We start from the raw sequence: 72,089 nt of genomic DNA on the forward strand, positions 1-72,089 counted from the left end.
AAAGGAGACCGTGCAACTCACAGAGAGTTGTAGCGCTCTAATTCAACACTCATTTCCCCCAAAACTCAATGATCCCGGAAGTTTTTCTATCCCTTGTAGCATTCAAAAGCTCAAATTTGATCATTCTCTTTGTGATTTGGGGGCGAGTGTGAGCATCTTGCCATATCAGACTTATGAGAAGCTCAAGCTAGGTGATCTCTCTCCTACTGCTATGTCATTGCAACTAGCCGATCGATCGGTTATGTTGCCATTGGGTAGGATTGAGGATGTTCCCCTAGTTGTTGGCGAGCTTACTTTCCTTATGGATTTCGTCGTCTTGGACATTGATGAGGATGCCCATACCCCCATTATCTTGGGGAGGCCATTTTTTGCCACCGCGGGTGCTCTGATCGATGTGCAAGGAGGACTAATCACCTTGAAAGCGGGAGACGCCAAGGCTAGTTTCAAGTTTGCAATTGATGAACATTGTTGCTCTAAAATGAAAAGTTGCATGAAAGTTGACACTCTTGCTTGTGTTGAGCACTATCATTCTTGTGCCATTGCTTCTAACAATCCTTGTGTTCTTGAGTGTGATTTTGAGATTGATAGGAAGGTGAAGAAGGATGTGCACAAGAGATCCTTTGTGCAAGGTGATCCCTATGATGACGTCATTACCATTCCCGACACATTCGGGATGGATCTTGATGATGTAAAGTCCCTCACTCCGGCATCTAATGGTAAGAGGTGTATGAGCAAGAAGTCCAAGCAAGGCAATCCTATGCCTAAAAGGACTTGGTTTGGTCCCCACTCAATAAGTGGTGGTTTAGGTAAGTTGTTTGTGCCCAAGGAGGCCAAGAAAGGTTTTTTGACTAGTGTTGACCCGAGGTTTGTGGTGTTTGACCCCCCTTGACTTTTGGGGGGGTCCGTCAAGCTAATGACGTTAAACGAGCGCTACCGGGAGGCAACCCGTGTATCTATTTCCTCTCTTGTCCCCCCATGAGCTTTGGGGGGATTCGTCAAGCTAATGACGTTAAACGAGCGCTACCCAGGAGGCAACCCGGTTGTCTAACTCCTAGTTTCAATTTTTGTTAGATTTTGTGCTTTAATTTCCATTAATTAGTTTAATTTTCGATTTAAAGGGGAAGCTTGTAAAACATTTGCAAAATTATGTTTTGTGCGACCGAACGTGCTCTGTCGTTCGATCGCACAAACCAAGTTTTTGAGATAGAATGGCCAGTTTTTGGTAAACGATCGCACAGTTTCAGAAATTCGATCGCACAAGGTCTGTGCGACCGAACGACTCTTTCTGTTTGATCGCACAGCCTGGCGGAGCTGTTTCTGAGTTCTTTAATTTGAAAATCGTGAGCCCCTCCCCCATTTTTCCTTCATTTTGCTCGAGTCTCCTCTCCATTGCCCTCTCTTCTCTCACTTACTACCACTACTCCTCATCAAATTAATTCACTTCCCTTCACAAATTTCACTTCCCATTCATCAAATACACTCAATCTCATTCATCCCAATCCCCAAAATCCCCAAATTTTCAGATTTTTGCAAAATCCCCAATTTCTAGGTTTTTTTGTGAAATTGTTCATAAGTGTGTGTGTGGTGAATTGGAACTCTTGAGGCTACTTGGGATCGATCCTAGACCACTTCCTTGGTTGTGGTGATGATTTCTTTCCCTTAATTTTTGTATTTCGTTCCATTTTCATCATGTTCATATTGTTTTTGATTTTTCTGAAATTTTTGATTTTTGGGTGTTTGTTGATGCATGTTTGTATTGTGATTATTCTTTAATTGTCTAGATGAGTTATGCATGTTTGGTTCCTTGTTCCATTTAAGCTCTAGACTTTTTGAGATGATTTTGTGAGATTTTGGGCTACTTTGATTATACTTGTTTGTGAAAGTGTTGGTTGATTGATTGTGGTTATTGGTGTGGAGTAATGTGGTTAGTTCATGCTTGTTGAGAGGTTGGTGTAATGTTTGGAGCTTGTTGAAAAACTGATGGAGATTGTTCACCCTTAGCTCTTGTAGTTGTTCGTTTGTCCTAGATTGTGAACTAACTTAGTTTATCCTTCTTTGTGTGTCTTGGTTTGTTTCTTTTTGTTTTGTCGCTTTTTGCTTAGCATCAACTCATCTCAATGGCACCAAAACGCTCAAAGAAGAACCCCACCGCAACCGCGACCGCGACCACCTCTTCATCAAAGAGGAAGGCAACAATGGCACCAACCCCGCCGAACATGAAAACTTTCGGAATTGAGTTCGCCGAGCAAAGGTCTTGGGACTTCTTCGAGCTCCTTTCCAAGAGGACAATTAAGCCCACCAAGTTCTTCCATCGTGAGAGTGTTCGTAGTTTGGGGGTCGAGGCCGAGGTTGAAAAGTTGATCAAGGGCCTAGGATGGGAAGAGTTTGCAAAGATGAGTGCCCCAACCTATAAAAGGTTGACATTGGAGTTCCGCTCCTCGGCTCGAAAGAACCTTATAGAAGATGAGGATGGTGATAATGTGGTGGAATTGAGCTTCCAAGTCTTCGGTCGCCAATACAAGTTGAACCACAATCAAATCAATGCCCTCTTCTCCATCGACTCGGAGCATGGTTTCATCACGAACCCAAGGTCCGAATGTGCTAACAACTATGATGAAAATAGTTGGTGGAGAGAGCTCACCAGAGACGACGGGGATTTCTTCTCCGCCTCGGCCAAGTCTTCTGCATTCCATCATCCGGCTATCCGCATCATGAGCCGACTCCTCATCTATGCCCTTTTCTCTAAGGGTGCTACCGGTGCCTTGTCGGGCACGGAACTTGGTGGCTTATGGTTGGCCACACAAGAGGAGCAAGGGGTACTTGATTTCGGGCAATTGCTCATTTCCCGGATCATCGAGGTTAGGGATAGCCACTTGAATAAATCCAACATCCTCCTTGGCGGCATGCTTACTCTTCTTGTTCGGCTTCTACCGAACAACCCTCATGCCAAAGAGATGGCGGCTTTACCTCCCGTGGCCGGTGGTGAGTTCTTAAACATCCGGGCGATGTTCAATGCCACTTGGCTCCACTACACCACCAATGAGGCACAATGGATTTGGCTTGTGCGGAAAAACGATTGGTGCTTTCTTCCGCACCCGCCCATCACTTCATGGCCCCCTAATGTCCGCTACTTGCTTCCGCGGCATCAAAAGTTGGTCAAGGCCGCCGCCGCCGCTGCCGCCACTTCCGAGCCTACCGGTACCACTACCGAGCCTACTCAAGCTCCCCCTCGGTCTACTAGTCCTCCTCCTCCGAATATGGGTAACATACCTCTCTCCTCTCCTTTTGACATGACGGGTTTGAAATCCACCCTTGCGACTATCTTCCAAGGGCAAGAGGACCAAGAACGTGTCTTGGCTTCTCTTGCTCCTCAAGGGAGCCGCACGGGGGATTCATTTCCCGATTTTGACTCGTCCTACTACGGTAGGCGGGTGTACAACTTTCATGTTGACAAAGGGGACTTTACCCCCTATGTCAACTACCCTTACCACCCTCCCCAACAAGGGCCCATCCCTAGTTGGAATGAGGAGCGTACACCCACCTACCCGTATTGGACGGGTCCATCCCAACCCGGTGTCACTCCCCCCTCCTTTTCGCCCTATGACTATACTATGATGGGCGGTAGTGACTACCGTGGTGACCCTATGTACCCCACTCCCCCACCGGTGGATCGGCCTAGTGAGTGGCCCGAGGATTTCACCGGGTGGCCTAGGGGATATATGGGTTGTTGGGATGGCCCCCGAGGAGAGCCACCCCATGACAACTACCCCCTTGTGCCCGAATATGGTTGGTCGCCCTATACCGGCGCTTCGGGTCCCGATGTGGACCCCACCTTCAATTTCACCCGTTCACCGATGACGCGGCTCGTGCTTATCGTATTGAGCGGGATGAACATTGGAGGATTTATGATGCAAAGGGTAAAGGGCATGCCCCGGGCCCTTCTTCTTAGGGTTCACTCCATTTCTCCCCCATCTTGATGTGATGGTATGCTTGTGATTAGCTTGGGGGAGAAGTGCGGAGTAGGGGTTTTCTATGGGGAGTGTTTGATGTTTGTTGGTGTGATCTTCTTGCCACTTCATGTGGTTGTATATATGATGATGGGTTTTTGCTTGTTTGTGTTTGTTTTGGCCAATTTGGCGTTGTCTACTAACATTTTTTCTTGATTGTTTTTGAGTGTTCTTTACGGATTGGTTTCGTTGTTGTGGGTTCCCACTTTCCACCTATGCCTTGTTCGTCGATATTTTGGTGAGTTTGTTCGGTTTTTACCGGTTCTTTGCGGGACTTGCTCCCACGAAATTTCCGGTAATATCCTTCTATCTCACATGCATTCTTTGGGACGGGCATCTTGCATTTGGGGACTTTGGTTGGATGGGTAGTTGTGCCCCTCCTTGCTTAGTTTTAGGCCTTGAGGACATGGCCTATTTCTAGCTTGGGGGGAGTTTTGTTGTATAGTTGCCTATTTGTGATGCTCATGTCTTGGAAACCATACCTTTTTGTGCACTTGTGTATGAAAGTTTCTGTGTTTTTAGTTTGATTTTAGTTTCTTTTCTTTTCGTTTGTTTTGTTTGTTTCTTTTTGTTTTCATTTTTGGTGTGTTTTCTTATTCTCTTCCCTTTTCTTTCTTTTTCTTCTTTTCCTTTCCTTTTGTCGAGGCAAGTTTTTTCTAGGTTTTCTTAGGCAATATTCTTGATTTGGGAAAATAAAATTGGAACTTGTAGACTAGAATGCTTTTATTCCTAATTGGTTGATGTTTACACGATTTTTAATGTCTTGGGTCGAATTTAGGATTTGGTGTTAAGGAAGTTGGTTAGAACTTTGGGTAGCATGCGTCTTGAACCCTTGGCTTGTGGTATGATGGTATCGATCTCTCTAGTGATTTGAAACCGGAGAGAGTGGTATTTGCTCCCTTGTGAGGTTCATGTTCAAATTAGCCCAAACACATATTCATATATTTTGAGTGGCATGGATCCTTGGCATTGACTTTCCTACTTCCCGAATTTGACTATTTCCTTCCCGAGACCGCGACCGAACTACTTTAGGGGACGTTAGAGGCATTTCTTTCGGTGACTATTTTTCGTTTTTAGTTTAGGACTTTATTTTCTATTTTTCTCATATGTTTTTGTTTGCATTTGCCCCCTTTGCTAGCCATTTGAGCCTTGACCCTTCATTTCTTATGAGCACAATACAAGCCTAATAGCCTTTGTTTTGTTTTCACCCTTAGAAGTGATAGTGAAGCTTAGTGTTATGATGCTTGATAGTTTTGAATGATTATGCATATTTGAGGAATGATGTTTATTGGTATGAATGGCAAAGTTTGGGAAGTATGTTGTATATAGTCAATAAGTGATGCAAAAGCAAAAATGAGAAATAAAAGTTTTGAAAAAGCCAAAAATAGAGAAAAACAAGGCATGAGAAAAGTTTCAATTGAAACGCAAAAAAAGAGAAAATCAAATCAACAGAAGTGCAAAAAGAGTTGTAGTTTAGAATTGTTGTTGAATAAGCTTGGGGGTACCCCAAATAAGTGGTATGAGTTTGTATTTGGTTCGTTTTGCTTGAGTTGAGTTCTATCATTGCGCATCACTTTAGGTATGAGCACCAAATTACCAAATTTGTTCCACACCTTACCCCTAGCATACGTTACACCCTAAAAAGTCCTCTCGACCCTTTAGAGTTGAGTCATTGTCGGTGGAGGGAGGATTTGGTCAAGTTTATGGAATGGGATTGTCATGCTAAGATGTCGGGTAGCCTATCTTATTTTCTCCGGCGCCTTCGCGGTGTCTCGAGACGCTACTCTCAAGGGTGGAAAAGATATAGAGATTTGACGTGGTATGCTCGGTTGAAGGGAAATTGATTAGTGTTCACCCTTAGTTGGCTTGGCTTGGCACTTGAATCTTTCACTCGATTTAGGACATTAGTTAGCGTGTATTCATTTATTTTATTGGCAATGTTAATGTTCTTTTATACTCGTTCCATAATAAAGGCCCTATCTTGGATTTTGTAGTTTAATTTCTTTTCTTCTCTTTTCTTTAGTTCTTCTTTTCTTTCTTTCTTTTCTTGGTTTGTGCTTTTCATTTTTAGTCTTGCCTTGATTAGATTTGCTGGTTTTTTGTGTTTTTCAGTGTTTAGGATTCAATTAGTTGCTCATTCTTTCCTAGTTGAGTTTAGTTTGCTAGAGACTAGCAAACGCTTAGCTTGGGGGAGTTTGATGAGCGACATTTATGTCGCTCTTAGCTTAGGATTTTATGTTAGTTTTTATACTTTTTATAGTTTTTATAGCTTTTTGTGTGAATTTTATAAGTTTCGTTCCATCTTGTGCTTTATAGGTGATTATGATGAAAAGTGATGGAAAACAAGTAGAATCAAGCCAAAACAGGGCTTGTGCGATCGAGTGATGGCTTGTGCGCCCGAACAGAGGAGTGCAAATGAGCACAAGGAATATCCAGTTCTGTGCGACTGAACGTGCTCTGTTGTTCGGTCGCACAGGTTTGGTTTTTGGAGGAAGAATGTCCCTAATTTGGGATGCGATCGCCGAGCCTACTATTCGACAGCACAGGTTTTGTGCGACCGAACGTGCTCTGTTGTTCGGTCGCACAGGTTTGGTTTTTGGAGGCAGAATGTCCCTAATTTGGGATGCGACCGCACAAAGTTCTCAACTCGACCGCACAAGAGTTGTGCGCCCACACAAGGCCTTTCGTTCGAGCGAATCATGCTGTAGAGGAATTGTGAGCCAAAGAAACCCCATTCGACCGAATAGGGTTCTTCGTTCGGTCGCACATGACAAAGGAAATGTTCTTCGCTGCCTTCGCTCGCACAGGACCCAGTATTTGCTCGAATGACTCTTTTACGTTCGGTCGTACAAAAGGTCTGTGCGACCGAATGGTTGCGCGGGCTGCTCTTATTCGAATTTTGGCTTCTATTTGAGGAAACTTATAAATACATTTTTCGATTATTTTGTTAAGTGTAGAATTTTAGTTGATAATTTTAGACTCTCAAAGTTAGTTTTTCAGCATTTTTAGAGAGAGAAACTCTCCTCCATTGAAGCATCAATTTGTAATTCTCTAAACTCTTCTTCTAACTTTGTGCAATTCAATTCAATTTCTTAATTCTTGCTTTTATTGTGATTGTTGATTGTTCTATAATTCCTTTAATTCTTGAATTCTTCTTGATTTTACCTAGTTACTTTGATCCTTAATTCTCTTGTTGATTGTTCAATTGATTGTTCTAGTCTTTGATTCTCTCTTCCTAATCCTTCAATTTCATGCTTGCTATTGTAGAATTAATGGATTTCTTGATTTCTAGAATGGCTAGTGAGTAGATTTAGGTTAGGGAAAGGGGAGAATCTAGGGGCTTAATTAGGGGAATTTGATGATTTAATTGATGAATGATTGATGTGATTAAATTGATTTAGTGCTAGGATTTTCCATGATCAATTGAGTAGTAGTTGCAAATGCTAGTTGATTGAGTTAGTTGGAATGTATGATTTAGGTTTGGCAAGACATTCTGAGCCTAATTCATGCAAGTGAATGATAGTTCCTATTATATGCAAGCTAATCTAGTTTAGGACTATGCGAAAGCTTTCCATAGGCTAGGTTGCTTCGCGTGCTCTATCCGAGAGGTGGCGAGTACGTCATTAGTTTTCATTCCCCTATATGCTATTTCATTGCATCATTCATGATTACTATATGGTAGTTCATTTCCCCCGATTTCCCTTGACTATCCCCAACTCCCTAACGGTTAGCTTCCTTGACTCAATCTATTTTAATTCTTAGTTTAACATCTTAGTGATAATTCAAATCAAACCTCTTGTTCGAATTAGCTTGACATTTAAACTCGAGAAACATCGTTTCTTTGGGACGATCCCTTTACTTGCCACTATAATTCATATAGTTGGTTGGTCTAGTGGTTCTATAAATTTTGTTTGATTGAGGCGTTGATTTTTCAACGACGGAAAAACGCCCTATCAATGTACCTGCAGAAAACGTTTGAGTTGGAGGGGGAGGCAGCCAACTCGGATTCGGACGAGGCTGGCTCGGCAACGGCTCGAAATCACGGATCTGTTCAAGGACTGGGCCTCCGGGTTCACTAAATGGCACATGGAGGGGGTGATCGGGAGCGACATTGAGGTCTAGGCGGTGGCTCAGCTGTAGACACCTAATTTGTGTCTCCCCATTGGGATGATGACGATACCATTATCCTTGCTAGGTAGTTGGAGCAGCTCCGTGCGGAAGTTCCAATTGCTAAAAGCATGTCCAAAATCCAAGAGCCAAAATCCAATCCCCGAGGCCGTTCCCCTTCCGGAACTCGGTACAAAATACAAATTCCAAAGATCAATTTCAAAATCCAAATACAATCTCACCCGATGGACTATCCCATTGGTTTTACAAGGCATTTTCCACACAAAATCATATAAGGCAAGTCAAATTCGGGCGCCGACCCACAAAACCGAGCAAGCCGGGCCTTGTCCCGTAAAACCGAATTCAAAAACCCGAAACGACTTGTTTTTAGACGAAAGCTAAGCCTTAATCCCCAAGCAATCACTACGTGCCAAGTTCGCACAAGTTTTACAATGGTACAACAATACAATCCAAAAGCAAGGACGACATCATTCCGTCCTTTTTGGCAGCATCCGCGCCACGTCACCAGCGCTGGCAATGGCTGGCGTTTAGCAGCAAACTCCCCTATAAATACCCCTAATTCTGAGCAGTTTAGGGAGGAAAAATCGACATACAACGTCGTAATACAAAAATTGCACCTCAAAATTCAATACAAAAAATCAATGCAAAATCCTCCAAAAACACCATACAATATTCAAGCTTTAAGAAATTGGGAGTTCTAATCGGAAAGCTTTCCTAATCCTAACTAGGTAATTCCGAATCCCAACCCTAATCTATTCAATGTTGCTTTGATTTTCTATCTCAAAATGATTAGTAAGTTGACATTTTTACTCTTAAAAATGTCACTTGCAACAATCATACATCTTTTCAAAATCCAAACTTTTCAAAATACAAAAATGCAAACTTTCAAGATTCAAGGATGTTCAAAGTTGTTTGTAATCACTTCTTTGAACTAGAATCATTCTTAAACATGGAGTAATCAAAGATGATGCCTTTCTAACTTTTAAAGGTTTAGTCTATGAGATTCAAGACTCCATTTTTCAATATACAAGTTCAGGTTTTCAAATTTCAAGATCCAACAATGTTTAGGGTTGCTCATGACTACTTCCCTAAACTAGGATTCTTTCAAAGTAAGAGCATATCAAAGATCTAACCTTTTCAACATTAAAAAGCCCGATCTTTGAGATTCAAGTCTCTTAACTTCAATATTTCAAGTTCAAGTTCAACATTTCAAGTTCAAGTTCAAGTATTTCAAGTCCAATATTTCAAGATTCAAGCTTTCAAGTTCAAGTTCTATGTGCAAAATCTAGGATACTTTGGGGTGAGCAACTTCTCCCAAGTTGAGATTTTTAGCTTTGAATTCGTGTCGAACGCACTTATTTTTAATTAACCGTTTTGCGTTCGGATTTCATGTGCCCAAGTTCAAATTTCAATATTGCAATTTCAATTATGCACCTTTCAATTCCGCAATTTCAATTCCGCACTTTCAATAACGCATTTCAATTCCGCACTTTCAATTATGCAACTTTACTTGCCTAGTCCTTCTAGGCAATGTGGACCTACTCCCTAGTCTATTTCTAGGGGGTCTTGTATTTACTAATTCCGCACTTATTTACTATTGTGATGTCGCTTTACTTGCTTTATTGCTTTCATCACCGCACATGCTAAATACAACAAAATGCAAGGTTACATCACGCTTAACAAAGATAATTTCTTGGACAAACCGATCTTAGGTTCCCTTAAATTAATTTTAAAGCAAAGTGACCACAATACAAAGTAGAAATTCAATTTGTTCTAAATTCAAACCCACATAGTCTAAACTAGGGTATTTTCGAAAATGTTGTGCCACGTACTTGAATAATTTCTAAAGCTCGCGGAATAAGCATCTCGTTCCCGTGCCCGGATCTCACCCATCCGTTTCGAAGATTCAAAGCCTTATCCAAATCGAGTCACTCTTGGTCTTTCCAAGCGGGACCCTAAAAATAATGTTTGGTGGCGACTCCTTCAAGATCCAAAATTCAAAGGTTTCTAAAAACCGCCCCTTGTATGGAAAAAAGCAAGCCGAGCACAAAAAAAACCCCCCCTACAATTTAGTTGCTACTTCTTTGCTACTTCTTTGCTACTTCTTTGTATGGAAATGTCCGCCCCTTGTATGGAAATGTCCGATACTACTAGACTACCCTCGAACGGGATTGCTACTTCTTTGTCAAGAAATGTCCTACCTGTCAAAAGTGTGCAAATCTAAAGCACATTCCCCCATCATTGCTATACTCTCAATCATCGCCGTGGCCATTCTCAGCCTGGGATATCGACGTCATCGGCAAAATCACTCCAACGGGCAGCGGGGGTCATGAGTTCATACTGTTGCTATCGACTACTTCACCACATGGGTCGAGGCCAGGTCATTCAAAGTGTTGGGTTCCAAGCAAGTGGCCCAGTTCACACAAGAAAACATCATAGGCAGATACGGAGTTCCTCACGAGTTCATTAGTGACAAGGGAACCCATTTTTCAAGGAGAGTGTGAAGACCTATTCACCGAGTACAAAATTCAACATCATCGCTCTTCGCCTTATCGCCCACAAACCAATGGGGCAGTCGAAGCAGCCAACAAGAATATCAAAGCCATCATCATGAAAATGACAACCAATTACAAAGACTGGCCCCAGAAGCTGCACTTCGCATTGTGGGGGTATCGAACTTCAATTCGCACTTCAACTGGTGCAACCCCATTCTCATTGGTCTATGGAATGGAGGCAGTGCAACCTATCGAGCTGGAGATACCTTCTCTAAGGATAGTCCTCGAAAGCAAAATCCCAGAAGTTGCAAGGGTACAAGCAAGGTATGATGAGATAATCATGCTTGATGAGCATCGGCTTCAAGTTGCTCACCATGTACAAATCTATCAGCGCCGAGTGGCCAGACATTTCAACAAAAGGGTCAGAACTTGAAACATCAAAGAAGGCGAGCTTGTCCTGAAAGCCCTTCGCAAAAGCATCAGGGACCCAAGGGGAAAATTCATACCCAACTGGGCAGGCCCATATATTGTCAAGAAAATCCTCTCCGGGGGAGCAGTCGAACTAACAGACAGCGACGGAACAGAATTCCGATCTCTGACAAACCTCGATCAACTCAAGAAGTTCTATGTTCAAATTCAAGAATCCAATTCAAAGTCCTGTAAGGGTTAGAACTACGTCTGGCCTGATTCCTTAACGGGACACGTAGGCAACCTCATTTCGAAGCCCGACCACTTTAATACAATTTTTTTTTTCAAAATTTCCTCACTTAAGGGCATCCTAAAAATCAAATCAAATTAAATCAAAATTCACTAGTAGAAAAAACCCTTGTTGCATCCCCCTTGTTGCAGCGTACATGTCTTAATACGCTTCAATAACCAGTCGGTCAACGCGGGTCAAATCCTTTAAAGGGTTATTACAGCGTACATTTTAATTGTTCGCAGCGAAAGTGTATGTTGCAGCGTACAAAATAAAAGCCCGCAATAACATCTAGACTTTGTCGCAGCGTACATGCTATTGCCCCCTGCAACAAGTCCGCGTTTCAAAATATTTTGCTGCAATAACATTATTTCGTCAATAGCTTTTTCCCAGCGCTCGCTCGAGTCCTTCTCTCCAAGCATCTGGCCTTTGACCTCAGCCTTCGAACTCAGCCGCCGTCGAACTCAGCAGCCGTCGAACTCAGGCGTTGCTCGGCCCTGCGTCGCTGTCTTCGCCGATGGGTCTGTGTTCTCGCCTCATCTCCCCCATCGCGTTCTGTTCTCGCCGTCTCAGTCCCAAGTATTTCGATCCCTTACTCTCTTCTGCGCGAATCTGTTTGAGGAGGTATAGTTTTCTAACTTTTTGTATTTTTTTTTCCCTAATTTCGTATTTTTAGGGTTTGCTTTCAGTCAATTCTTGATTTTTCCCCTAATTTCGTATTTTTAGGGTTTGATTATATAAATTATTCTTATTTTTTGTGTTAATTGATACATTTTTTCCGATTTTGATTGTTAGGGTTTGATTTTTTTCCGATTTTGATTGTTAATTTAACTTGGGGACATTTATATGACGGTTTAATAATATAATGGGGAATGCCTTCATTATTGTATTTTAGACTTCAGAGATTCATATTTTGGTAAATGTATCAGTTTACTTGACTCAAGCTTGGTATGAAATGTGTGTGGATTATGATTGTATTGGACCATTGGTGTTTAATGTTTATGCTTCATGGTAATACATTGGGTTATAATGGTTTATGTTATTCAAGATTATATTCATTGACTAAAATAGCTGTGGTTGTTTAGCCTTGTTTTTCATTAAGAGATAAGCATGCTATGATTCGCTTTTCTGTTGTTGCTGCAAATTTCCCTATCTTTTTTCTTTAATAATCGACATGTGTTGGTTATGAAGCCTATTACAGATCTTAATTACTGTTTTATTTATTTATTTTTGTGCAATTTTGGCTAATTCTTTCAATTGGGTTGCTCTGGATTGATCTGCAGCAACACCTTGACTTCAATGTTGATCTGGATTGATTTGCAGCAACACCTGAACTTCAATGTTGTTTATGGTAGAGTGAGCAGGCGCAAGGTCCCAATCTCAAAGTTGTGGCAGCTAAGCTGGCTACTGATCTGCACGTACTGATCTGCACATCAGTTACTTGCATTTTCCATAATGAGATACAACTAGGATAGCCAACAATTTGGGCTGCTGTCTGACCGGTTTTCCTCCTCACGCGAACATCGAATACTGGTGAGCATGTCCATCAGTCTCTAAATATTTGCTCAGAGTTGTTCCAGATAAGTTCTGCAGCGAATGCTCAAAGGGGAGGACTCTATTGCATGCAAAGTTCCGTATTTCAGATCCACAGCGAGTCTGTGACGTTTGATGTGTGCGTTTGGAGTTCGTGCAGGGGTATTTGATGGACCAAGTTAGCCGTGCTGCACAGTTGCCAACCTATGATTTGACTGATCTCAGTACCTTGAGATCTTGGCTGAATTTTCCGTGGAGCTAGTCCATGGAATATGAGATTTACAAGGCGACAAATGCACTCAAAATCTATAACAAGGTATCTACGCATTTTTTCCGAATTAATATTTATAATTCTTACTTTGGCCGCACTTCAGATGGGATTGAACTTGTGAACTCGTTATGAAGTGAGTAATATATATCTGATTTAAGTGTTGGGTTTTGTTTAAGGGTATGTATATATGCTTTAGTAGTAGCTTATGGCTTGGTAGTGTGGTGAACTGTGAAAGATCCTAGCTACTTGTTTTTAGTTGGCTTTGTATCAGTGTGTGTTGTGTACCTTGTAGTTTGGGTAACAGATACAATTTCCTGCTGTCTAGATACAGCAAACAAATGAATATCACCTAGTTGTTTCAGTTCATGGTTCAAACATCAGAACTTCAGAAGCTGTAAAAATGACCATGGACCTTTGTCTGAGGGTCAGTTGTACTCTTTTGTATCTGCTACATATACTAGATAGTTTGGCTAAAATGATATTTTCGTCCCCAACTTGAACTAAAGAATCTAATGACTCATTTCAAACTTATTACATGATAAATGTGCTTAGTTTTAAGTTTCCAAGACTCTTTGCAATGTATTTATGCACATTTAAGGCTCATTGGGTCGTTATAGGCTATATTTAGGCTCAAATGACATTTTTGCTCCGAACATTGAACTAAAGAATCTAATGACTCATTTTAAACCTTTTACATGATTAATATTCATAGTTTTAACTTTCTAAGACTCATTTCAATCTATTTATTCACATTTAAGGCTTATTGGGTCGTTATAGGTCATATTAAGGCTAAAACGAAGCATTTTCCCTCCCAACTTTGAACTAAAGAACCTAAGGACTCATTTTATACTTATTACATGTTTAATATGAATAGTTTTAACTTTCTAACACTCATTCCAATCTACTTATGCAAATTTAAGGCTTGTTTGGTCGTTATAGGTCATATTAGGCTAAAATGAGGCTTTTTTGCTCCCAAATATGAAACAAAGAACCTTAGGACTCATTTTAAACATATTAAATGTTTTATATGATTAGTTTTAACTTTCCAAGACTTAATCCAATCTATTTATGCACATTCAAGACTTCTTTGGCCGTTATAGGTCATATTTAGGCTAAAATGACATTTTCGCTCCCAACTTTGATCTAACGAACTTAAAAACTAATTTCAAACTTATTACATGATTCATATGATTATTTTTAACTTTTCAAGACTCAATCCGATCTATTATGCACATTTGAGACTTGTTTGGTCGTTATAGGTCATATTTAGGCTAAAATGAGACATTTTCGCTCCTAAGATTGAACTAAAGAATCTAATGACTCATTTGAAACCTTTTACATGATTAATATGCATAGTTTTAACTTTCTGAGACTCATTTCAATCTATTTATTCACATTTAAGGCTTATTGGGTCGTTATAGGTCATATTAAGGCTAAAATGAAGCATTTTCCCTCCCAACTTTGAACTAAAGAACCTAAGGACTCATTTTATACTTATTACATGTTTAATATGAATAGTTTTAACTTTCTAACACTCATTCCAATCTACTTATGCAAATTTAAGGCTTGTTTGGTCGTTATAGGTCATATTAGGCTAAAATGAGGCTTTTTTGCTCCCAAACATGAAATAAAGAACCTTAGGACTCATTTTAAACATATTAAATGTTTTGTATGATTAGTTTTAACTTTCCAAGACTTAATCCAATCTATTTATGCACATTCGAGACTTCTTTGGCCGTTATAGGTCATATTTAGGCTAAAATGACATTTTCGCTCCCAACTTTGATCTAACGAACTTAAAAACTAATTTCAAACTTATTACATGATTAATATGATTATTTTTAACTTTTCAAGACTCAATCCGATCTATTATGCACATTTGAGACTTGTTTGGTCGTTATAGGTCATATTTAGGCTAAAATGAGACATTTTCGCTCCTAAGATTGAACTAAAGAATCTAATGACTCATTTGAAACCTTTTACATTATTAATATGCATAGTTTTAACTTTCTAAGACTCATTTCAATCTATTTATTCACATTTAAGGCTTATTGGGTCTTTATAGGTCATATTAAGGCTAAAATGAAGCATTTTCCCTCCCAACTTTGAACTAAAGAACCTAAGGACTCATTTTATATTTATTACATGTTTAATATGAATAGTTTTAACTTTCTAACACTCATTCCAATCTACTTATGCAAATTTAAGGCTTGTTTGGTCGTTATAGGTCATATTAGGCTAAAATGAGGCTTTTTTGCTCCCAAATATGAAACAAAGAACCTTAGGACTCATTTTAAACATATTAAATGTTTTATATGATTAGTTTTAACTTTCCAATTAATCCAATCTATTTATGCACATTCGAGACTTCTTTGGCCGTTATAGGTCATATTTAGGCTAAAATGACATTTTCGCTCCCAACTTTGATCTAACGAACTTAAAAACTAATTTCAAACTTATTACATGATTCATATGATTATTTTTAACTTTTCAAGACTCAATCCTATCTATTATGCACATTTGAGACTTGTTTGGTCGTTATAGGTCATATTTAGGCTAAAATGAGACATTTTCGCTCCTAACCTTGAACTAAAGAACCTAAAGACTCATTTTAAACCCTTTACATGATTAATATGCTTAGTTTTAAGTTTCCAAGACTCTTTCCAATCTATTTAAGCACATTTATGGCTCATTGGGTCGTTATAGGTCATATTTAGATTAAAATGACATTTTCGTTCCCAATTGTGAACTAAAGAACCTAATGACTTATTTCAAACTTATTACATGTTTAATATGCTTATTTTTAAAGTTTTCAAATACTCATTTCAATCTATTTATGCACATTTAAGGATCATTGGGTCGTTATAGTTCATATTTAGACTAAAATGACATTTAATCTAATGCTCCCATCAAATTTTTGTTTTTGAAGGTCTACACTACGAGGAATGCGCCTTATGCTAGTGAGGAAATTGATGTGGTTCGTGAGCAATGGGCTAAGTTTTTTTACCAGCAAGTATTTATTATTGGCCTGAGCGCGTTTGATCGAGTTGGCTTTGATGTTATAGAACTATATTTTGTATTAAAATGTATGCGTATGTTGAAATTGGAACGTACATATATTTAAATGTATCAGTACGTGCACTTTGATTTTGGAATATATACAAAACTACAGTTATTGTTTATATATTTGTTATACAGGTTGCGATATTCTATTATTGTTATATATATGTGTACGCTGCAACAAGGGTGTAAATTTTGGTAAATTTTCAGACTTGTTGCTGCGTACAAATAGATGTACCCTGCAACAAGTGGAGTTTTTTGCAGCGTACACTTCTTTGTACGCTGCAACAAGTCACTATTTTTGCCAAAATTTTAACACTTGTTGTAGCGTACATGCATATGTACGCTGCAAAAAAGTACTTTTTGCAGCGAACATTGTACGCTGCAACAAGTTCAGACTTGTTGCAGGCCCCCCAGTTGCAGCATACGATGAACGCTGCAACAGGGGTCTAAAAGCCCGCTGCAATAAGGGTTTTTTCTACTAGTGATTCAATTGTTGTTGTCTTTATTCCAAACGTGCCAATTCAAAGCAAAGCATGTTCAAGCGGAATTTAGCACAATAACTATTTATTTGGCTTTAAGGCCTTCAAAGCTAATTTAAATACAAGGTCAGGATAAGGTGAAGCAAAGTTCAAAAGCTTTTTCACTTCCTAAACACATTTTCCAAACACATTCTTAAAACACAATTCCTTCCAATACAACTTCAAACACATTAGCCTACAAAGATCTAGGGTCGGGCGACTATGCTCTTGAGTCTTGGCACCTTGAGTACTATCCCCTGGCTCTTCCTGCAATCAATCATCAATCTTCCCCTTGCCCTAGCAGCGGGAGAAGGAACTTGCTAGTCTTCCAAGACGGGAGGATGACGAACCTCCTTTGGACTCCGAACGGTCAAGCACCGGACGGGCCACACTCCCGTCACCTTCCTCATAATCAGTTGATGCAGGGCGTCTAGCTCTAGAACCTCGGACTCTAGCTGGTCCGGAGAGAGAAATGTCCCTTTGGCTTAGGCCATTCATCCAAACAATGTACCCTGCAGACAGAGTATCAGGCTCGGGCGGGTATTGAACACTCAAGAATGGCTTGGCGACCCAATACCGCCTCCAAACTTCAAGTCGATTTGCATTCAGCGCAACTGGTTTCGGGTTCTCTTTAGTACAGTCTGGGATCTCCTGTTTCAAGCCACACTGTCTCATCACTCGAGCGGGCGAGTAGAAGACTAGCATTGTGAGGCTTGGCACCCTCAAAGCAGTAGAACCTGGGGCATATCTCATAGCAGCAATTCCCCACCAAGGAACTACCCACCGTATACAAGATCCAATTCCAGAAAGTGTGTTTCGCCACTCATCCAAAGAAAGCCGTCCATATACCATGCGTTGCATAGTGAATCCCTTTCTATTATAGCTTTCCATGTTCTCCGGTCGTGCCACCAGCATGAGCCTCTCCATAAGCCAGACCTTGGGGAGTATATAAGAAAAACATTTCAATATTCAACCTTCGAAATACAAGTACAAGTTCAATATACAAGAAAGCTCCAGATCCTTACTTGGAGTAATACCGGACTTCTCGACGGCAAATAGGAGGGGTCCGATTTCAACATGTCAAGTCCCATCAATGTTTCGCCAATCACGAGCGGCATTGGGTCCCGACCATTAGCAAATTGCTCTACAATATCTATTAGGGAGGCATCACCATTGCCAAACCCCTGTTTCGAAAAGAGAAAGCGAGCAAAGATACAAAAAAAATCAAGGCCCTTAATCGGAAAGCCTTGGGGACATCAAGCTAGCCCAGCAAAATAGGTGACAAGGAGGGACAAATCCACCCCTCTTCCATATACAACATCACTCAAAAGTGGGGGCTTCAAGCCCAAATATCTTTCAAAACCCAAGAAAAAGTGTTCTTCAACACTGGGCAAACATGGCTCCAGCATAATGGGCCACCCCGATATGGCACTAAATTCTTCAGGGAGGGGACATACCTCATTATTTCCGAAGCGGAAGACATGATGAATCGGATCCAAAGCCTCCAGAGCAGCAAGAATAAAGTGCACCCAAAGATGCAAGCCATCGAGCTCCCTCTTCTCTAATTTGCCTAGCAAACCGAGCCATGAGTTCAAGGCATTTTCAAAAGGCATAGCCATATTCTCTCTTCTTTTTCGTGAGGAAGAAGTATGCAAAGGAAAGCAGGTAAGGATTGTTGCAAAGGAATGATCCGACGAGCCCCCTATTTATACAAGAGTTGGCTTGCATGTCAGCACGCAGACGCCAGGCGCCGAGCCCTGCGCCAAACGCAGGGGCCTGCAACGAAGGACGAGGCCACCGACCACTTTTATGACTCCGAGTACACACCCTTTAGTGCTTCGGACAGCAGAGTACAACCTCCATTATTCAAGGTTCCAAAGCCGCAAGCCGCGCAATTTCAAGCAGTCCGAGTCAACGCTTCGGGCAGATTTCGGGTCAATTTATTCAAAAGTCAAGCATTCTAGTCCTAGATCGGCGTCCTAAGTCGAGTCTGCATATGCATAGAAAAAGTTGAATATACTTTGACTTGCGCTTTTCCTAACCAAAATACTTCAGTCAAAGTGGGGGCTTATAGTGGGTATATATGGGCAAATTTTTTTTCAATTTTTTCTTGCGAATTCCTCATGCATGCATATAGCTATAAATTTCAAAGGCACACACAACGCATACAAGTTCAAAATTTCAAACCTACAAAAAACCAATCTTTAACATTCCAAACCAATTCAAGGTTAAAACCATACAACCATACAAAATTCAAGTTCCAAACCGTACAAATCCATACAAATACCATCCATACAAAAACATCAGACCAAGGCAAGCTGGAACTCGCTACCATACAGGGTCAGTCGGAGTCATCGTCAGCCGTAATATCAACCACATGCTCTTTACCCTTGTTGCGGCTCCGGTAACGCTCCAGATCCCGATCCGGCTCTGTCCCGGGGGTACCAGGCTCCTGCTCCGAGATACGAAGAGTGCCAGGAAAAGGATAAACTCCCTGCTGAGGGGAAGGGTACTGATAAGGCGGCGGCATCCCCATGAACTGGTGCGGTGCCCCAAACATCTGAGCCTGACGCATCCTCTCCATCTCCGACCAATAAGCCCAAGCATCCGCATCCCAAGGTTGAGGACTGCTCCCTCCGAAGTGGTAACGAGGAGGAGGAACAAAAGGCCTCGAACCGCTCGCACCCCCAAAGAATTCCTGGTGGGATCATCATATACAAAAGGGGCAGCTCCTTGTAGGGGGTGTTTTTGGGTCGCATCGCAAGTATGGTCTTTCCCTACAAGGGGGCAGTTTTTTAGAAAACCATAGTATTTTTGTACCTCGAAGGAGTCGCCACCAAACGTTATATAAAGTCTCATTTGGAAAGACGGCAAGTGACCCTATTTTAGATAAGGCTTTGAATCCTCGAAACGGATGGGTGAGATCCGGGCACGGGAACGAGATGCTTATTCCGCGAGCTTTAGAAATTATTCGAGTACGTGACATAGCATTTTAGAAAATATACCCTATATTAGACTATGTGGGTTTGAAATTTAGAGCAAATAGAATCTCTAATTGTATGGTGGTCACTTTGCTTTAAAGGCAATTTAAGGGAACCTAAGATCGGTTTGTCCAAGAACTTATCTTTGTTAAGCGTGATGTAACCTTGCATTTTGTTGTATTTAGCATGTATGGTGATGAAAGCAATAAAAGCAAATAAAGCAACATCACAATTGTAAATGAGTGCGGAATTAGTAAATACAAGACCCCCTAGAAACGGACTAGGGAGTAGGTCCACATTGCCTAGAAGGACTAGGCAAGTAAAGATGCGGAATTGAAATGCGAAATTGAAAGTGGGATATTAAAATTGCGGAATTGAAAGTGCGATATTGAAATTGCGGTATTGAAAGGTGCATAATTGAAATTGCGGTATTGAAAGGTGCATAATTAAAATTACAATATTGAAAGGTGCATAATTGAAATTGCGATATTGAAATTTGTACTTGGGCACATGAGATTCAAACGCCAAGCGGCTTCTTAAAAATAAGTGCGCCCGACACGAATTCAAAGCCAAAAATCTCAACTTGGGAGAAGTTGCTCATCCCAAAGTATCCTAGATTTTGCATATGGAACTTGAACTTGAAAGTTTGAATCTTGAAATATTGAACTTGAAATAATTGAACTTGAACTTGAAATATTGAACTTGTACTTGAAATATTGAAACTTAAGAGACTTGAATCTCAAAGATCGGGCCTCTTAATGTTGAAAAGGTTAGATCTTTGATGTGCTCTTACTTCGAAAGGATCCTAGTTTAGGGAAGTAGTCATGAGCAACCCTAAACATTGTGGGATCTTGAAATTTGAAAACTTGAACTTGTATATTGAAAAATGGAGTCTTGAATGTCAAAAGATTAAACCTTTAGAAGCTAAAAAGGTGCCATCTTTGATTACTCCATACTTGAAAGTGATTCTAGTTCAAAGAAGTGATTGCAAACAACTTTGAACATCCTTGAATCTTGAAAGTTTGCATTTTTGTATTTTGAAAAGTTTGGATTTTGAAAAGATGTATGATTGTTGCAAGTGACATTTTTAGTAGTAAAAATGCGAACTTGCTAATCATTTTTGAAATAGGAAAATCAAAGAAACATGATTGAATATTGTGGGATTCGGAATTACCTATTTAGGTTTAGGCAAGAATTCCTTTTAGAGCTCCCAATTGCTTAGAACTTGAAGTTTTGTATGTGTTTTTGAAGGATTTTTGGACTTGAATTTGAGGCGTAATTTTTGTTTTACGACGTTGTATATTGAAGTTGCCTCCCTAAATGATGAAAATTAGGGGGTATTTATAGGAAAAATGGCTGGAAACCGCCAGCCAGTGCCAGCGCAGCACGCCAAACCAGCGCTGGGCGCTGGTGACGTGGCATGCGTGCTGCCAAAATCAAGGACGCGGGCTCCATCCTTGATTTGTCTTGTATTGATGTACCTTCGTACGAATAGTACGATGCTTGGCACGTAGTGTTTTCTTGGAGGTATAAGACTTGATTTTGCGTAAAAAAACAAGCCGTTTCGGGTTTTGAATTCCAGTTGTACTGTACGGGGCCCGACTTGCTCGGTTTTGTGGGTCGGCGCCCGAATTCGACTTGAGTTATATGATTTTGAGTGGAAAGGGCTTAGTAAAACCAATGGAATGGTATACTAGATGAGATTGTACTTGGATTTTGAAATTGGGTTTTGAAAATTGTATTTTGTACCGAGTTCCTGGAGGGGAACGACCTCGGGGATTGGATTTTGGATTTTGTACTTTGGAGATGTTCTTAGCAATTGGGATTTCCGCACGGAGTTGCTCCAACCTCCTAGTAAGGATAATAGTATCGTCATCATCCTAGAGGGGAGACACAAATTAGGTGTCTACAGAAGCCCCCACTTTGACTGAGCGTTCGGTTAGGAAAGCGCAAGTCAAAGTATTTCGAAAGGGACGGAGAATGATCAAGATGTTCTGCAATCAAGACCATTCTTTGTACGCCGGTACCTGCACAAAACAGGCGTTAGAAAAAAAAGGATAGAGTTTACCTCTGTTCGGCTATGACGACTCCAGCTTGTACTTGTACTGTTCTTCCGCCATCGGTTCGGACGGAGCTTGGCATCGAAAATTTTTAATCTTGAACTTTGAATTTTGAATACCCGGAGTTGATCCGTTGGGGATGTGCTTTGCTGGGGATAAGGGCTTTTTACTAGCCCTTAAGATTTTGAAATTTCGGCTGACTTTCCTGGAGATTGGGTCCGTTGGGAGTCGAACGCCTGAGTCATTGTATTTTTTGGACTTTGTATTCTCGAAATATTCATCTGTTTGTACTTGGAGATACGGGGGTATACCCGCATTTTCGATGGATGGCCTGATGCGACGTTTGATGCTTGGTGCGGAAGACCGTAGCAGTAAAGGACGTGAAATCAGCACGGGAGACCGCGCCCGGCAGATTCTGCGCATGCAGCAGGCTGCGCCCAGCGCGGGCCTCGGCGTCTGGCGCGGGGCTTTGCCATAAAAGCACCCCTTGCCGTGCCATTTTTTAGGCACATTCTCTTGAAATTTCTTTCTCTTTCTCTCAAAGGTCGATTAAGCTCTTCCCTTGGTCTTGTTCTTGCCTTGTCAATGTAAGTATTTCATGTTTTTGCTTATGAAATAACTCTAGGATTGCATGTAGTTTTGATTTTCTTGCACTTTGAAATGATGTTTGCATGATAGTAGGCTTCTTGAATCTTGTAGGAAATTGTTTGATAGGCACTCGAACTTGAACTGTTGGAACTTGTAGACTTGAATTGTTTTGAAAAATTTATTGAATGTTGTACCTGGTGTTTGTAGATAGTAGTCTCACTGGTGACCTTGCGGGGTCTCAAGAGTGCATAGGCTAGGCTGCCTAGATGTTGTTTGTAGAGTTTTGGAATGTTGGCTTCGGCATGGGTAGCCTAGGCGTTGGTGTTGAACTTGTGTATTTGCTTCGGTGTGAATAGCCTAGGCGTTGGTGTAGAACTTGTATACCTGCTTCGGCGTGAATAGCCTAGGCGTTGGTGTAGAACTTGTATACCTGCTTCGGCGAGGATAGCCTAGGCGTTGGTGTAGAACTTGAATTTTGAACTAGAGGTCCCTGGCTGAATTAGCATTGGGGATTTTTGAATTTTTGACTTTGTATAGGGTAGTATAGGATAGCCCTCAGTTTATAATTTTGACACTTTGTACTCCACTTGATTTAGTATGCCTCGTCACACTCGGAGGAAGCTCGCCGAATGTTAGGTGGTTCGAGCTGCTCAGGAGGATGTTTCGGATGATGGAGCGGCTGCGATAAATGCGCCGGATGGGGGTATGATTCCCCGGGGAGCACCTATTTTTGTTGGTACTGGGTGGAGTCCTTCCGACCTAGTGTTTCGACCGGAGTTTCACTTGTCTCAGCGGCCTCGCGCTGGCTTGGTGAGTCTTGTACTTATGTTTTAAATTTGTATTTTGTACTTGTATAGATTTTGAGCTGACTCGTTCACCTGTAAGCCGATGGAAAGCCGTTTCGCACTTTCTGGTCCTTGGCGGAGGTTCAGAAGGCCTTTAAAGCCCTTCGTGCTGATGAGGAAGCCATGGAGATCTGGTCACAGACGGGCCTGACTGATTTTTGGCGTGCCATGGGAAGCACTCCGAGGAGAATGGGGATCAAACCCCGGCTATGGGCTTTGTTGGAGCGGTGGTGGGATACCACCAACACCTTCCACATGACCTGGGGGGAGATCACCATTACCCCCTTTGAGTTTGCTATGATTACGGGTCTTCCTTTTTCTGAGAGGAATGTGACCATTGCTTTGGAGCTGACGTGGCGCTCGGCCGCTGCCAGGGCCTTGCTCGGCCCTGTCGTTGACTTGTCAGAGCCGACACCCATGCTTCCGTGACGGTGATTGTGGATGCTATCTCTGGTGTGGGTGTGTCCGCAGAGCAGAGGGTTAGGCTCTTCCTTCTAGCTTTGGTGAGCAGAGTTGTGGCCCCGAGCAGTAAGAGTCGGGTGCACATTAGATTCCTGTCAGTTCTGTAGGACTTGAGGGTTGTTTCGAGCTACAAGTGGGCTTCCCGGACTGCGCCGGAGAGTGAGCCGAGCATGGCTTCCCTGTGGAGTGTGTTGGAGGTATTGAAGACTCCTTGTACTTTGTGCCTTGTACTTGTATATTTGTATTTGAACTTGACTGATGTTTTTCTTGCTTTTTAAAATATTTGGATATATGAGCACTTTCCGACTTTGGCGTCGTATCGTACTGGAGATGCGGCTTACCCGTATGCTGCCTCTTGGATAGGAGCGGTCCGCAGGAGGGTGCCTCTGGCGGCCTCCCGCAGAGCTTGGAGAGTTCTACCTGTTGATGAGGTAATCTTTTTGTACTGTTTTCTCTCTTGTATTTGTATTTGTGTAGTTGCCTGAGTTGTCTGCTTTGCAGGTGGTGTGACGTCCTTTTGCCAACGCGCCTGTACCTGCCTTGGCTGCTCGCGCCCATTTCTTGTCTGGACGGCGGGTTTTGCTCCCAGGGGTGTACCGCCACCTGTGGTATTTGGGGGAGCGAGTGTCCCTTCAGCACCATTCGGGGGATACGCTTGTCCCCAAGGACCCACCGGAGTCCATGCTGGTGTCGGATGAAGATCTTGCCCGGCTCTATGTGAACGCTAGGGGCGATGCTGTTTGTCGTTCTTGGAGGGACTTTGTATAGAGGAAGGGTAGCTATGACGACTTCCTGAGGAGGCTGGCTCCACCAGTACGCTTCGTACTGCCGGTGAGCTTTTGAACTTTGTATCTTGTATTCTTGTATTCTTGTATTCTTGTATGATTGTATTCTTGTATGATTGGATGATTGTATGTAGGAGGAGGAGGTTGATCCTGAGGACATTCCTCATGCTGATAGGATCCTCCGCTATGAGAACTCGGACGGGGAACAGGTGGAGGTGACCATTCCTGTAGCTTCTCCTCCGCACCGGAGATCGTATGATGCTGTACCTGAGCATTATGTCGCTGTAAGTACTGTTGCATTTTCTTGAAACTGATTGTAACCTTGTGTTTGGGAATTGATCTTGAATTTTGTATGTACGCGCCTCGGGCGAGAGTGCGTCGCTGGATTCTCTTGATTGATTCCTGGAAGAGGCATTGTGCCAAGCTGACCCGGAAGCTTTCTGGCCGGGACATAGAGGTGCTTTACTTGATCTTAAAATTTGTATTCCGGAAACTTAAACTTGGATGTTGATTTTTGAATTTTGTATTTTGTATAGGAGCGCCGTCGAGATCGTAGAGGATCCGTTGACTGGGAGCCCCAGGCGGAGACGTCCTTGAGGCAGGAGGGGCCGAGCTTGGACCTAGGACAGGGGTCCGGTGCTGTAGTTCATCGGAGGCATTCGGATGCTGATCAGAGAGCTGCCTCTTTTGTACATGTTGATCCTACCAGGCATTCGTTTGGAGGTGCAAGCAGTTCAAGGCCCTTTGTTTCTCCTCCCGGTTACTACTTCGGAGGGAGTGGTCCTCAGCCTTGGGGTGCAGATGTTAGGTTATGATACATATGAACAACATAAATCATGCGGAAAAACCTTAATGCCAGGAATCATATTAATTGCACATAATCATATAATTAGTCTACGATGCATACACTTTGTAGCGTGCCCTCCCTAGCTGCGCCCGAACCGAACAAGAACAAGTCTTTAGGACTCCAAGTGTCGTCCCTCCGTAGATAGTCCACAGCACGTTCGGATCCGCCTTAAGATTGACCAACTAGAATCGCCCTTAAGGTACTATTATTTTCGGCTAGATAGGTAAGGTTTATGGCTGATTTTGTTTTGCTTAAAAATCCTAGCTTTTATTGTTTGAATACTTATTAAACTCGTCCTTAAATTTGTGACCCTAGGCACGTATTTATAGAATTATGGAAAAGGATTTAGAATCCTATTAGAATACTAAATTATTTAATTAGAATCCCTTTAGAACTCTATTTAATTAATTTCTATCTTCTAGGATTAGGATTTAATCGTAGCACGAATTCCGATAGCTTTAGGATTCGTATAGCACACGGCCGCACACGAGTACGAGCACCGCACAGCCCGCGCGCATGCCTCGCGGCCCACGCGAGCTGCACGGCTCGCAGCCCATTACTCGCAACCCACTTTGTTCCGCGCGCGCGCCATGCCTTGCTGGGCCTGGCCTTGCGCTGGGCCTAGCGAGGCTTTGGCGTGTGTGTTGATGCGTATGGCTTGCTGGGCAAGGGCCTGGCTTCGTGCTGGGCCTTCGTCTAGCAAGTCTCTTCCGATGCTAATTCGTACGATACGCTTCCGATTAAATTCCAGATTCCGGAATTCATTTCCGATACGAACAATTTTTAACATTTCCGATTCCGGAATTAATTTCCGTTTCGAACAAATATTTAATATTTTCGTTTCCGGAATTATTTTTCGATTCCGATAATATTTCCGATTTCTGACAATATTTTCGTTTCCGGCAATATTTCCGATTCAGGCAATATTTCCATTTCCGATAATATTTTCCGATACGTACCATGTTTCCGTTTCCGGCAACATCTACGACTTGGATAATATTTATATTTCCGATACGATCCATATTTCCGTTTCCGGCAAAATCATTGTTTCCGGAGTATTCATTTACTTGCCTTTGATGATCTCAGCTCCCACTGAAACCAAGATTCGTCGATTCCGAATATCCATAGATGGAGTATTTAATGCCATTAAATACTTGATCCGTTTACGTACTATTTGTGTGACCCTACGGGTTCAGTCAAGAGTAAGCTGTGGATTAATATCTGTGAGGGGGTCGAAAAAGCACGAGGCTAATGCGTGACCTCGTCCCTCGTGGGTGTGACGATTCTTTTTTATTCAATCAAGTGTAATTGGATTTCCTGTGAGTTTACACCCAATTGACTAGTAATATAGGAGTCGCCATTCAGTTTTTAACGACAATGAGAAAAACTGACAAAACCCGGTTATCGTGACATAAAGGGAGTGCAATTATGTTTGACCACGACGGCCGTAGGTTCCCTTGTGATCCCTGGTGTGGGGATCTCTCAATATACACCCGCAAGGTAGAGATTGAGGATTCGGGGGACTGTAACTACCGAGAGGAGTACTTCGCTCGTCGATAACTCCAGAGGCAGGATATCCTTACTAGCTCAGCATAAATAATTAAAGGGACATGCGTTAACTATTAAACTAATCTGAGTTGATTTTAGCAATATGCAACATATAATACTAGATCGATCGCGATTATCTGATTTAAATAGCATTAAGGGACCTAGCATGATAATCCAATTTCCCGAAAATATTATATTTGTTAGGCGTGATAGAACAATCAGATTTAGTTAGTTTAACAGTTCATAAAAAGGGCGAGGAAAGCAATTAAATCATCGAGAAGGGACACATTACGACGCACCCTTGAGAGGTGCGTCACGGTTCTCAGAAAACTAACCACTTTGACTTTGCTATTTCTCCTTTTATTTAACGAATCTCAATTAAGGGACAGGATACGTTATGTTCGATTTATGGATCGATTGCGACAGAACGCGTGAAATAATTTCGCAGCGTGAGGCTTAGGCTAAGGGTTGGAGTCAATACTCAGAATATAATTGTGTGTTGTGTCTGTTCCTTTCACGTCGAATTTGGGGCTGTATTTATAGGGAAGAGTTCGTGGAAAGATAGAATTGCAGAGTTCTAATCCACAAAGAATTAGGAAAAAACACGTACCCAGGTATTTTCAGCGCCTAGGCCTGGGCGCCGAAGATTTCGGCGCCCAGAGCCAGGCGTTGAAAATAGGGTCTGGGCTGTTTTCTTAGTCAGATTCGGATTCCTGAAATCCGTAGAGTTTGAGATTTAATCGAGTCTTTTAGTGCGTATCAATTTCATGACGGAATGCGTCTGGGCCCGTTACGAACTCTAGGCTCGTTAGGATTTTAATTAATACGTAACTCTTATTTCCGAATCATATTAGGAATAGGATTCTCGCAGTTTTCTATCTCATTTAGGATTTTTGTTGGAATGCAACACCTAATTCTGACAGGTTTCTATCCTTTATGATTTGCCACTTTTAGAAGCTACCTTTTACGGAAGTTACTATTTTTAGCAGGTTTCCATAAATAGTAGTTTTCTATAAATATCAGGTTTCGGGTGAAATGAAAAGGGGAATTGAGATTCGTTTATTTTATAGGAGATGCGTTGTCAAGTGGAGATTTATGCTTTCATCATCGAACCTTTCCCTTTCGGGAATGGGGACAAAAGTAGGTGTCTACAGTTAGCCCCCACTTTGATTGAGTCTTGGAGTAAGACGATGGTCAAAGTATTAGACGGAGTGCGTCACACAAGCCATGGTGTATGTGACCTGTTTTGCGAGGGTCTCACGAGCCCCCGAGTGATAACATTTGACTTAAGGGTTATCACTTGAAATGTCGACATATCCCTCACGTGTCATTGGGATTTGTCAACTGATAGTATAGAAACTTTCTCACTTTGTCATTGGAAGGATCTAAAGGTGCGTAGAAACTCCCTCACTTTTTCATTGGGAGTAGCTACAGATGTTTTCGAAATCAAAGCTATAAAGTGTAATTGGGCCTGGCCAAGCCCAACCACGAGGTAAAAATGTTTTTTAAAGATTCTCATTTTCAGGGCTAGCTAAACGAGAAAACCCCCTTGTTTTTATGGGACGTAAAACGAAGGAAAATCAAGCACATCACTCTTTTTTGGAAAAAACGGAAAACCAATCCTTTTAATTTTTGGAAAAGGGAAAACCAGAAAAAGTTATCGCTGCAGCGACTAAGGACCTGCACGGTTAGTGATGCAGACCCCGCTGGCTAAAGATGGCGAGCCTGTCCGCTAAGGGTGGACACCCCGTCCGATAGAAGTGGACGAATCTGTTTTTGAATTTTGAAAATAAGGACCTACGCGGTTTGTGACGTAGACCCCGCCGGCTAAGGATGGCGAATCTGTCCGCTAAGGGTGGACACCCCGTCCGATAGAAGTGGACGAATCTATTTTGAAATTTGTTTTGTGTTTTTTGAAATTAAGGACCTACGTGGTTTGCGACGTAGACCCCGCCGGCTGAAGATGGCGAGCCTATTTTAAATTTGAAGACTTTATTTTTTCGAAAACTGAGGACATGCGCGGCTAGTGATGCAGACCTCGCCCGCTGAGGGTGGGCGAGCCCATTTTGAATTTCTTATTTGGCCTATGTAGAAGGGCTTTTGTGATTACAACCTGTTGGTGGGTCGTAATATTTCCTGATCAGGTGTGTTCTATGAGTGGGTCCACACTGTGTATATTTTTAACGATATCGCAAAATACCATTCTTGTGTATATCAAGATAACAGATAATTTACACAAAATAGGGGAGTACGCGTGCCCGACAGCGAATATTCGCTGTCTGGGAAGCATTTTCAGCGCCCAGCTCTGGGCGCGAGAATTTCTAACGCCCAGAGCTGGGCGTTGAAAATGCGAAGGGGAGATGGGTCTTTAAATTCGCGGACCGTCTCCTTCCTTTCCCATTTCCACCATCTTCGCTCAAGCTCCTCATCTCTTTCAACTGATTTCTTGCTCGTTTCTTCACTTTTCTTTACGAATTCTACTCCAAATCACTTCCTAATCTTCCCAATGTAAGTAATCTTCAGTAATTTTGAGCTTTTTTGTCAATTTCAATATTTTTGTCAAGTATTTTTATGCATGAAATTGATTTGGGGGTTTTTGATTTTGTGCCCCTTTCATTCAATTAGATAGTTGGAAATGTTCCACATAACATGTTAATTAGTTTGTGCATGTTAATTTTCGCAAGTATGTTGATTCTTGTTGAATTTGGGCATTTTCATGCTAGCCCCCAAGTATACCTACGACTCTAGTGTTTTCTTACAATGTAGGTGTTCTTGGTATATTGCTTGCGTTCCTTATAATTCATGAAAGACAAATTATGGAAGAATTTTTATTTTGTTGGAGTTAATTAAAACTTTTTCACTTAAGAAATTTTTTGCTCGATATGAACTTAGTATCATGTCTTAGGGAACAAAAATTGTATGACTCCATTTTATGAGCGGAATGCACTCCCTTAGTGATTGGTGTGAGTGCCAGTTTTGTTAAAGGTATAATGCCTTATTGTATTATTGATCAGCATGCCTGACGAGTCGTCACCTCCTCCTGGTGGCCACGAGGAGCGTGGCATGACGCGTCAGTCTACTGGCGCGGGTCCCCTATGGGTGGGCCCTGAGCTCTACGACGGTCGTGATCTGCACTACGACCTAGAGCACCACGTGACTTCCTGCCTTCACGCGAGGAGAGAGACTACGGTTCGCGGCTATGGCGCAGCGACGAGTGAGACCGTTTTTAGCTTCCTGAGCTCGGACGCCCAGGCTTTGGTGAGGGCGAGCTCACTGTTTCCGGTGGTCGAGACCTTCTGGGAGATACTGCGGCTTAACATCTCCCTGTCCTTTCTGCGGTCGTTCATGAGGTGGTGGTGGGATACCACCAACACCTTCCATTTTCCTTGGGGCGAGATGACGATCACTCCCGAGGATTACACGGCTTTGACGGGCTTGACCTTTACAGGGAACCCCGTTCGTCTGAGGTCGGATGGCCCATCGCCAACTGTTGCTGAGGGTACTAGGCTCCTGTGCTCGTGGATGGGTAGGAGATTGCCTTCGTACCAGCCCCGTGGGATACCTTTCGCTGGCCTGATGTGGGCCTTAGAGCATGGGGTTGAGGAGTCACCTTCGAGACAGGCTCGGCTATTCTACCTCCATTTTATTACTTCCACTTTTCTATCGGGTCCGAATGACACCTTTGACCCGAGGTGGATAGGCTTGGTGGAGGACGTGTCTTACTGGGTGACTATCGCTGGGGCGATTTGGGCTATGCGACGCTCGTCGGCCAGATGAGTTTGGCGGTGCGCGACTCGAACCCGAGTAGACGTCACTTTGTGATTACATTAGCGGGAGTGCCGCGTTTGATCGAGGTATGTGCCTAGACTTTCTTTTGTTTTCTTGCTTTTACCGGACCTCCTTTTTTTTGATGTTTTATTGTCTTTTCTTTTTGCAGCTGTGGGCCTTTGAGCACTTACCTTGGCTGGCTCCCCGAAAGGGGCAGAGGCCTTTGGAGTTCCCTGCCGGTCGCCGTTGGGGTTGGAAGAAGAAGCTAACAGTGCGTCCACCGCCCGATACCGTGTGGGATCTTATTCGGGATGGGAACCCTGAGCATGTACAGAATCTTATCCTCTATCTCGTATTTCGTCATTCTTTTTATTTTCTATGTGCGAGATCCGACCGTGTTTGTACAAAAACAGGTGGTTTGGACCCCATGGCTCTCTTTTAGGGGTACTCATGCTTCGGTCAGGGATAGTTATGCCCTGAGCCAGATGCGGGTCTTGTTCGTTGGCTGCCGGGATCCTGTCTGGTACCTGGGAGAGCGGGTACGTATGCACACGGTCGGGGCTTTTTCGGTGCCTAGGCATCCGCCTGCGACCATGCTGTCTACTCGCTCGATAGGCGAGTCGTGGAGGGTCCACTCGAGGACTGGCGTGCCGGCGACGGAGTTGGTGATAGAGGGAGCTAGCTATCATCAGTTTATCCAGGATTCTCTTCGTCTCCCGGAGCCTGGCGCTCTAAGTTTCCCTCTCTTTTCGTATTGATTTTAGTGTTTTCATGCTCGTGCCCATGTGTTTATGTCTACTGTGTTTTGTGCAGGAGTGTCCTGACCCTTCGTTGGGGGGATGGGTGCTTCCCGATGCTCGGATCTCGTATACCGGAGAGAGTGGATCCGAGATTGTGGAGACTTTCCCGGAAGACCGGGTTTTCCATGCTCCGCTCCCTGAGGGAGTACAGGCGGTATGCATCTTTTATTTGTGCACTCTTCTTATATCTTTCTTTTTTTCTTTTGTTACTAACATTCCTGTTTCAGGTTCCGGCCCATACGGCCAACGCGATGGTGGGGGTGATCAACCGGTTGAAGTCCGCGTTGGTTCGAGCCCGATCTGCACTTTCTTGCAGGAGCCCCCACTCTACTCGGGTAATGTGCCCTCTTTTTTCTTTTGATCTGTACCTTTTGTTTGGCTTTCTGTTACTCACTCTTTTTTTGTCTTTTCTTGTAGACAGGTGCTGGACGAGCCGGGGTCGACGACGCGGGTCCCTCGGGCGGGGGACACGGTCGTGAGAGAGAGAGGGCACGACACTCGCCCCTACGGCATCGCCGTTCCGACGCGGGGGTGAGTTCTTCCGGGGAGAGGTCCGAGCCGGAGCGTAGGCGACGTTCCGTATCGGTGGCCCGAGAGCCTAGCCCCGAGTTGCAGTCACAGCCTCATTTTTGGGGTGATTCTGGCTGGGGGCCCTCATACCACGGGGAGTGGAGTGGATGGACCGGCGAGGCTTGGAGACATGGAGCCGATGACGAGTCTTAGGCTTACCTCCTGTTTTGTACATATTCATTCTTGTATTCCGCATGTATATATATTTTTTGCGATTTTTGGTGCAAGAATGTTTTGAGCCTTCCGTGGGCATTGCTTTAACATATTATAGTAATATTAGCTTTCTAAACCAACGACGAATTTTGAAAAGGGAAAGAATTTCGTAAAATAATGAGTTCGTACAAGAGTGCACACATATTTTTAGACTAACCGACTACTTGGGGTATTACATATGCATGTTCACTATTTTTTTGTTTTTTTGCCGACTCGTGCCGTACTCCTTTGTTGGGCTTGTTCCTGAAAATTCTTGTGGCTTTGTTTTTCATTCTATTTGGTCTTGCCCGTGCGTGGGTTAGGGTATAGTGCCCTTTGCAATGTCTTTTCTTCTTGATGCGTTGCATGACTTTATTATTTTTTTAAATTTTTATTGGACCGAATCCTTGATAAGGATTGCCTACGTATCTTGTCAGAATCAGGTCGCGCGTAGTTCTAGCTTTTGAAAAAAACTTTTTGAAAGGGTGTTCATTACACGTCTGCTTCCCCCCCCAAGTGTTCGTGGTTCTTTTGAGGGTTAGAAAAAGGAGTACGAACACTTTGCAGAAGCGGGAGGGTAGGTGGCAAGAGAGAATGACGCCCGATCAAGGGCGAAGGAAATATCGGCGCCCAGGCCTGGGCATGAAAAATAACAGCGCCCAGTCCTGGGCGATGAAGTTTTGTCCTTCGCTTTTTCTACCTTATCGAGTTTTATGCCGTTTGCTTAGAGTAATGCGCAGAATGTTTGCTTATGAGTTTTAATGTGTTTTATTAGATGCCTTAACTCTGGACTGAATTTAAATATGGTACTTTTTTAATTGGTCTAAGTTCGTGAGGTTAGCGAATTCCGCTCCATCTATGTCAGCTATTTGGACTGCTCCGCCAGGTAGGATGGTCTTTACAAAATACGGTCCTGTCCAGTTAGGCCGGAATTTTCCTCGAGGGTCCGTAGTAGGTGCGCGGACTTCTTTTAATAAAAAATCGCCTTCTTTGATGTTTCGAGGTTTGACTCTTTTGTTGAATTGCCTTGCGATGCGCTTTTGATACACTTGCACGTGATGTAGAGCTCTCAACCTCCGTTCGTCTAAAAGGACGAGCTCGTCGTACCTAGCTTGAACCCAATCAGCTTCGGGTAGCTTGCTTTCTAGGACGATCCGGAGGGAGGGAATCTCCAACTCGACCGGTTGGACTGCTTCCATTCAGTATACCAAGGAGTAGGGTGTTACTCCAATGGAGGTGCGGATTGAGGTTCGATAGTCCCATAATGCGAAGTGTAATTTATTGGGCCAATCCTTATAATTTTCGGCCATTTTTTCGATTATGACTTTAATATTTTTGTTGGCCGCCTCTACCGCGTCGTTCATTTGCGGCCTGTAGGGAGAGGATTTATGGTGTTTGACATGATATTTTTTGAGCGGGTCTTGGACTTCGGCCCTGAAGTGGGAACCTTGGTCACTTATGATTTCATGTGGAACCCCGTATCGACAGAATATGTTCTTTTCTAGGAATCGAGCGACATGTTTGGCTGTTAATTTTACATAGGAGACTGCCTCTACCCATTTAGTGAAGTAATCAATTGCGACTAAAACGTACTCGTGTCCCCCTACGCCTGTTGGTGTTACCTTGCCGATTATATTTATACCCCAGGTGGAAAAGGGCCATGTAGAAGTGAAGGTGTATAGTTCTGAGGGAGGCAAATGGTTAAGGTTACTGAAGATTTGGCATTTTGGGCAAGTTTTTACAAAGTGATGACAATCAGTTTCCATAGTGGTCCAATAGTACCCTAAGCGGGATATTTTTCGGGATAGCATTTTTCCGTTCATATGGGGTCCGCACACGCCGTTATGGTATTCTTCCATCAGTCTTTGGGCTTGGTTTTGGTGGACACAAAGTAACTTGATTTTATTCGGCATGTATTTGTACAGTTCTCCCAGAATTATGCTATATTGTGAAGCGAGGAGGAGTAGGGCCTTTTGTGCTCTCGGGGAGGTGTTTGGGGGGAATTCCCCACTTGTTTTGTAACGAAGGATGTCTGTGTACCATGGTTCTTCTTCGGTGTTTTCAGGTTCGGATTCTATGGCACAGCAATAAGCCGGCTCTTTCTTTCGCTCGACCCAAAGGGTCATTCCGTCCCATTCATTCGGGATGTTGAGCATTGAAGCTAGCTTCGCTAGTGCATCCGCGAATTGGTTGTCGTCTCTTGGCAAGTACGTATACTCGATTTTTTCAAATTGCCCGACTATTTGGTCTAAGTGAGCTTGATATTTTGAGAGACTAGTGCTTCGGACCTTCCATCTTTTGGATATGTGGTTGATTATTAGGGAAGAATCCCCGAAGACTTGTAGATGTTTGACTCTGAGGCTAACTGCGGCCTCTAGCCCAACTATGCAGGCCTCGTATTCGGCGGCGTTGTTTGTGGCCTCGAAGTCAAGTTTGACGGAAATTGGTATATGGGCCCCTTCGGGACTGACTAGGAGAACTCCGACGCCGCATCCTTTCTGGTTGGACGCGCCATCGAAGTATAGTGTTCAATAGTCGTCTCGTATCATCAGAAGTTCCTCGTCGGGGAGGAGGTAAGCTTCCGCGGTTTCCTCATTCGTGGCATGCTCGGCCAGAAATTCGGCTACTGCTCTTCCTTTGATTGTTTATTCTAGCATGAATTTTAGGTCGAATTCTGAGAGCATGACTAGCCACCTGGACAGGCGACCATTTAGGGCGGGCTTTTCGAACATGTATTTTAAGGGGTCTAGTTGTGATACTATATGAACAGTGTGGGCCAATAGGTAATGTCTGAGTTTTTTGGATGCCCAGACGAGGGCGAGGCAGGTTTTCTCAAGTTCTGTGTATCTCGTCTCGTACTGTATGAACTTCTTGCTCAAGTAGTAAATGGCTCGCTCGGATCCATGTACACACTGTGAGAGCATAGCTCCCGCTGCAGTATCCGTGACGGTTAGGTATAGGTGTAAAGGGATTCCAGGCAAAGGCGGGGAGAGGACGGGTGGTTTGCTTAGGTATTCTTTGATTTTATCGAAGGCAGTTTGGCATTGTTCATCCCATTCGACATTTTCTTCTTTTATTAATTTTTTGAATATTGGCTCACAAGTCATAGTAAGCTTGGAAATGAACCTACTAATGTATTGCAGCTTTCCTAGGAAGCCCCTTATCTGTTTTTCAGTTTTTGGTGGGGGCATTTCGGTAATGGCTTTGATCTTAGATGGGTCAATCTCGATTCCTCGCGTACTAACAACATATCCTAGCAATTTTCCCGAGGTTACCCCGAACACACATTTTTGTGGATTTAGTCTCATGTTATATTTCAAGATTCGGGTGAAGAACTTTTTAAGTGCCGGGAGGTGATTGTGCCGGTCTTTATATTTGACGATCATGTCGTCCACATAGACCTCGATTTCTTTGTGTATCATGTCATGGAGTAACGTGGTGGCTGTTCTTTGATAGGTGGCCCCCGCGTTTTTCAAACCGAACGACATTACAGTGTAACAATATGTACCCCAAGGGGTAATGAAATTTGTTTTTTCCATGTCTTCTTCTGCCATGAGTATTTGGTTATATCCGGTGTACCCGTCCATAAAGGAGAGGAGCGCGTGCTCTGCGGTGTTGTCTACTAGTATGTCAATGTGAGGTAGAGGGAAGTCATCTTTAGGACTGGCTTTGTTGAGGTCTCGAAAGTCTACGCACATTCGCACTCGTCCATCTTTTTTAGCTACGGGGACAATATTGGCCACCCATTCTGGGTAGTTGGAGACTTTTATAAAGCCGGCGTCTAATTGTTTAGTGACTTCTTCTTTTATTTTCAAGGCTATCTCTGGTTTGAGCCGCCGTAGCTTTTGTTTTACTGGCGTCATTTTGGGATCTAGCGGAATTTTATGCTCAGCGATTTCTCGATCTATTCCTGGCATGTCTTTGTAGGACCAAGCAAAGACACCCTCGAATTCCCGCAAAGTGGAGATTAGATCGGCTTTTTCAGTGGGAGTTAAGGTGAGGCCAATTTTAATAATTTTAGGATTTTCTTCTGTTCCAATATTTACCGATTCTGTGTCCTCAATTAAAGGAGTTATGAGTTCTTGTTCACTTACAGCTTTTATTAATTCGGTATATTCCTCTTCTGGCTCTTTTTCGTGTTGATTAGTGGCGAGACATTCTGCATTATTAATCGGATTTTTAAGCGGCACATACTCAAAAGTTTTGTTTATCTTATTAAAGTCATGAAGCATTACATCAAAAAGATCTCCCGGAGTAGAGATTTCCGGGTCTAAACTATTTTTGGGAGGGGTTACAATTTTGCTAGGTTCGGACTCGGAGTCAGACTCGGATTCAGACTCTAATTCTTCGTACATTGGACCCTCTCCCGCAGATATCTTGAATTTCATCCCACGAGCATTAGTCCATTTGAAAGTCTTGCGCCACCCTCGTTGGATTCGGTCATCTTTTGAGGGTGATGGAGCGATCAATTTAGTAGGATCGAACACTTCATCTTGGAGAGCTAATGCCATAATTTCTGTTTCTTTCTTCGCTCTTTTCTTTTCTAACCCAAACAATAGCCCGAAAGCATGTGAGTTGGGGAGCGTTTTTGGCATAGCATGATTCTTTGGGGCGAGTGGCCTTTGAGAACGTAAAGGGTCGTGTCCCAGAGCATGCATCTCTTGGGTTTGTGCGACCTCTAGGTATAGATGTTCGGGATATGCTTCTCCCATCGCGTTCCTTGATGGCTATCACGGGCAAGTACTCAGGGGCCCTGCATTATTGTTGTGGAGTAGGAGACACATTAGTTTGTTTCGTGAGTCGATTTTTTAGACATTCTATGGCTACCCTTAAGTCGGACTAGTATATTTGGACTGCTATGTGTGCACGTTGAACTCTTTATATTTTCGAAAATCTCTGCCCGTGTGACATTCATAATTATTTGCATGGTCGACTTTTAGTGTCGAGCATTGCCATCGTAGGAGGCCTAACAACGACGCAAAGAGTTATTAATTTTTTCACGAGTCACTTTTGAAATCGAGTGCTTTTCTTACGCCCTCGTAGCAATTCTTTTTATGAACATTTTTTTTGCGCTACGTATTTTCCTTTAGCGCGGGCACCGAGGCTCCTGCGCCTGACCAGAAGGCCAAACAGCAACTTCGGCGCCCAACGAGGGGCGTGAGAAATTCTGGCGCCCAGCCAGGGGCGTTGAAAATGCGCCCCTGGCTGGTTCTCGTTTTTTGTCTTCTGTTTATGCGACTTCGATTTGCGTGCTTGCCTAATAACGTCCTTTACGCGTAGCAGCGTTTGTGGGATTCGTTACAGGCCATCCCGAGCGTCGCTTATTTTTGTGGCGATCATTCGGGTTTGCGGAACACGTGTTTTGGTATAACTCTTTGGCAAATTAATCTATGAATGTTTGGGCAATTTTTAAGGTCGTTGGTTTTCTAGGATAGTTTGTCACACACAATCACATATTTCGCTACACATAACTACATTACAAACATGGATTTGAAAATTAAATATGTCACGTAGTTTATGATAGGCTTCTATGGGTAGTTTATTTGCGCCTGGCTTGGTACCGCTTCTATCGTAGATCCAACACATGCCCCGGTCGAGGTAGTGTCTTCAACAGACGAATTTCGCCCAAGAGGCCAACCCGCAAGTGCAAGCCAAGGGGGCATGCAGGCGAGAGGGACCTAATGAGCGAGCGATTGGGTTCGGGATAGGTGTACTACCAACACAAGTACCGAGTGGGCAACATGCGCGGCGTATGCACCCCCCTATTGGCGGAAAAAGGTATCCTTAGTCCCAACTCCCGAGGGAGCCGAGATTCGTTATGCGGTTCTCCCGTTCACATTAATATGCTGATTTTCAGGTCGTCCCAACTTGATGGGGAAATAAACGCGGGGTAGGATCGTTTCACCCTTCGGCTATTTTGATTACCTACAAGCACGAGTATTTCCTTCACTATCCCCAGCGGAGTCGCCACTGTGAGGGGGTCGAAAAAGCACGAGGCTAATGCGTGACCTCGTCCCTCGTGGGTGTGACGATTCTTTTTTATTCAATCAAGTGTAATTGGATTTCCTGTGAGTTTACACCCAATTGACTAGTAATATAGGAGTCGCCATTCAGTTTTTAACGACAATGAGAAAAACTGACAAAACCCGGTTATCGTGACATAAAGGGAGTGCAATTATGTTTGACCACGACGGCCGTAGGTTCCCTTGTGATCCCTGGTGTGGGGATCTCTCAACATACACCCGCAAGGTAGAGATTGAGGATTCGGGGGACTGTAACTACCGAGAGGAGTACTTCGCTCGTCGATAACTCCAGAGGCAGGATATCCTTACTAGCTCAGCATAAATAATTGAAGGGACATGCGTTAACTATTAAACTAATCTGAGTTGATTTTAGCAATATGCAACATATAATACTAGATCGATCGTGATTATCTGATTTAAATAGCATTAAGGGACCTAGCATGATAATCCAATTTCCCGAAAATATTATATTTGTTAGGCGTGATAGAACAATCAGATTTAGTTAGTTTAACAGTTCATAAAAAGGGCGAGGAAAGCAATTAAATCATCGAGAAGGGACACATTACGACGCACCCTTGAGAGGTACGTCACGGTTCTCAGAAAACTAACCACTTTGACTTTGCTATTTCTCCTTTTATTTAACGAATCTCAATTAAGGGACAGGATACGTTATGTTCGATTTATGGATCGATTGCGACAGAACGCGTGAAATAATTTCGCAGCGTGAGGCTTAGGCTAAGGGTTGGAGTCAATACTCAGAATATAATTGTGTGTTGTGTCTGTTCCTTTCACGTCGAATTTGGGGCTGTATTTATAGGGAAGAGTTCGTGGAAAGATAGAATTGCAGAGTTCTAATCCACAAAGAATTAGGAAAAAACACGTACCCAGGTATTTTCAGCGCCCAGGCCTGGGCGCCGAAGATTTCGGCGCCCAGAGCCAGGCGTTGAAAATAGGGTCTGGGCTGTTTTCTTAGTCAGATTCGGATTCCTGAAATCCGTAGAGTTTGAGATTTAATCGAGTCTTTTAGTGCGTATCAATTTCATGACGGAATGCGTCTGGGCCCGTTACGAACTCTAGGCTCGTTAGGATTTTAATTAATAGGTAACTCTTATTTCCGAATCATATTAGGAATAGGATTCTCGCAGTTTTCTATCTCATTTAGGATTTTTGTTGGAATGCAACACCTAATTCTGACAGGTTTCTATCCTTTATGATTTGCCACTTTTAGAAGCTACCTTTTACGGAAGTTACTATTTTTAGCAGGTTTCCATAAATAGCAGTTTTCTATAAATATCAGGTTTCGGGTGAAATGAAAAGGGGAATTGAGATTCGTTTATTTTATAGGAGATGCGTTGTCAAGTGGAGATTTATGCTCTCATCATCGAACCTTTCCCTTTCGGGAATGGGGACAAAAGTAGGTGTCAACAATATCATTAATTCCACTTGAACTGAAGCGGCCTCTAGCTAGGCATTCAGCTCACTTGATCTCACTGAATTATTAACTTGTTAATTAATACTGAACCGCATTTATTAGACTTAACATTAAATGGATACTTGGACCAAGGGCATTATTTCCTTCAGCAGATTCATGGGCTTACTATGCGGAGATGGAGAGGATGCGTCAGGCTCAGATGTTTGCGCCGTACCAGTACATGGCGATGCCGCCGCCTTATCAGTATGCCTCTCCTCAGTAGGGAGTTCATCCCTCTTCTGGCACACTTCGTATCTCGGAGCAGGGTCCTAGTACCCCTGGGACGGAGCTGGATCAGGATCTGGAGCGCCTTAGGAGGCGAAACAGGGACAAGGCGCCTGTGGTTGACGTCACCGCTGATGATGACTCAGACTGACCCTGCATGGTAGCGAGTTCCAGCTTGCCTGGGTTGATTTTGTATAGGCTGGATTGTATTTGTATGGATTTGTACGGTTTGGAACTTGAATTTTGTATGGTTGTATGGCTTTGAACTTGAATTGGTTTGGAAATTTTTGAAGTTTTGGCTTTTGTATGTTTGAATGCTTGATCTTGTATGCGTTGTGTATGCCTTGAAATTTGTAGCTATATGCATGCATGATAATTTTGCAAAAAATTTGAAAAATTTGCCCATTTTTTCGGGTGTATATACCCACTATAAGCCCCCACTTTGAGTGAGGTTTTTTGGTTAGGAAAAGCGCAAGTCAAAGTATATTCAACTTTTATGCATGTGCGGACTCGATTTAGGACGCCGATCTAGGACTAGAATGCTTGAATTTTGAACAAATTGACCCGAAATCTCCCCGAAGCGTTGATCCGGATTGCTTGAATTTGCGCGGCTTGAGGCTTTGGAATCTTGAATAATGGAGGTTTGTACTTTGCGGTCCGAAACACTAAAGAGTGTGTACTCGGAGTCATAAAAGAGGATGGTGGCCTCGTCCTTCGCTGCAGGCCCCTGCGCCTAGTGCAGGACATGGCCCCTAGCGCCAGTGTGCTGTCGTGCAAGCCGACTCTTGTATAAATAGGGAGTATTACGGATCATTTCTTGCATCAATCCTTTCCTGCTATTCCTTGTATACTCTTTCCTCACGGAAAGAAGAGAGAAAATGGCTATGTCCTTTGAAAATGCCTTGAACTCGTGGGTTGGTTCGCTAGGAAAATTGGAGAAAAGGGAGCTTGATGGCATGCATCTTGGGGTGCTCGCCTCCTTCCAATTTGTAAAGCTGGATGTACACTTCATTCTTGCTGCCTTGGAGGCTTGGGATTCGAATCATCATGTCTTCCGCTTCGGGAATAATGAGGTATGTCCCCTCCCTGAAGAGTTTAGCGCCGTATTGGGGTGGCCCATTATGCCGGAGCCATGCATGCCCAGTGTTGAAGAACACTTTTTCTTGGTTTTTGAAAGATATTTGGGCTTAAAGCCCCCACTTTTGAGTGCTGTTGTATATGGCAGAGGGGTGGATTTGTCCCTCCTTGTCACCTACTTTGCTGGGCTTGATGTTCCCAAAGTTTTCCGCTTGAGGGCCTTGAGTTTTTGTATCTTTGCTCGCTTCCTCTTTTCGAAGCAGGGGCTTGGCAATGGTGATGCCTCCCTAATAGAAATTGTAGAGCAGTTTGCTAATGGTCGGGACCCAATGCCGCTTGTAATTGGCAAAACATTGTTAGGCCTTAACTTGCTGAAGTCGGACCCCTCTTCTTTGCCGTCGGGAATTCCGGTGTTACTCCAAGTAAGGATATGGAGTCTTCTTGTATGTTGAATTTGTACTTGTATTTGAATTTTGAATTTTGAATGTTGAATTTTGAAATGCATTTCTTGTATACTCCCCAAGGTTTGGCTTATGGAGAGGCTCATGGTGGTGGCACCACCGGAGAACATGGAGAGCTATAATAGAAAAGGGTTCACTGTGCGGCCCATGACATATGGCCGGCTTTCATTGGACGAGTGGCGATGCGCACTCTCTGGAATTGAATCTTGTATAATGTGGGTAGTTCCTTGGAGGGGAATTGCTGCCATGAGACATGCCCCTGATTCTACTGCTTTGAGGGTGCCAAGCCTCACAATGCTGGTCTACTACTCGCCTGCTCGAGTGATGAGACAGTATGGCTTGAAACAGGAGATCCCGGACTGTGCGGAAGAGAACCCGAAACCCGTTGCGCTGAATGTCAATCGACTTGAAGTTTGGAGGCGGTATTGGGTCGCCAAGCCATTCTTGAGTATTCAGTTCCCACCTGAGTCAGTTACTCTGCCTGCGGGGTACATTGTATGGATGAGAGGCCTAAGCCAGAGGCACATTTCTCTTTCCGGACCAGCTAGAGTCCGAGGTTCTAGAGCTAGACGTCCTGCATCAACTGACTATGAGGAAGGTGACGGGAGCGTGGCCCATCCGGTGCTTGACCGTTCGGAGTCCAAAGGAGGTTCGTCGTCCTCCCGTCTTGGAAGGCTAGCAAGTTCCTTCTCCCGCCGCTTGGGCAAGGGGAAGATTGATGATTGATTGCGGGAGGAGTCAGGGGATAGTACTCAAGGTGCCAAGACTAGAGAGCATAGTCCCCCGACGCTAGATCTTTGTAGGCTAAATGTGTTTGAATTGTATTGGAAGGAATTGTGTTTAGAATGTGTTTGGAAGATGTGTTTAGAAAATGTGTTTAGGAAGTGAAAAGGCTTTGAACTTTGCTTCACTTGATCCTGACTTTGTATTTGAATTAGCTTTGAAGGCCTTAGAGCCAAATAAAGAGTTATTGTGTTAAATTCCACTTGAACATGCTTTGCTTTGAATTGGCACATTTGGAATAAAGACAGCAACAACTGAGTTTTGAAATTTGATTTGATTTTTAGGATGCCCTTAATTGAGGAGATTTGAATTTTTTTGGTATTAAAGTGGAAATTTTGAATTTTTTTGTATTAAAGTGGCCGGGCCTCGAAATGAGGTTACCTACGTGTCCCGTTAGGGAATCAGGTCGGACGTAGTTCTGACTACCTTACAGGACTTTGAATTGGATTCTTGAATTTGAACATGGAACTTAGACATAAAACTTCTTGAGTTGATCGAGGTTGGTCAGAGATCTGAATTATGTTCCATCGACGTCTGTTAGTTCGACTGCTCCCCCGGAGAGGATCTTCTTGACAATGTATGGGCCTGCCCAGTTGGATTTGAATTTTCCCCTCGGGTCTATGGTGCTTTTGCGAAGGGCTTTCAAGACAAGCTCGCCTTCTTTGATGCTTCGGGTTCTGACCCTTTTGTTGAAATGTCTGGCCACTCGGCGCTGATAGACTTGTACATGGTGAGCGGCTTGAAGCCGACGCTCATCGAGCATGACTAGCTCGTCATATCTTGCTTGTACCCATGCATCTTCTAGGATTTTGCTTTCGAGGACTATCCTTAGAGAAGGTATCTCCAGCTCGATAGGTTGTACTGCTTCCATTCTATAGACCAATAAAAATGGAGTTGCACCAGTTGAAGTGAGAATTGAAGTTCTATACCCCCACAATGCGAAATGCAGCTTCTGGGGCCAATCCTTGTAATTGGTAGTCATTTTCATGATGATGTTCTTGACATTCTTGTTGGCTGCTTCGACTGCCCCATTGGTTTGTGGGCGATAAGGCGAAGAGCGATGATGTTGAATCTTGTACTCGGTGAATAGATCTTCACACTCTCCTTGAAAATGGGTTCCCCGGTCACTGATGAACTCGTGACGAACGCCGTATCTGCATATGATGTTTTCTTGTATGAACTGGGCCACTTGCTTGGAACCCAACATTTTGAATGATCAGGCCTCGACCCATTGGGTGAAGTAGTCGATAGCAACTAGTATGAACTCATGACCCCCGGTACCCGTTGGAGTGACTTTGCCAATGACGTCGATACCCCAGGCTGAGAATGGCCACGGTGATGATTGAGAGTATAGCAATGATGAAGGAATGTGCTTCAGATTTGCACACCTTTGGCAGGTAGGACATTTCTTGACAAAGAAGTAGCAATCCCGTTCGAGGGTAGTCCAGTAGTATCGAGCCCTGATGATCTTGAGGGGCTCGCATCTTCCCGTTCATGTGGGTGCCACAGACTCCAGCATGTATGTTGTCCATGAATCTTTAAGCTTCGTGCTTGTCAACACATCGGAGGTTAGGACCTTTAAAGGACCTCTTGTATAGAACGCCGCTTTCTATGACGAAGTTGGCTGATTGTAGTCGTAGAGCCCTTTGATTTTTGCTTGAAAAGTGCGGGGGATACTCTGAATTTTGTAGATACCTTTGAATGTCTGTAAACCAAGGTTCATCTCCTTCTTGCTCGACATCGTCAATAGCATGGACATATGCTGCTTTCTGACGTGTTTCAATTGTAAGTGGCATCTCGGCCATGCCATTTGGGATGTTGACCATTGAGGCCAGCTTTGCCAGTGCATCGGTGAATTGGTTTTCCTCTCTCGAGAGGTATGTATAGCGAAGCTCTTCTATTTGCTCAGACAGCTGCTTAAGATAGGACTGGTATGGAGCGAAGCTCTCGCTCCTTACTTTCCATTTGCCGGAAATTTGATTGATGATTAGGGAAGAATGCCCGTACACTCGAAGTTTCTGGACACCTAATGCTAAGGCGGCTTCCAGGCCCATAATGCATGCTTCATATTCTGCTGCATTGTTTTTGACGTTGAATTGCAGTTTTGATGATATAGGAATGTGAGTGCCGTCTGGGGCTACTAGAATTACTCAAACACCACACCCGTTCTGACTCGAAGCACCGTCGAAATGCATTGACCAACTGTCATCACTGGTCATTAAGATTTGCTCGTCGGGTAAATCGTAATCCTCCTCTTCTGCCTCGACGGGACAGTCGGCTAGGAAGTCTGAGACTGCTGAACCCTTGATAGATTTCTGCGGGATGTATTTGAGATCGAATTCTGCTAACATGACCAACCACCTGGACAACCGTCCGTTGAGAGCTGGTTTTTCGAATAGATACTTGAGAGGATCGGCTTTGCTGATCACATGTACTGTATGGGAGAGCATGTAGTGCCGTAGTTTCTTTGTGGCCCAAACCAAGGCGATACTGAGTTTCTCGAGCAGAGTGTACTTGGTCTCTTACTCGATCAGTTTCTTGCTTATGTAGTATACGGCGTTCTCCTTGCCTTCAACTTCCTGGGCGAGCATAGCCCCTACTGCTGAATTTGTGGTTGTGAGGTAGAGCCTAAGGGGAATCCCTGGCATGGCTGGCTTTAGTACTGGTGGGTTGGAAAGGTAATCCTTGATAGTGTCAAATGCATGCTGACAGTCGTCATCCCACACTTTGGGCTCGCTTTTTCGGAGCTTTCGAAATACTGGTTCACAGATCATCGTGAGTCTTGAAATGAACCTACTGATATATTGTAGTCTGCCGAGAAAACCCCGAATTTCCTTTTCGTTTGTTGGTGGTTGCATCTCAAGAATTTCCTTGATTTTCAAAGGATCAGCCTCTATGCCCCAAGAGCTGATAACATATCCGAGTAACTTGCCTAACGTTACCCGGAATGCACACTTTTGCGGATTGAGCCTCATGTTGTATTGCCTGAGCCTGCCTCAATTTCCCTGTGAATCATATCGCTCATGATGGTTGTGGCTGTTCTTTGATAGGCTGCTCCTGCGTTCTTCAGTCCGAACGGCATAACTGTATAGCAATATGTACCCCACTGAGTGATGAAGGTTGTCTTCTCCATGTCCTCCTCTGCCATGGGAATTTGATTGTAGCCTGCTTACCTGTCCATAAAAGAGAGTAAGGCATGATTTGCGGTGTTGTCGACCAGGATGTCGATGTGGGGTAATGGAAACCGTCTTTAGGGCTGGCCCTGTTAAGATCTCTGTAGTCCACACACATTCGTACTTTGCCATCTTTCTTTGGAACTGGGACGACATTTGCAATCCATTCTGGATACTTTGCTTCTCGAATAAACCCGGCCTCTAGCTGCTTGAAGACCTCTTCTTGTATTTTGAGGGAAACGTCCGGTTTCATGCGACGGAGCTTCTGCTTGATGGGCTTTGAACCTGGAATAAGGGGAATTGTATGCTGACCGATGCTTGGATCAACCCCTGGCATATCATGATAGGACCATGCGAAGACGTCTATGTACTCTGAAAGTAGCTTGATAAGATCATCCCGCTCTGCTTGAGATAGAGTTAAACCAATCTGAACTAGTTTTGAATCACTGTTGTTACAAAGGTTGATTTTTTCTGTTTCCTCAATTATGGGCGTCCTGTTTTCATGATTTTTGATAGCTTTTAGAATTTCAAAGTCAGTTTCTTGTGAAGCAAAGTTGTTTGGATTAGGATAATGTTTTGAATTAGAACTCGAAGAGTAAGTAGAAATTGAAGTGTTATTGAATCGGCAATCATTACATCGATTGTTTTGACTTGAAGCTCAGCCTTTAGAGGCTCTTGATTGATGCAAGACTCTAGTTCTAGACTCTTAGACTCATTGCTAGACTCGAAAATTGAAAGACAGACTCTGGACTTTGACAAAGGCACTAATCGTAAAGATAGTTCTCGGGGTATTCCTAGATATCCACGTCATTGTCATAATCATCGTAGACGGGGCTACATGCACAGATCTTCAAGGCTTGATTCCAGACCTGGTCCCACGTGCTGTAAGAAAATGCGGAGAAGCTGCCCTTGCATGAAGTGTTGACTCCTAGAAGGAACATTCTCGCCATCTTTCCCTCTGGCAGCTCGGGCTTGATTGTACGAGCGAAGGTTGCCCATCTGTAGTAGTATTCTTGAATGCACTCATCTTTTTCCTGGCGTACAACCGGCTTTTGTTTGATGTAAGTGTCTCGGAAGCTGGAACCTTTGAGGGTGAGGCAGGCAGGGCCATCCAATATCTCCTCGAACCACGGTTCTCCGAATAGTAAGTCGAAGTTGGCAGACACATCGACAACTAGGAATTCAGCATTGCTACGATAAGTGTCGAAGGAGAAAACTAGTTCGAGGACTCCCAGGACCTTGTATGTGACCTCCTGGAATTTGACAGTTTGTTGAGCACTCAGCATGAGATTATACTCGGAGAACCCCAAAGCCTTCAAGGTGGCGAGAGGGCAGATGTTCTCTCGAATGTCGGTGGTTACCCTAGGTACGGGGATCACCCAGTTTTGAGTACTTGGAAGGAGATGGCAAAAGCTTGGGACCATCAATTCGTAACCTGGCTTGTATATTGTAGATATCAAATTGCATGGAAATTCCTCCTCTTCATCTTCACAATCACAGGAGATGGCTTGGACCGAAGAAGTTTGTTGTCGACCATGTTCTAGATCAAGTGCTTAAGCTTGTAGCAGTCTTCGATGTCATGACCCTTCCCTTGATGGTACTTCCAATGGGCTGCCGGATCCCAGCTTTTGGACCTCTTGTCGACTGGAGGATCGGGTGTTGGGCCGATTGGTGTTATGACTTGTTTCTCAACCAACCAATCGAATGCCTCGCTGTAGGACATCCCGAGGTTTGTAAAGACCCTTTGTGGTCTGCCTTGATAGTTACGTTGGTTAGCATTGTTCTTGAAATTGTTTGACTTTGGACCTTGAGGAGCCACTAGGGCGTTGACTCATGAACTTTGTGTGTTGCTTCAGGTCTCTTGCCCTTCCACTTTTCAGCTTGTGCAGCGGGGGCTGCTGGTGCTTTCATCAAGTCATCCTCTATGTCGACCCCGATGTCGTAAGTTCTCTTGAAGCTTTCCAAGCCTAGGTACTTCATGTTTGTAGTGTATTTCGGAAGAAGACCAGCGATAAAGATCTTGACTAGTTCTCTCTCGGAGGGTCAAGTCACCATCTGGGATGCCATTTCTCTCCACCGGTTGAGGTAGGTAGTGAAGCCTTCCTGAGGCCCTTGCCTGAGAACCTCTAGCTCCCTTAGAGTGGTTTTAAGTTGAATGTTGGGCTGATACTGCTCCATGAATGCTCGAGCAACTGCTTCCCATGTACATGTTTGATGTTCCTTGAGTGAATAGTACCATTTCTGGCAGACTGGTTCCAGAGACATGGGGAATACCACAGGGTATAGCTCAAGTTCGACCCCCTTGATGGCCATTGTAGCTCTGAAGTTCTTGAGGTGATATTTGGGATTGTCAGTTGACTTGAATTTCGGAATGTCATTGGCAGAGAATTTGTCTGGCAAGTTTCCCTTCCCCTTGAGGTTGTCTTCCATTGAGGTGTCAAAGTAGTTCTCTTGATTAGTGACCTTACTGACTGTAGACACCTAATTTGTGTCTCCCTTTTGGGATGATGACGATACCATTATCCTTGTTAGGCGATTGGAGTAACTCCAGGCGGAAATCCCAATTGCTAAGAATACCTCCGAAATCCGAAGTCCAAAATCCAATCCCCAAGACCGTTCCCCTCCTGGAACTCGGTAGAAAATACAACTTCCAAAATCCAATTTCAAAATCCAAGTTCAATCTCAACTAGTGCACCATCCCATTGGTTTTACTAGGCCTTTTCCACTCAAAATCATATAAGGCAAGTCAAATTCGGGCGCCGACCCACAAAACCGAGCATGCCGGGCCCTGCCCCGTAAAACCGGAATTCAAAAACCCGAGAAAGGTTTGTTTTTAGACGCAAATTTAAGCCTTAACCTCCAAGAAAACACTACGTGCCAAACATCGTACTATTCGTACGAAGGTACACCCATACAAGACAAATCAAGGACGGCATCTTTCCGTCCTTTTTGGAGGCATTCAGCCCACGTCAGCAGCCCCCAGCGCTGGCCTGGCGCCAGGCGCTGGCGTGTGCTGGCGTTTTGCACCATTTCCCTCCTATAAATACCCCTCATTTCCATCGAAAAAAGGGGAACACAACACATACAACGTCGTAATTTCGACATTACTCCTCACAATACAAACTTCAAAACTCTTCAAAACACATACAAAAAGTCCTAAATTCAAGAGCAATTGGGAGCTCGTGCCTAAGCCTAACTAGGTAAATCCGAATCCCATTTCAATCAATCATGCTATTTTTATTTCAAATGATTAGCAAGTTGGTGTTTTTTTCCATAAAAAACACCACTTGCAACAATCATACATGCTTTTTCAAAAATACAAACTTTTTCAAAATACAAAATACAAATTTTCAAGATTCAAGGATGTTCAAAGTTGTTTGAATTCATCTCTTTGAACTAGAATCACCTTCAAGTGTGGAGTAATCTAAGATGACACCTTTTAGCATTTAAAGGTTTAGTCTTTTGAGATTCAAGACTCCACTTTTCAATATACAAGTTCAAGTTTTCAAATTTCAAAGATCCCACCATGTTTAGGGTTGTTCATGGCTACCTCTCTAAACTAGGATCATTTCAAGTTCAAATTTCAATCATTTCAAGTTCAAGTTTCAATCTTTTTCAAGTCCAAACCTTTCAATATTCACGCTTTGAATTTCAATTTCAATATGCAAAATCTAGGACATTTGGGTTGAGCAACCTCTCCCAAGTTGAGATTTTTGGCTTTGAATTCGTGTCGGGCGCACTTATTTTTAAGGAGCCGCTTGGCGTTCGAATCTCATGTGCCCAAGTACAAATTTCAATTATGCACCTTTCAATATCGCAATTTCAATATCGCACTTTCAATATCGCACTTTCAATACCGCAATTTCAATACCGCAATTTCAATATCGCAATTTCGATTTCGCACTTTCAATTCCGCACCTTTACTTGCCTAGTCCATTTCTAGGAAATGTGGACCTACTCCCTAGTCCTTTTCTAGGGGGTCTTGTATTTACTAATTCCGCACTTTATTTAGTATTGTGATGTTGCTTTATGTGCTTTATCGCTTTCATCACCAACATGCTAAATACAACAAAATACAATGGTTACATTACGCTTAACGAAGATACTTTTGGACAAACCGGCCTTAGGTTCCTTAAATCAATCTTTAAAGCAATTCTATTTTGTTCTAAATTTCAAACCCACATAGTCTAATCTTAGGGTTTATTTTCGAAACAATGTTGTGCCAACGTACTTGAATATTTCTAAAGCTCGCCGAATAAGCATTTTCGTTCCCGAGCCCGGATCTCACCCATCCGTTTCAAGGATTCAAGGCCTTATCCAAAAATAGAGTCATTTTGCGGTCTTCCCAAACGAAACCTAAAATAAGTTTGGTGGTGACTCCTTCGAGGTGCAAAAACAATTCAACGGTTCTCTAAACGAACCGCCGCGTGCCAAACCCCCCATTGTAGGAAACGGGGAAAAGATCCAAAAAAACCCCCTACAATTCTTGGCGACTCCACTGGGGACTCTTTTCTAATTTCAATTTCAAAAATGAGAGCAGATTTCGAGCAGCCATCCAGTGATCTACCGAAGTACTGGATGCCAGCATTGGCGCCAGGCGCAGCCCCTGCGCCCAACGCCACTGCCTGCATCCTGGACAGTGGCTCACAGTGGCTTGTTTCCCACTTTTTCTCAACTTTTCGTGTTGGGAGTTAGTCTATTTTTGCATCTGGAAGGACGCTCCCAAGCCTCGTGAACGAGTGCCGAAAAATGGGCTTTACAAATACAAATTCAAGTACGATTTCAATTTCAATTTCTAGGCATTTCATGCATTTTTCGAAAACCATATTGTGCAAAATGAATTTCTACCCTTGCCCAAACGGATGTGTTCTACATTCGGGCTAGCCCCGGGGGCAACGAAATGGTGACTCTCCATACGGTTCCCGACCAAAGTGTGTGACCATTTCCGCGCCTACCGAAACTTGGCATTTGCTTGACATTCCCGATGTCAAGTATGGAGGCCGTCTTCCGACACACACTTCCCTTAGGCGGAACGTGAAATCTTGTCGCCGGATCCGTCTCTTAGCCGAGTACTTTTTGACACCCAAAGACGACCACTTGCATCATACAAAAACTTAGACCGACCTTAGGTTGAGAACTTTGCATGTCGCATTCATATTCATGATTAGTGTGACTACGTGCTTCTTGTGCATTGTGTGGGCGTCTTTGCACGCGTGAATGGCTAACCTCGAGTTCTAGCTTGCCAAAACCAATTAGCCTCCAACTAGGAAACCAAACCCCTAGGAGCATCATTCAAACCTCATGCATCTAAATCGTCGATTTTAGGGTCTGTAGGAGTGTCACTCCATTTGATTCAAAACCCTTAAACACGCCTCACGCACAAATGACAAATTCAAGTTCAATCCCACGGCGTCATAATGCCGGATTTTCAAGTCCAAATTCCAAGCCACAAATTCAAGTTCAATCCAACGGCTTCATAATGCCGGATTTTCAAGTCCAAATTCCAAGATACAAATTCAAAATCAATTCAACGGCGTCATAATGCTGGATTTTCCATTTCAAAATTCAAACTTTCAAATTCAAAATTCAATCCAACGGCGTCATAATGCCGGATTTTCGAGTCAAAATTCCAAAGTTCCAAGTTCATAATGCAATCCAACGGCATCATAACGCCGAATTTTCTATTTTCAAAACCTCAAATTTCCAAGTCAAGTCCAAATCCAACGGCGTCATAATGCCGGATTTTCTAGTCCAAATTCCGAGTTTCAAAGTTCAAACCAAATTTTCTAGTCCAAAACCTCAATTTTCAAGTCCAAATCCAACGGCGTCATAATGCCGGATTTCCTAGTCTTCAAGCTTCAAGTTCAAATCCAAACTTTCTAGTCCAAAACTTCAATTTTCAAATACAACCCAACGGCGCCATAATGCCGGATTTTCTAGTCCAAATTTCAAGTTTCAAGTCCCAAGTCAAGACTCAATCCAACGGCGCCTTAATGCCGGATTTTCTAGTCCAAATTTCAAGCTTCAAACTTCAAAGTCAAAAACCACAAATCCAACGGCGTCATGCCGAATTTCCTATTTCAAACATTCAAGTCTTCAAACATCGAAGTCAAGTTGCCAATTCCATGTCTCAAAACCTCAAAGTTCAAATGCCAAAGTTCATGACCGGCGTAACGCCAACTTTTCAACTCCAACTTTCAAACCTCAAATTCCATGTCAATCTTTCGAATTTCAAGTCCTATGCTCAAAATTTCAAATTCCAAATACATGCCGTCGTAATGCCGGACTTTCAAGGTCCCAAATTCTACACTCCAAGTCCACGGCGGCATAATGCCGGACTTTTAAGTTCCCAAATTCAATGTCTCAAAACCACGGCGACATAATGCCGGATTTTCCAAATACGAAGCGTCATATTCTACATACAAAATGCATCCCTTTCCATTTCAAAATTCAAACTTCGAGTCAAACTCAAATTTCAATCGGGTTGAAAATCCCCTGAAATAATACAAGTTCAAATTCGACGGGTTGAAACTCCCCAGAAATAATACAAGTTCAAGATTCCATCTACGGGTTGAAAATCCCCTGAAATAGTACAAATTCCAATGGGTTGAAATTCCCTTCAAATACTCCAATTCCAATGGGTTGAAATTCCCCTAAAATATTGACGGGTTGAAAATCCCCTAAAATAATACAAACCCCATTCCAAATATTTCCGACGGGTTGAAAATCCCCAGAAATAATACAAGTCTAATTGTTCAATCGGGTTGAAATTCCCTTTTAAATAATATAAAATCAATCCCTTTCAATCGGGTTGAAATTCCCTTCAAATATTCCAAGTCCAATGGGCCGAAATTCCCTTGAAAATTCAATTTCCTAGTACAAGTCCAATTTCCAAATCCTAGAGCGGGTTGAAATCCCCTTCAAATAAGTCCAATTTCCAATAGATCGAAACACTCTTTTTCGACATTCCAAATTCTAATACAAAGAGCCAACTTTCACAAAAGAATGAACGCTCCTCTCAAACATTTCCAACGGGTTGCAAATCCCGAATACAAGTACAAAATCCAAAACCCCCAATCTTCGGAGTGGCACTTAGAGTCAAGTCTAGGTCTCATTCATTGCATGCATATCATATCATGAGTCGGGAAGTTCAAGTTCTAAAGTTCAAAATGCTTTCCAAACTAGGTGCTCAGATTCCTCTTCTCGAGATCCTACTCAAGATGACTTCACTAGCAGCAGTTGTAGTAGAGCTCTATGAACGTGTTGAGGAAGCTAAGGCTCGCATAAGGGCTCTCGAAGACAATCAAGAAACTCTTTTCCATGCTTTGGGCCCATTCGAGGTAGAGGAAATATTTCATAATCAAGGGTCTGTACCACGCTTTGTGCAGCCAAGTGAAAACTCGGAATCTGGGTTACCTCAAGGAGACATTTGCGGGATCTGGGCCAGCGATGATGAAGACACATATCAGGACCCTCCTGTTGAAAACATCTCTGACGATGAATGCCGAGAAATTGTAAGCGCCGACTGGTATTTGGACCCTAAGGCAGAAAACAGTGTTCAAGTCATGACTAGGTCTGGTCGAATTCAAGAGCCAGCCAACAGAACAGCACCAGCAACATATGTTCCTCTACCCTCCGAGGAGAACCCTCTAATCAAGCAATTGAAGCGCACTAAGGCAGAGGTCAATATTTGGCAACTCATGGCTTCCTCTGTGGAGCACCGTGTAGAGGAATACAGTTAAACATAATAACATGTGCGGAAACAATCCCCAAAGCCAGGAACATGTATAAAGCACAGATTAAGCAAACTTACATTCGAAGCGTGTTTTCCACAATAATATGTCAACGAACACGAACAAAGAACTCCACTTGTCGTTCCTCTACTTGGTTCACCGACATGTTCAGATCCGTCTTGATAATCGTAGCTTAGACAATCATTCAAGAGTTTGTGCTTTTTGGGAAGAACACATCCATGGAGGCTAAGAGAGAATTTATGGTTTTCTCTCTCTTCTTTAGGGTTTGATGTGTGTATACTAAATTAGGTTTTCTGATTGGAAAAACAACTAGTAAGTGTGGAATATAACCCTAAGGTTATATTTTGTGTAACCGGCTAAGGCACAAGCCCTAACCGGCCACACAAGCCTACACTCACCGAAGCCCATGTGTGCAACAACCAAGCAACGCAGCAGTGGGCCGCGGGCCTTGCTGCTTGCTTGTTGCGCTGCTGCCCAACTGCGCGCACATGCAGTGCCGCGGGCTAGCTCGTTGCTGCGCGCAATCTTGCTGGCTCGTTGGGCCTCGCGCGCATGCGTGCTTGGCTCGACGGGCCGGCAATTCCATTGCGGCTCGTATTCGCGACTAATACCTTACGGCTATTATTTATCGTATCGTATTCAACGAATCACCGTCGTACGATACGATTATTCGTTTTGCCCAGCTTACGAATATTCGCGATATGATATACGATTCCGATCCAACTTCATATCGTATATTATGTTTTTCCGAACTAATTCCCGAAAAGCTATTAAATGAATTTCTGATTCATTTAATCCGGTGATCTGTTACATGCCATTGGTGTGACCTTGTAGGTTCAGTCAAGAGTAAGTTGTGAGCTTAATATTTATTAGAACTCACTGATCCGAAGCATTGCTCCAGCTAGCTGTTCCGATCACTTGATCTCACTGAATTAATTGTTCGCAATTAATCTGAACCTTGGTATTAGACTTAATGCACCTTGGGTGAAGGACATATTTCCTTCACACCGCACTGCTCTTATCAACGTTCTGGTCACACTGAATGTCACCCCAGAAGTCACTCCTGACGAATTAATCGGGTTGCTTACAAATCTGGAAGAAGGAATCACCTTTACTAATGAAGATCTCCCACCTGAGGGGGCGGGCCATCACAAGACTCTCTATCTGACTGTTGAATACAAAGACAAAATCATCCCCATGACTCTGGTGGACAATGAATCGGCCATCAATGTGTGTCCTCTCCGCACTGCCGAAAATCTGGGTTTCACCCCTAGTGACTTTTCTAGTTCCACCCAAGGTGTTCGTGCCTATGACAACACTCGTCGGAAGCAATGGGAACTCTCACTCTACTACTCCGCACAGGGCCAATCGAGCGGAAAATGAGCTTTTAAGTGCTTAACATCAAAGCAAGTTTCAATCTCCTACTGGGAAGACCTTGGATCCATGACCTCAAAGCAGTGGCATCTTCACTTCACCAGAAAGTCCGAATGGAGGTCCAAGGAAATGTCATTACCCTGCACGCGTCTCATCCAAGGACCAAGATAGCCGGCAAGGCTCTGATATTAATCGAACATGATGACAGGGACGAAGACCTCTGGGGATTCAGTGCTGAAGTTGGAGCCACCGAATCCCGAATGAATCCCTTGGCAAAGCGCATGATGATCAAGCGTGGGCGTTTCCTGGGCACTACTTTGCCACCACCCACCGAATCTCCTTTCAAAGCCCAAGGACAGACCAACTGTTGCGGTCCGGGATACAAGCCTACTAAGTTCGATGACAAGCAGCAAAAGGCTAAGCTAAAGGCCCGTCGAGCTGGAAAAGATCAATTCAAAATACCTACTCATCAACTCACACTCAATGGGAAGTTCGTGAAAGAGGGAGAGGATGACTTATACTTCGAATTCCCAGAACCATTCTATGACTCTTCAAAGGGGGTTCTCTACCCCGGATTCGAGATCTTTCAAGACTGTTACTTTCTAGAGGATGCTCCTCCAATACAAGACAAGGCCTCCCCTGAATGCGTTGATTCATCAGCCTTCGGTCTATTGTGTGGCCAGAAGATGACCCCTACCATTTCCGAAGACACCATGGTTCAAATGATCACTCAAATCGAAGACTTCGACCCATCTAAGCTGATTACTCCAAGTGAGAAGATGGTCAATGGCTGGAGAAAGTCTCTCAAGATAACAGCTCCAAATGGCAAAATGTTCAAGATTACTATGGGCGAAGGATCTATGATGAGCGAGTCCGAGTCGGAGGATGAGACTGGATCTGAGTCTAGCAATGAGTCTAAGTGTCTAGAACTAGAGTCTTGCATCAATCAAGTGCCTCTAAAGGCCGAGCTTCAAGTCAAAACAGTCGATGTAATGATTGTTGATTTCAATAACACTTCAATTTTTTCTTACTCTTCGAGTCCTAATTCAAAATCAAATCCTAATCCACACAACTTTGCTTCACAAGAAAATGACTTTGAATTTCTAAAAGCTATCGGAAATCATGAAAACAGGACGCCCATAATTGAGGAAACAGAAAAAATCAACCTTTCTAACAGCAGTGATTCAAAACTAGTTCAGATCGTTTTAACTCTTTCTCCATCAGAGCGGGACGATCTTATCAAACTACTTTCAGAGTATGTAGACGTCTTCGCATGGTCCTATCATGATATGCCAGGGGTTGATCCAAGCATCGGTCAGCATACAATTCCCCTTATTCCAGGGTCAAACCCATCAAGCAGAAGCTCTGTCGCATGAAACCGGATGTTTCCCTCAAAATTCAAGAATAGGTCTCCAAGCAGTTAGAGGCCGGGTTTATTCGAGAAGCAAAATATCCAGAATGGATTGCAAATGTCGTCCCAGTTCTAAAGAAAGACGGCAAAGTACGAATGTGTGTGGACTACAGGGATCTTAACAGGGCCAGCCCTAAAGACGGTTTTCCATTGCCTCACATCGACATCCTGGTCGACAACACCGCAAATCATGCCTTACTCTTTTTTATGGACGGGTACGCAGGCTATAATCAGATTCCCATGGCAGAGGAAGACATGGAGAAAACAACCTTCATCACTCAGTGGGGTACATATTGCTATACAGTTATGCCGTTCGGACTAAAGAACGCAGGAGCAACTTATCAAAGAACAGCAACAGCTATCATGAGCGATATAATTCACAGGGAAATTGAGGTATATGTCGACGACATGATTGTCAAATCCAAAGAACGGCATGAGCATACCTCAGTACTTCGAAAGTTTTTCAACAGGCTCAGACAATACAACATGAGGCTCAATCCTCAAAAGTGCGCATTCGGGGTAACGTCAGGCAAGTTGCTCGGATATGTTATCAGCTCTCGAGGCATAGAGGTTGACCCTTCAAAAATCAAGGCAATTCTCGAGATGCAACCACCAACGAATGAAAAGGAAATTCGGGGTTTTCTCGGCAGACTACAATATATCAGCAGGTTCATTTCAAGACTCACAATGATCTGTGAACCAGTATTTCGAAAGCTCCGGAAAAGCGAGCCCAAAGTGTGGGATGACGATTGTCAGCATGCATTCGAAACAATCAAAAGCTACCTTTCCAACCCACCAGTACTAAAACCAGCAATGCCAGGGATTCCCCTCAGGCTCTACCTCACAACAACAGATTCAGCAGTAGGGGCTATGCTTGCTCAAGAAATTGAAGGCAAGGAGCATGCCGTATACTACATAAGCAAAAAACTGATCGAGTACGAGACCAAATACACTCAACTCGAGAAACTCAGCATCGCCTTGGTTTTGGCCACAAAGAAACTACGGCACTACATGCTCTCCCATACAATACATGTGATCAGCAAAGGCGATCCTCTCAAATATCTATTCGAGAAACCAGCACTCAACGGACGTTTGTCCAGATGGTTGGTCATGCTAGCAGAATTCGACCTCAAATACATTCTACAGAAATCTATCAATGGTTCAGCAGTCTCAGATTTCCTAGCCGACTGTCCCGTCGAGGCAGAAGAGGAAGATTACGACTTATCCGACGAGCAAATCTTAATGACCGGTGATGATAGTTGGTCAATGCATTTTGATGGTGCCTCCAAATCAGAACGGATGTGGTGTTGGAGTAATTCTAGTAGCCCCAGACGGCACACACATTCCTATATTAGCAAAACTGCAATTCAACGTTACAAACAATGCGGAAGAATATGAGGCATGCATCATGGGCCTGGAAGCCGCCTTAGCCGTAGGTGTCAAGAAACTTCGAGTCTACGGGGACTCCTCCCTAATCATCAATCAAATTTCCGGCAAATGGAAAGTAAGGAACGAGAGCCTGGCTCCATACCAGTCTTACCTTGAGCAGCTGTCCGAACAAATAGAAGAGCTCCGCTATACATACCTCCCGAGAGGGGAGAATCAATTCGCCGATGCACTGGCAAAACTGGCCTCAATGATCAACATTCCAAGCGGCATGGCTGAAATGCCACTTACAATTGAAACACGTCAAGAAGCAGCATATGTCTATGCTATTGACAACATCGAGCAAGACGAAGATGAACCTTGGTTTACAGACATCCAAAGGTATCTACAAAGCTCAGAGTATCCCCCGCACTTTTCAAGCAAGAATCGAAGGGCACTACGACTACAATCAGCCAATTTCGTCATAGAAGGCGGCATTCTATACAAAAGGTCCCTTAACGGTCTTAATCTCCGATGTATTGACAAGCACGAAGCTCAAAGAGTCATGGACAACATACATGCAGGAGTCTGTGGCACCCACATGAATGGGAAAATGCTAGCTCTCAAGATTGTCAGGGCACGATACTATTGAACTACCCTTGAACGGGACTGCTACTTCTTTGTCAAGAAATGTCCCACATGCCAAAAGTGTGTGAATCTGAAGCACATTCCTCCATCACTACTATACTCTCAATCATCACCGTGGCCATTCTCAGCCTGGGGTATCGACGTCATCGGCAAAATCACTCCAACAGGCATTGGGGGTCATGAGTTCATACTGGTCGCCATCGACTATTTCACCAAATGGGTCGAGGCCAGATCATTCAAAGTAATGGGTTCCAAGCAAGTAGCCCAGTTCATACAAGAAAACATTATATGCAGATATGGCGTTCCTCACGAGTTCATCAGCGACCAGGGAACCCATTTTCAAGGAGAGTGTGAAGATCTATTCACCGAATACAAGATTCAACATCATCGCTCTTCACCTTATCGCCCACAAACCAATGGGGCAGTCGAAGCAGCCAACAAAAATGTCAAGACCATCATCATGAAAATGACTACCAATTACAAGGATTGGCCCCAAAAGCTGCATTTCGCATTATGGGGATATCGAACTTCAATTCGCACTTCAACTGGTTCAACTCCGTTCTCATTGGTCTATGGAATGGAAGCAGTACAACCTATCGAACTGGAGATACCTTCTCTAAGGATAGTCCTAGAAAGCAAAATCCCAGAAGCTGCATGGGTACAAGCAAGATATGACGAGCTAGTCATACTCGATGAGCAACGGCTTCAAGCCGCTCACCATGTACAAGTCTATCAGCTCCGAGTGGCCAGACATTTCAACAAAAGGGTCAGAACCCGAAACATCAAGGAAGGCGAGCTTGTCCTGAAAGCCCTTTGCAAAAGCATCATGGACCCAAGGGGAAAATTCAAACCCAACTAGGCAGGCCCATACATCGTCAAGAAGATCCTCTCCGGGGGAGCAGTCGAACTAACAGACATCGACGGAACAGAATCCAGATCTCTTACCAACCTCGATCAACTCAAGAAGTTCTATGTCTAAGTTCCATGTTCAAATTCAAGAATCCAAATTCAGGTCTTGTAAGGTAGTCAGAACTACGTCCGGCCTGATTCCCTAACGGGACACGTAGGCAACCTCATTTCGAGGCCCGGCCACTTTAATACAAAAAAAATTCAAAGTTTCCTCAATTAAGGGCATCCTAAAAATCAAATCAATTCAAATTTCAAAACTCAAATGTTGTTGTCTTTATTCCAAATGTGCCAATTCAAAGCAAAGCATGTTCAAGCGGAATGTAACACAATAACTTATTTGGCCCTAAGGCCTTCAAAGCTAATTCAAAAACAAAGTCAGGATCAAGTGAAGCAAAGTTCAAAAGCCTTTTCACTTCCTAAACACATGTTCTAAACACATTTTCCAAACACATTCTAAACACAATTCCTTCAAATACAATTTCAAACACATTTAGCCTACAAAGATCTAGGGTCGGGCGAGTATGCTCTCGAGTCTTGGCACCTTGAGTACTATCCCCTGGCTCCTCCCGCAATCAATCAACAATCTTCCCCTTGCCCAAGCGGCGGGAGAAGGAACTTGCAAGCCTTCCAAGACGGGAGGACGACGAACCTCATTTGGATTCCGAACGGTCAACACCGGACGGGCCACACTCCCGTCACCTTCCTCATAGTCAGTTGTTGCAGAACGTCTAGCTCTAGAACCTTGGACTCCAGCTCGTCCGGAGAGAGAAACTTCCCTCTGGCTTAGGCCTCTCATCCATACAATATACCCCGTAAACAAAGTAACTGACTCAGGTGGGAACTGAATACTCAAGAATGGTTTGGCGACCCAATACCGCCTCCAAACTTCAAGTCGATTTGCATTTAGCGCAACAGGTCTCGGGTTCTCTTCCTTGCAGTCCGGGATCTCTTGTTTCAAGCCATATTGTCTCATCACTCGAGCAGGCGAGTAGAAGACCAGCATTGTGAGGCTTGGCACCCTCAAAGCAGTAGAACCAGGGGCATGTTTCATAGCAGCAATTCCCCACCAAGGAACCACCCACCTTATACAAGACTCAATCCCAGAGAGTGCGCATCTCCACTCATCCAATGAAAGCCGGCCATACACCATGGGCCGCACAGTGAATCCTCTTCTATTGTAGCTTGCCATGTTCTCCGGTGGTGCCATTAACATGAGCCTCTCCATAAGCCAAACCTTGGGGAGTATACAAGAAGCACATTTCAAAATTCAACATTCAAAATTCAAATACAAGTACAAGTTCAACAATATAAAGAAGGCTCCAAGATCCTTACTTGGAGTAATGCCGGACTTCCCGACGGCAATGAAGAGGGGTCCGACTTCAGCATATCAAGGCCCATCAATGTTTTGCCAATCACGAGCGGCATTAGGTCCCGACCATTTGCAAATTGCTCTACAATCTCAATTAGGGAGGCGTCGCCATTGCCAAACCCCTGCTTCGAAAATATACAAAAACTCAAGGCTCTCAAGCGGAAAACTTTGGGAACATCAGGCCCAGCAAAGTAGGTGACAAAGAGGGACAAATCCACCCCTCTGCGATATACAACAGCACTCAAAAGTGGGGGCTTCAAGCCCAAATACCTTTCAAAACTCGAGAAAAAGTGTTCTTCAACACTAGGCATACATGGCTCCAGCATCAAGGGCCACCCCAATATGGCACTAAATTCCTCAGGGAGGGAACATACCTCATTATTTCCAAAGCGGAAGACATGATGATTCGGGTCCCAAGCCTCCAGAGCAGCACGAATGAAGTGCAAATCCAATTTTACAAACCGGAAAGAGACGAGCACCCCAAGATGCATGCCATCAAGCTCCCTTTTCTCCAACTTGCCTAGCGAACCAAGCCACGAGTTCAAGGCACTTTCAAAAGACACAACCATATTTTCTTTTCTTTTCGAGAGGAAGCAGTATGCAATGATAGCAGGGAAGGATTGATGCAATAAATGATCCAACGAGCTCCCTATTTATACAAGAGTCGGCTTGCACGACAGCTCATAGGCGCCAGGCGCCAAGCCTGCGCCAGGCGCAGGGGCCTGCATCTAAGGACGAGGCCACCGTCCTCTCTTATGACTCCGAGTATACACTCTTTAGTGTTTCGGACAGCAGAGTACAACCTCCATTATTCAAGATTCCAAAGCTGCAAGCCGCGCAATTTCAAGCAGTCCGGATCAACGCTTCGGGCAGATTTCGGGTCGATTTTTCAAAATTCAAGCATTCTAGTCCTAGATCGGCGTTCTAAGTCGAGTCTGTATATGCATTAGCAAGAGTTGAATATACTTTGACTTGCGCTTTTCCTAACCAAAAAACCTCAGTCAAAGTGGGGGCTTATAGTGGGTACATACACCCGAAAAAATGGGAAAAAAATTTCAAAATTTTTCGCAAAATTGTCATGCATGCATATAGCTACAAAATTTCAAGGCACACACAACGCATATAATTTCAAGCATTCAAACATACAAAAGCCAATCTTCAAATTTTACAAACCAATTCAAGTTCAAAACCATACAAACCATACAAAAAAATTCAAGTTTCAAGCCATACAAACACAATACACACAACCTATACAAAATCAACCCAGGCAAGCTGGAACTCGCTACCATGCAGGGTCAGTCTGAGTCGTCATCAGCAGTGATATCAACCACAGGCCCCTTGTCCCTGTTACGCCTCCTAAAGCGCTCTAGCTCGTGATCCAGCTCCGTCCCAGGGGTACTAGGATCCTGCTCCGAGATACGAAGTGTGCCAGTGGAGGGATGAACTCCCTGCTGAGGAGAGGAATACTGATACGGCGGCGGCATCGGCATATACGGGTACGACCCAAACATCTGAGCCTGACGCATCCTATCCATCTCCGCGTAGCAAGCCCATGAACCTGCACCCCAAGGTTGAGGACTACTTCCTCCGAAGTAATAGCTGGAAGAAGGAACAAAGGGTCGTGAACCACTAGCACCTCCAAATGAATGCCTGGTGGGGTTAACATGTACAAAAGGGGAAGCTCCCCACTCAGCATCAGAATGCCTCTGATGAGCACCAGCACCGGACCCCTGTCCCAGCTCAAAGCTTGGTCCCTCTTGTCTCGAGGACGTCTCCGCCTGAGGCTCCCTGTCAACAGAGTCCCTACGGTCTCGACGGCGCTCCTGTACAAGATACAATTTCAAGAATTAATTTCCTAGTTGGAATTTCTAGTATACAAGTTTTAAGATCAAGTGAGGTACCTCTCTGTTCCGGCCAGAAAGCTTTCGGGTCAGCTTGGCGCACTGCCTCTTCCAAGAATCAAGCAAGAGCATCTAGCGACGCACTCTCGCCCGAGGCGCCTGCATACAAAATTCAAGATCAATTTCCAAATACAAGTTACAAACGGTTTCAAAAATGCAACAGTACTTACAGGGGCGTAATGCTCAGGTACAGCATCATATGATTTCCGGTGCGGAGGAGAAGCCCAAGGAATGGTCTCCACCACCTCTTCCCCGTCCGAGTTCTCATAGCGGAGGATCCTATCAGCATGAGGAATGTCCTCAGGATCAACCTCCTCCTCCTACATACAATCATACAATCATACAACTATTCAATCAATTCAAGAATACAAGAATACAAGAATACGAGAACACAAGAATACAAGAATACAAGGTTCAAAAGCTCACCGGCAGTATGAAGCGTACTGGTGGAGCCAACCTCCTCAGGAAGTCGTCATAGCTCCCCTTCCTGTGTATAAACTCCCTCCAAGAGCGGCAAACAACCTCGCCCCTAGCCTCCGCATAGAGCCGGGCCAACTCTTCATCCAACGCCAGCAAGGACTCCGGCGGATCCTTGGGGACAAGCCTATCTCCTGAACTGTGCTGAAGGGACACTCACTCCCCCAGATACCATATATGGAGGTACAGCCCTAGAAGCAAAACCCGCCGCCCAGACAGGAAATGGGCACGAGCAGCTGAGGCAGGTACAATAGCGTTGGCAAAAGGACGCCATACCACCTACAAAGCAAACAACTCAGGCAACCATACAAATACAAATACAAGAAAGCAAAACAGTACAAGAATACTACCCTATCAGCAGGCAAGACTCTCCAAGCTCTGCGAGAAGCCGCCAGGGACGCACCAACGCGCACCGCTCCTATCCAAGAGGCAGCATACGGGTAAGCCGCATCTCTAGTACGCTCCGGCGCCAAAGTCGGAAAGTGCTCATAGATCCAAATCTTTCAAGGAACAAACAAAACATCAGTCAAGTTCAAGATACAAGCATACAAATACAAAGTACAAAGTACAAGGAGTCTCGAATACCTCCAGCACGCTCCACAGAGCAGCCATGCTCGGGTCACTCCCCAGTGCAGTCCGGGAGGCCCGCCCCATTTCATACAAGAGGTGGCTATATGCCAAACCACCCCAGTTATAACTCGGGACAACACTCAAGTCCCTCAGAGCGGACAAGAAGCTAATATGCACCCGACTGTTCCTACTCGGGGCAATCACTCTGCTAACCAAGACAAGGAGGAAGAGCCTAACCCTCTGCTCCACGGACACACCCTCACCGCAGATAGCATCCACAAGCACCATCACAGAAGCGTGAGAGTCGTCCTCTGACAAATCAACAACAGGGCCGAGCAAGTCCCTGGCAGCGGCCGAGCGCCATGTCAGCTCAGAGTCAAAGGTCACATTCCTCTCAGAAAAAGGAAGACCTGTAATCATAGCAAACTCAAGGGGGTAATAGTAATCTCCCCACATGCCATGTGGAAATTGTTGGTGGTATCCCACAACAGCTCTAACAAAGCCCACAAACGGTTTTTATTCCCCGTTCTCCTCGAGGAACCTCCCATGGTGCGCCAGAAATCAACCAGGCTCATCTGCGACCAAATCCCCATAGCCTCCTCATCAGCACGGAGAGCTTTAAAGGCCCTCTGAACTTCCACCAAGGACCAGTAAGTACGGAACGGCGTCCCGTCGGCCTACAGGTGAACGAGTTAGCTCAAGACCTATACAAGTACAAAGTACAAATTCAAAACACAGTACAAGACTCACCATGCCAGCGCGAGGCCGCTGAGACAAGTGCCAATCCGGTCGAAACACCAGGTCGGAAGGGGTCCAACCAGCACCCGGGAAACCAGGCGCATGGCGCATTTATTGCAGCCGCTTCATCATCCGAAGCATCTTCCTCAGCAGCTCGAACCACAGATGATTCAGCGAGCTTTCTTCGAGTGTGACGAGGCATACTAAATCAAGTAGCATACAAAGAGTCAAAATTCTAAACTGGAGGCTATCCTACACTAGCCTAAACAAAGTCAAAAAAAAAATGCAAAACAAAATCCCCAGTGGACCTTTAATTCAAGATACAAGTTCTACACCAACGCCTAGGCTACCCACGCCGAAGCAGGTATTCAAATTCCTACACCAACGCCTAGGCTATCCACGCCGAAGCAGGTATTCAAGTTCTACATCAACGCCTAGGCTATCCGTGCCGAAGCAGATACAGATTCAAAAATTCAAAAGTACAAGTTCTAACAATTCAAGTTCAAGTGGCTATCAAACAGTTTTCTACAAGATTCAAGAAGCTTAAACATACAAGCATGATTTCAAAGTACGAGAAAATAAAAACTACATGCAATCCTAGAGTTATTTCATAAGCAAAAAACATGAAAAACTTACATGGACAAGGCAAGAACAAGACCAAGGGGAGAAGCTAATCGACCTTTGAGAGAAAAGAAGCAAGATTCTCAAGTGAATGTGCCTCAAAATGGCACGGCAAGGGGCATTTATATAGTGCTTCCCAGCGCCAGGCACCCCCAAGCGTCGTGCGCTGACCTGCTGCATGCGCAGGTCTGCAGCGCGCGGTCTCCCGTGCGGATTGCACGTCCTTTGCTGCTACGGTCTTCCGCACCAAGCATCAAACGTCGCATCAAACCATCCATCGAAAATACGGGTATACACCTGTAGCTCCAAGTGCAAACAAATGAATGTTTCAAGAATACAAAGTCTAAAAAATACAACGACTCAGGCGCCCAACTCCCAACGGACCCAAGCTCCGGGAAAGTCAGTCAAAACTCAAAATTTTAAGGGCCAGTAAAAAGCTCTTATCCCCAGCAAAGCACATCTCAACGGATTAACTCCGGGTGTCAAAGTTCAAAATTGAAGATTCAAAAATTCAAATTTTTGATGCCAAGCTCCGTCCCGAACCGAAGGCGGAAAAATACAAGTACAAGTCAGAGTCATCACCAACCGCATCGAGGTAGACTCTATCCTTTTTCTAACGCCTGTTTTATGCAGGTACCGGTGTACAAAGAGTGGTCTCGATTGCAGAACATCTTGACCATTCTCCGTCCCTTTCGAAACACTTTGACTTGCGTTTTTCTAACCGAACGCTAAGTCAAATTGGGGGCTTCTGTAGACACCTAATTTGTGTCTCCCCTTTGGGATGATGACGATACCATTATCCTTGTTAGGCGATTGGAGTAACTCCAGGCGGAAATCCCAATTGCTAAGAATACCTCCGAAATCCAAGGTCCAAAATCCAATCCCTCCCGGAACTCGCTACAAAATACAACTTCCAAAATCCAATTTCAAAATCCAAGTTCAATTTCAACAAGTGGACCATCCCATTGGTTTTACTAGGCCTTTTCCACTCAAAATCATATAAGGTAAGTCAAATTCGGGCGCCGACCCACAAAACCGAGCATGCCGGGCCCCGCCCCGTAAAACCGGAATTCAAAAACCCGAGAAAGGTTTGTTTTTAGACGCAAATTCAAAACACATACAAAAAGCCCTAAATTCAAGAGCAATTGGGAGCTCGTGCCTAAGCCTAACTAGGTAAATCCGAATCCCATTTCAATCAATCATGCTATTTTGATTTCAAATGATTAGCAAGTTGGTGTTTTTTTCCATAAAAAACACCACTTGCAACAATCATACATGCTTTTTCAAAAATACAAACTTTTTCAAAATACAAAATACAAATTTTCAAGATTCAAGGATGTTCAAAGTTGTTTGCATTCATCTCTTTGAACTAGAATCACCTTAAAGTGTGGAGTAATCAAAGATGACACCTTTTAGCATTTAAAGGTTTAGTCTTTTGAGATTCAAGACTCCACTTTTCAATATACAAGTTCAAGTTTTCAAATTTCAAAGATCCCACCATGTTTAGGGTTGTTCATGGCTACCTCTCTAAACTAGGATCATTTCAAGTTCAAATTTCAATCATTTCAAGTTCAAGTTTCAATCTTTTTCAAGTCCAAACCTTTCAATATTAAAGCTTTCAATTTCAAGTTCAATATGCAAAATCTAGGACATTTGGGTTGAGCAACCTCTCCCAAGTTGAGATTTTTGTCTTTGAATTCGTGTCGGGCGCACTTATTTTTAAGGAGCCGCTTGGCGTTCGAATCTCATGTGCCCAAGTACAAACTTCAATTATGCACCTTTCAATATCGCAATTTCAATATCGCACTTTCAATATCGCACTTCCAATACCGCAATTTCAATACCGCAATTTCAATATCGCAATTTCAATTTCACACTTTAAATTCCGCACCTTTACTTGCCTAGTCCATTTCTAGGCAATGTGGACCTACTCCCTAGTCCTTTTCTAGGGGGTCTTGTATTTACTAATTCCGCACTTTATTTAGTATTGTGATGTTGCTTTATGTGCTTTATCGCTTTCATCACCAACATGCTAAATACAAAAAAATACAAAGGTTACATCACGCTTAACGATGATATTTTTGGACAAACCGGCCTTAGGTTCCTTAAATCAATCTTTAAAGCAAAGTGACCACCGTACAATTAGAAATTCTATTTTGTTCTAAATTTCAAACCCACATAGTCTAATCTTAGGGTTTATTTTCGAAACAATGTTGTGCCAACGTACTTGAATATTTCTAAAGCTCGCCGAATAAGCATTTTCGTTCCCGAGCCCGGATCTCACCCATCCGTTTCAAGGATTCAAGTCCTTATCCAAAAATAGAGTCATTTTGCGGTCTTCCCAAACGAGACCTAAAACAAGTTTGATGGCGACTCCTTTGACGTGCAAAAACAATTCAACGGTTCTCTAAACGAACCGCCGCGTGCCAAACCCCCCATTGTAGGAAACGGGGAAAAGATCCAAAAAAAACCCCTACACTGACTAGACTCTCGATCTTCTTGGTTAAGTCATCAGTAGGCGCGCCTTGCTCCAGAACACCCAGTCGGTTGCTTATATTTTCCACATTGGCGCTGAGGCTGGTGAAAGCTGCTAGGAGTTGAGTGAGTTGATCGGAGGCAGACATTTGGACTGATTCTTGAAAGGGACTGGAAGTTTGATTTGTAGGAGATGAACTGGCTGCTCGTTCGATGCCGGCTATGAGGGAGGCTAGGGCTGATGGATTTCTTTTCAACCTCTCTCCTCTTCGACGAACCCACAGGATCCTTGGACTCCTATTTAGGACATACCACATGATTTAGAACTTGGACTTCCCGACACATGATATGATATGCATGCAATGAATGAGACCTGGACTTGACTCTAAGTGCCACTCCGGACATTCGGGATTTTGGTTTTTTGTACTTTGCAACCCGTTGGAAGTGTTTGAGAGGAGCCTTCATTCTTTTGTGAAAGTTGACTCTTTGTACTAGAACTTGGAATGTCGAAAAAATATTTCGACCTATCGGACTTTGGGCTATTTTAGGGGGATTTCAACCCATTGAGAATTTCAAAATTGGACTCGTACTAGGAGATTGAATTTTGTATTATTTGAAGGGAATTTCAACCCGTCAATATTTTAGGGGAATTTCAACCCGTCGGACTTGGAATATTTGAAGGGAATTTCAACCCATTTGAAAGGTAATTGATTTTGTATTATTTCAAGGGAATTTCAACCCGTCAATATTTTAGGGGAATTTCAACCCGTTGGAAAAGAGGAGTTTGAACTTGTATTATTTCAGGAGATTTTCAACCCATTGGAAAAGAGGAGTTTGAACTTGTATTATTTTAGAGGATTTTCAACCCATTTGACAATTGGACTTGTATTATTTCAGGGGATTTTCAACCCATTGGAGAATTGGAACTTGTATTATTTCAGGGGATTTCAACTCATTTGACAATTGGACTCGTATTATTTCAGGGGATTTTCAACCCATTGGAGAATTGGAACTTGTATTATTCCAGGGGATTTTCATCCCATTGGAAGAGTTTTGAGGGATCGAATTTGTATTATTTCAGGGGAGTTTCAACCCATTGGAAATGTTTGGAATTTTGAATTTGAGAGCAATGGAAGGCAAGGATTTGCTGCTCGAAAATGAGTTTGAAGTTTGAATTTGATTCGAAGTTTGAACTTTAAACTGGAAAGGACGCACTTTTGCATATAGAATGTGTGGCTTTGAATGTGGAAAATCCGGCATTATGCCGCCATGAATTTGAGACATTGAATTTGGGAATTTGAAAGTCCGGCATTATGCCGCCGTAAACTTGGAATTTTGAAGTGTTTGAAAATGAGATTGAATGGGGGAGATTATGCCATCTTGGATTTGGAATTGGAAGATTTGAGATTTGAAGGTTTGGAATTTAGAACTTCAAGTGGAATGGAAAAGTCGGCATTACGACGGTATGAATTTGGAACTTGAAACTTTCAGCATAGGACTTGAAACTCGAAAGATTGACATGGGATTTGAGGTTGAAAGATTGAGTTGAAAAGGTTGGCATTACGCCGGTCATGAGCTTAGACATTTGAACTTTAGGTTTTGAGATTGGAATTGGTAACTCGAAGTTGAGGTTTGAAGATTTGAATGTTTGAACTAGAAAATCCGGCATGACGCCGTTGGATTTGAGTTTTGAACTTGGAGTTTGAAATTTTGACTAGAAAATCCGGCATTATGACGCCGTTGGATTTGAGTTTTGAACTTGGAATTTGAAACTTGAAATTTGAAAATCTGGCGTTATGACGCCGTTGGATTTGAGCTTCGAACTTGAAAATTGTAAACTTGAAATTTGGAAAATCCGGCATTATGACGCCGTTGGATTTGGATTTGAAAATTGAGGTTTGGACTAGAAAATTCGGCATTATGACGCCGTTGGATTGAATCTTGACTTGAAACTTGAAACTCGAAATTTGAATTGGAAAATCCGGCATTATGGCGTCGTTGGATTGAATTTGAAATTTGGACTAGAAGATCCGGCATTATGACGCCATTGGATTTGAACTTTGAACTTGAAAATAGAAGTTTTGACTAGAAAATCCAGCATTATGGCGCCGTTGGATTGAATCTTGACTTGAAACTCGAAATTTGAATTGGAAAATCCGGCATTATGACGCCGTTGGATTTGAACTTGAATTTGAAACTTGAGGTTTTGAAATGGAAAATCTGGCATTATGACGCCGTTGGTGTAACACCCTAATAATTCCTTGCTTTTATAAAATCATTTTCCAACTTAAAATAAAGGAATTACTAAAGTATTACCGCCACCGTGATAACGGTTAAGGCTATTACCAGAATTACGCAGCGGAATTACATGTCAACTAACTTTTAAAAACCATAATTAATGAAATATTGAGGCCTCCTACAATTTGGAACCATAATGGCCCAAAACCCAAAATATAAATAATTCAAACATTTCAAACGTAATTAAAATATTAAATAAAATAGTTTCAAAGAATGAAAGCATGCAACTCTCTCAATCATCCCAAGCCACATGATTTCGATCGTACTTGATCTACCAACCTGCTGTATTAATCTACTCCCCAACAATGCAAGTGAAAATGATGGATCATCATAGGGTCATTAAGGCAAAGGCCATGACCAGAAACACACAAAGCACGTAGTCAGCAAAAGCTGAGTACTTACAAGCATAGAGTAAATGAAACTAAAACATGCATCACTCACTAAGTACTAATCAACATGCAAAAGCCATATAATACTTAACAAACAATCATGAGACACAAGACTCGACTCTTGACTCACAATTTAATAAGAATAAGCTTCGAACAGGCCAAAAGAATAATCCACAAAGGGAAAAGGTGATGGGAGCCAACCATACACCAAATATAATAATAATAATAAAATCGGGCCATACCGACGGAATTCCTGCGCATAATATAAATGAAACAACGTCTTGTATCATTAGTAGGAGTACGAGCTTTCCGGCAAGACTCCCCCCATTGTTCATACTCAAGGTATATACGTTCCAAGAGTTTTGAAGCTTGTTCCGGTTGCACTTTACGTTTATTAATATTTTATTAAAGGCGAACTCAAGACTCGACAACATGCATACATACCATTAATAAACAACAACCAAAACAATCTTATTTTAATACTTTAAGACTGGTGATCAACCAAGCAAGACACTTGTGATATTACTACCATGTTCCTCCTCACCAAAGTGAGACTCCACATCATGCACATTAACATGAGGGTTGTGCCCTTGCACGACAAATCCTAATTCATTTCATACATAATATTCCCAACTGAACCCTACATGTGCGGTGGCTTACGTGAGCTAACCCTTCACATGTGGTAAAATAAAAAGTACAACGAGGTACAAATAAATGGCTCAAAGTATGCTAGACATCCCGTACAATAGCATACAAATAATAATCCATCCCTTGCATGTGAAATAAACCATACATGCATAAATATTGAACAACATGATTGACAATGAAATCCATACTCATAATAATTTCAACATGCTTGTTCAACAATTAATCCAATAAATCCAACATCACAAATCACATGCTCGTTCACCAAAATAAACATGATTCCACATAATGTAATTCACATCATCAACAATCATGTAATGTCATTGACAAAAAGGTGTGGTCGCCCTAGACTTGTACGTACCTTGAATACCTAAGCGTAGGGGCCACTTTGCAATAACGAGCACTCAACTAGAAATCACCTCCTATCATCAAAATAATGAAACTTAAATTATTTCCATGTTCATTAAATTTCCAGCAACTTTTTAAAAATTAAAACCTCCTTTAGACTTTAGAATTCAATCGTTTTTCAATAATAAAATCGTCTCAATTTGCAAAATCAATCCCTAGTACGAAAACATACTTTTTCCGCCTTTAAAATCAATAAAAATCGACACTTTAAACCTTTATTCAAATCTGAAAATATAATTGATTATCATAATTAAATCATCACCTAATTATGCTAATCAATTGACTCATTAGGTCTAGGTTAAAACCCTAACTTGAAAATTCCAATAAAACTAGTTTAATATCATAAAAATCAATGCTTTATTCAACAAACAAATCTAAAAATTCATCCTTTAATAATTAAAACAAACCTAATGAATCACAACACACAAATCCTCAAACCACGGTATTCATAACCGGTTCCCAGCATTTTAATTACTTAAGACAATATTAATATAATAATTTAAAATACGGAATTTAAATAGAATAGGTAAGGAAGAAGAGGATTATACCAATCCGGCCTATAGCACGGAACAACCACGAATATAATGTGATTGCGCGAAAAGAATTGAACAACGAACGAACAACACACACACACGACCGTGTGTGTGCGCGCAGCAGCGAGGGGACGAGGCACAGGGGCGCGCGCTGCAACGAGGGGACGAGGGCAGCAGGGGCGCGCGCTGTGCGCGAGGAGAGAGCGAGAGAAGGCGAGAGTGTGGGCGCTGTGCGCGAGGGAAGGCGAGCGAAGCAGGGGCGCGTTGTGCGCGAGGGAGAGAGGAAGAGAGGGAGTGGGCACTGGCGTGCGCGAGGAGAGAGCGAGAGGGAGTGGGCGCTGGGCGTGAGGCCGAGCAGCACGAGGGCGCAGCAGCACGAGCACGGGGCTGTGTGCGTGCGTGCGGTGTGCCGAGCAAAGAGAGGAGAGGAGTGAGGTGCAAGAAATAAAAAAGGGGCTTTATGAAATTTTAGGGGTTCATTTAATGATGGGGGAGTCTATTTATAGGCTCCCTAATCCCTTGATGGGCTAGGCTTAGGATATTTGAGTTGGGCTTAGGAATTAAATGAATTGGGCTAGCTTAGGATTTAAATTAAACTGTTTGGATTGGGCTCGTTTAATAAAACGAATTGGACTTTTTATTTGAATCCCGAAGCTTTAAAAATCATTTGCAACTCATTTAATTTCCCGACTCAAGAATTAAATTCGTTTCGTAATTAATTAAAATAATAAATATTCTAATTAAATTAAAATACATTAAATGCAATGCGTTTAAATATTATTTAAACGATAATAAATCGTAAAATGCTTTATAAATATAATAAAATATATTTA

The 72,089-nt window shown here is 43.3% G+C and overlaps 1 protein-coding gene across 1 annotated transcript; it reads left to right on the forward strand.

Moving 5' to 3' along the window:
• The first annotated feature begins 31,419 nt into the window (after window positions 1–31,419).
• LOC130462431 (uncharacterized) lies at window positions 31,420–32,154 on the forward strand. The gene is made up of 3 exons (XM_056830628.1): window positions 31,420–31,550; window positions 31,624–31,731; window positions 31,814–32,154. Exons 2-3 carry the CDS (start codon window positions 31,648–31,650, stop codon window positions 32,117–32,119), a joined length of 390 nt encoding a protein of 129 aa, XP_056686606.1. The 5' UTR covers window positions 31,420–31,550; window positions 31,624–31,647; the 3' UTR covers window positions 32,120–32,154.
• Window positions 32,155–72,089: the final 39,935 nt, after the last annotated feature.

This window comes from Spinacia oleracea, chromosome 6 (assembly GCF_020520425.1).
Source record: "Spinacia oleracea cultivar Varoflay chromosome 6, BTI_SOV_V1, whole genome shotgun sequence".
In the NCBI taxonomy this organism is placed as follows: Eukaryota; Viridiplantae; Streptophyta; class Magnoliopsida; order Caryophyllales; family Amaranthaceae; genus Spinacia; species Spinacia oleracea.

Bases quoted from the DNA above. Each gene is read 5' to 3' on its own strand.
- LOC130462431 (XM_056830628.1), top strand. From the start codon at position 31,648: ATGGTGGGGGTGATCAACCGGTTGAAGTCCGCGTTGGTTCGAGCCCGA. The intron at 31,732-31,813 runs GTAATGTGCCCT...CTTTTCTTGTAG, and splicing joins GGAGCCCCCACTCTACTCGG to ACAGGTGCTGGACGAGCCGG.